This window comes from Triticum dicoccoides, chromosome 2B, assembly GCF_002162155.2.
Source record: "Triticum dicoccoides isolate Atlit2015 ecotype Zavitan chromosome 2B, WEW_v2.0, whole genome shotgun sequence".
Classification (NCBI taxonomy): domain Eukaryota; kingdom Viridiplantae; phylum Streptophyta; class Magnoliopsida; order Poales; family Poaceae; genus Triticum; species Triticum dicoccoides.
The window spans coordinates 88,805,665-88,877,753 of record NC_041383.1 but is presented as its reverse complement, the minus strand read 5'-3'; the positions used below and the strand labels follow the sequence as shown (position 1 = coordinate 88,877,753).

General features: G+C 45.3%; 2 protein-coding genes across 2 annotated transcripts; one reads left to right on the top strand and one right to left on the bottom strand.

Moving 5' to 3' along the window:
- Positions 1–18,331: 18,331 nt before the first annotated feature.
- LOC119362294 (BRCT domain-containing protein At4g02110-like) lies at positions 18,332–24,690 on the bottom strand. Its single transcript, XM_037627495.1, has 10 exons — positions 24,490–24,690; positions 24,285–24,377; positions 24,079–24,183; positions 23,817–23,918; positions 23,070–23,154; positions 22,913–22,979; positions 22,777–22,821; positions 19,556–22,612; positions 19,175–19,391; positions 18,332–19,062 (listed from the first exon to the last, which is right to left on the bottom strand). Exons 1-10 carry the CDS (start codon positions 24,589–24,591, stop codon positions 18,457–18,459), a joined length of 4,479 nt encoding a protein of 1,492 aa, XP_037483392.1. The 5' UTR covers positions 24,592–24,690; the 3' UTR covers positions 18,332–18,456.
- Positions 24,691–31,344: 6,654 nt separating this feature from the next.
- On the top strand, positions 31,345–32,852 carry LOC119362293 (galactinol synthase 2-like). Its single transcript, XM_037627494.1, has 3 exons — positions 31,345–31,756; positions 31,841–32,302; positions 32,391–32,852. Exons 1-3 carry the CDS (start codon positions 31,451–31,453, stop codon positions 32,589–32,591), a joined length of 969 nt encoding a protein of 322 aa, XP_037483391.1. The 5' UTR covers positions 31,345–31,450; the 3' UTR covers positions 32,592–32,852.
- The last annotated feature ends 39,237 nt before the right edge of the window (positions 32,853–72,089 follow it).

Below are 72,089 nucleotides of genomic sequence, written 5' to 3'. Positions count from 1 at the left end.
AGTCATGGTTTCCTGACTATGGACACTGGATGTCATTGATAACGAGATCACATCATTGGGAGAATGATGTGATGGACAAGACCCAATCCTAAACATAGCACAAGATCGTATAGTTCGTTTGCTAGAGTTTTCCAATGTCAAGTATCTTTTCCTTAGACCATGAGATCGTGTAACTCCCGGATACCGTAGGAGTGCTTTGGGTATGCCAAACGTCACAACGTAACTGGGTGACTATAAAGGTAGACTACGGGTATCTCCGAAAGTGTCTGTTGGGTGACATGGATCAAGACTGGGATTTGTCACTCCGTATGACGGAGAGGTATCACTGGGCCCACTCGGTAATGCATCATCATAATGAGCTCAGAGTGACCAAGTGTCTGGTCACGGGATCATGCATTACGGTACGAGTAAAGTGACTTGCCGGTAACGAGATTGAACGAGGTATTGGGATACCGACGATCGAATCTCGGGCAAGTAACATATCGATAGACAAAGGGAATAGCGTACGGGGGATTGATTAAATCCTCGACATCGTGGTTCATCCGATGAGATCATCGTGGAGCATGTGGGAGCCAACATGGGTATCCAGATCCCGCTGTTGGTTATTGACCGGAGAGTCGTCTCGGTCATGTCTGCTTGTCTCCCGAACCCGTAGGGTCTACACACTTAAGGTTCGGTGACGCTAGGGTTATGAAGATATGTATATGCAGAAACCCGAATGTTGTTCGGAGTCCCGGATGAGATCTCGGACGTCACGAGGAGTTCCGGAATGGTCCGGAGGTAAAGAATTATATATAGGAAGTGCTATTTCGGGCATCGGGACAAGTTTCGGGGTTATCGGTATTGTACCGGGACCACCGGAAGGGTCCCGGGGGTCCACCGGGTGGGGCCACCTGTCCCGGGGGGCCACATGGGCTGTAGGGGGTGCGCCTTGGCCTAGATGGGCCAAGGGCACCAGCCCCTATAGGCCCATGCGCCTAGGGTTTCCACCATGGAAGAGTCCATGTGGTGGAAGGCACCCCTAGGTGCCTTGGGGGGGAGGGAAACCTCCCCTTGGCCGCCGCCCCCCTAGTAGATGCCATCTACTAGGGCCGGCGCCCCCCTGGCACCCCTATATATAGTGGGGGGGAGAGGAGGGATTTCACACCAGCCCCTGGCGCCTCCACCTCCCCCCGTTACATCTCTCCCTCGTAGTCTCGGCGAAGCCCTGCTGCTGTGACGCCCTGCATCCACCACCACGCCGTCGTGCTGCTGGATCTTCATCAACCTCTCCTTCCCCCTTGCTGGATCAAGAAGGAGGAGACGTCTCCCGTCCCGTACGTGTGTTGAACGCGGAGGTGCCGTCCGTTCGGCGCTGGTCATCGGTGATTTGGATCACGTCGAGTACGACTACATCATCACCGTTCTTTTGAACGCTTCCGTGCGCGATCTACAAAGGTATGTAGATGCATCCAATGACTCGTTGCTAGATGAACTCCTAGATGATCTTGGTGAAACGAGTAGGAAAATTTTTGTTTTCTGCAACGTTCCCCAACAGAGATGATCAAAGATTTTGGGTTTATACAAAGTTTATGATAAACTTGTATTTCCAAAGAAGTGAGTGGGAGCACTATAGAATTTCTGATGGGTATATGTTGTTGACATATTGTTGATCGGAAATGATGTAGAATTTCTGGAAAGCATATAGGTTGTTTGAAAGGTGTTTTTCAATGAAAACCTGGATTAAGCTACTTGAACATTGAGCATCAAGATCTATAAGGATATATCAAAATCACTTGATAGTACTTTCAAATGAATACATACAAGATTTTGAAGGAGTTCAAAATAGATCGGCAAAGAAGGAGTTCTTGGTTGTGTTATAAGGTATGAGTATTGAGTAAGACTCAAGAATTGACCACAGCAGAAGAGAGAGAAAGGACGAAGGTCGTCCCCTATGCTTTAGACGTAGGCTCTATAGTATGCTATGCTATGTACCACACTTGGAGTGTGCCTTGCCGAGTCAGTCAAGGGTTACAAGAGTGATCCAGGAATGGATAACATGACAGTGGTCAAACTTATCCTTAGTAACTAGTGGACTAAGGAATTTTCTCGATTATGGAGGTGGTAAAAGAGTTCGTCGTAAAGGATTACGACGATGCAAACTTTGACACTAATCCGGATGACTCTGAGTAGGAAACTGGATTCGTATAGTAGAGTAGTTATTTGGAATAGCTCCAAGTAGCGCGTGGTAGCTGCATCTACAAGATGACATAGAGATTTGTAAAGCACACACGGATCTGAAAGGTTCAGACCCGTTGACTAATAACCTCTCTCACAAGCGAGATATGATCAAACACCATGGGTGTTGGATTCATTACAATCACATAGTAATGTGAACTAGATTATTGACTCTAGTGCAAGTGGGAGACTGTTGGAAATATGCCCTAGAGGCAATAATAAAATGGTTATTATTATATTTCCTTGTTCATGATAATTGTCTATTGTTCATGCTATAATTGTATTAATTGGAAACCATAATACATGTGTGAATACATAGACCACAATATGTCCATAGTAAGCCTCTAGTTGACTAGCTCATTGATCAATAGATGGTTACGGTTTCCTGACCATGGACATTGGATGTCGTTGATAACGGGATCACATCATTAGGAGAATGATGTGATGGACAAGACCCAATCCTAAGCATAGCACAAGATCGTGTAGTTCGTCTGCTAAAGCTTTTCTAATGTCAAGTATCATTTTCTTAGACCATGAGATTGTGCAACTCCCGGATACCGTAGGAATGCTTTGGGTGTGCCAAACGTCACAACGTAACTAGGTGGCTATAAAGGTGCACTACTGGTATCTCCGAAAGTGTTTGTTGGGTTGGCACGAATCGAGACTGGGATTTGTCACTCCGTGTGACGGAGAGGTATCTCTGGGCCACTCGGTAATGCATCATCATAATGAGCTCAATGTGACTAAGTAGTTAGTCACGGGATCATGCATTACGGAACGAGTAAAGTGACTTGCCGGTAACGAGATTGAACGAGGTATTGGGATACCGACGATCGAATCTCGGACAAGTAACGTACCGATTGACAAAGGGAATTGTATATGGGATTGCTTGAATCCTTGACATCGTGGTTCATCCGATGAGATCATCGTGGTTCATCCGATGAGATCATTGTGGAACATGTGGGAGCCAACATGGGTATCCAGATCCCGCTGTTGGTTATTGTCCAGAGAGCTGTCTCGGTCATGTCTGCATGATTCCCGAACCCGTAGGGTCTACACACTTAAGGTTCGGTGATGCTAGAGCTGTTATGGGAATTAGTGTGCAGTTACCGAATGTTGTTCGGAGTACCGGATGAGATCCCGGACATCACGAGGAGTTCCGGAATGGTCCGGAGGTAAAGATTTATATATGGGAAGTCCTATTTTGGCCACCGGAAAATGTTCGTGATTTTTCGGTATTGTATCGGGAAGGTTCTAGAAGGTTTCGGAGTGGGGCCCACCTGCATGGGGGACCCACATGAACGTGGGTAGTGGGGGCAAGGCCCCACACCCCTGGTCAAGGCGCACCAAGATCCCCCGTTAGAAGGAATAAGATCATATCCCGAAGGTATAAGATCAAGATCCCTAAAAAGGGGGGACAACAATCGGTGGAGAAGGAAATGATGGGATTTATTTCCTCCCACCTTTGCCAACGCTCCAATGGACTTGTAGGGCAAGAAACCAGCCCCCTACACCCCTATATATAGTGGGGAGGCGCATGGGAGCTTCGACCCCTTCCCCTGGCGCAGCCCTCTCCCTCCCCAACACCTCCTCCTCCTGCGTGGTGCTTGGCGAAGCCCTGCCGGAGAACTGCAAGCTCCACCACCACGCCGTCGTGTTGCCGGAGCTCTCCCTCAACTTCTCCTCTCCCCTTGATGGATCAAGAAGGAGGAGACGTCCCCGGGCTGTACGTGTTTTGAACGCGGAGGCGCCGTTGTTCGGCACTTAGATCAGAATCAACCGCGATCTGAATTGCTACGAGTACGACTCCTTCATCCGCATTCTTGTTACGCTTCCGCATCGCGATCTTCAAGGGTATGAAGATGCACTCCCCTCTCTCTCGTTGCTAGTCTCTCCATAGATTGATCTTGGTGATGCATAGAAAATTTTGAATTATTGCTACGTTCTCCAACACCAAGGTCACAAGCTGCAGCATATAGAGGGAGGAAGCACTACACAAGTCAGAATGTGCTTGATACTGTTGACTTCGATCTGGAGTTCACATATGTGTTGGCTAGCTGGGAAGGACCGGCACATGATGCTAACATTCCCAATGATAGCATAAGTCTTCATGATGGCATCAACATCCCCGATGGCAAGTTCTACCTAGGAGATGATGGCTATGCATGTCGGCTAGGTGTTCTTCCACCCTCCATGAAAACCAGGTACCATCTGAACGAGTTCTCTGGTAGGAACTATCCTAGGACTCCTCAGGAATTGTTCAAACTCAAACACTACAGCCTTAGAGTAACGGTTTAGAGGGCATTTGGAGCTCTGAAGAATAGGTTTAAGATCATGGATCAGAAGTCATTCCATCCTTACCCTACCTAGGTCAAGCTTGTTCTTGCATGTTGGATAATTCACAACTGGATCCTGGAATGGGGAATTGATGAACTTGTGCCAGAGGAGGAAGATGTGACTCCTGATGAGGTGATCAGCTCCAGCCATGGTGTGGAGGCGTTCGACGACAAAGCATGGAAGAACAAAAGATTGAAGTGGGCTCAGGCAATGTGGGATAATAGAGGTCAGACAAGAATCTAAAGAAGAAGAAGAAGCACAGCGGCAGAAGCAGAGGGAGAGGAAGGGGATGAACTTCCACCTAGTTAGCATCATTGAACTTTCCCTTATTTAGTATTATTGGCTCTTAATAACTTGTAATGTCATTTGCTAATAGTTATGATAAATTGTCATTCACTTCCTAGCTAGGACAAGGCAATGTTCAATTTAGCTAGGACAAGGCAATGTTCAATTTGTGTGGTAAGGTCATCACTAGTTAGAAGTGGTGATTACATCTCTAGCCATTTGCAACCAAACAATGTGTTGTTTGTCTAACAACAGCGACGCGGACAACCAAAACATCGTGCTAACTAATTGGCCCCCTCATGCATGGAGCCTAATGCAGGAAACCAAACTACATGCAGATGTTGGTTTTTAGCCTGTATTTGCCCAACCAGGAAAAGCATGCAAAATGCCCTAAAACAGAGATGTGACCAAACGCATCCTAGGTGTACCACACTTTGAGGTGTGCGTTCGAACCACTGAATAACCCACAAACCTAGAGTTGAATGGATCTGAGTTGGAATGAGAACTAGGCAGGCATCTCCAAGATAAATCTCCGAGTGCCACAACATCTGTACAATGGCACACATCACTATCATTGCCCTACATGTGTATATTATTAACACATCAGCAATAGTTCTTGCCAAACAAAAAAAAACAGCAACAACAGTCCTAGCCAAAAAAACATAGCAGCAACAGAGCCAGAATGGTCATTTGTGCTTGGGCTTTGCTGATCCGCTAGCACCTATCTTGGCCTTCTTCTTAGGAGGTGGTTTCACTTTAAATTTCACATGCCCGTTGTCGCACTTGGGGCATAGCCACACTCACCATCCAGAGCAGCACTACTTTCAGGCTGCGGGTTCAGGCAATCGGAATACATCCCAGCGCCGCAGCCAGCCTTGTTTCCCTCGCCGCTACAGATCAACATGACGGCCCCTTCCCGGTTGCTCAATCCGCAAGCAGAACAGCTTATCTCAGGGTCGCCTCCCCCTGCTGCCTCCTCTCCGGTGGTGCCGGCACCGCCGAGTCCGTCTTGCTGAGAACGCTGTAGCTTCTGCAGGGAGGTGTCTGCTAGCTCGTGCGTGTTGAAGAGGACGTGCTTGTTCAGAGGGTGGCCGGGCTTGCACACGTACTCCACCAGGTAGTCCGCACTAATGCAGGGGATGTCGTGGCTCACGAACATTTTGACAATTTGCAAAAAGAAAAAAATCAAATTCAAGAACATATTTTGAATTCATCAAGATTTTTCAAAGTCATCAATAATTTTTCAAATTTGCCAACATTTTTTAATTCATGAACAGATTTCTAATTTCGCTAACATTTTTTAAGTTCTTGAAATTTTAGAAAACTTTTGGGGGTTTGACAAACGATCTTTGTAATTTGTAATATAAACACACTTTATTTCAGTTTCATAGCATTCCTAGAAATAGAGAAAAAAAAGTACAAAGGCTCATGCTCGGATGGGCCAGGTCCACGATAGGGTGATAGAGGCGCCGCTATTTTATTTTATTTGCTCGTTTAGAGCGATACATAGCATCGCCCCTTGGTAGCAGGCGCCCACAAGTTTAAAAAATGGTAGCAGGCGCCACATGATAGAGGCACATCCAAATACGAGAAACAAAAATATATTTTCTTTATTATTAGATTAGATAGATACAAGTAGATTTAGAGATAGAGATAGAGATATAAAGATATAAATATTAGGTGTGGCTAGGTCTCAGTCGACTGAGATTTAACCAAGTCTCAGTCAAGTGACATAACATGCAAGAGAAAAAAAAGGAAAAACTGGTTTTTTTTGCACGGATCTCAATGTAAGATCTTATGAATATAAATCGACTAAGACTTAGCAATTGATAAATATATATTTATTAGATAGAGAATAGATATAGCATCCAAACCTAAGAGACACGAAATAGTAGTTGTCCATTTGGACTTTGGAGATATTCATTTCTAGAAAGATAATGCATCCGGTCAGTGTGATGCACACAGCTCACACTATAGGAAAAACATACTTTCTGTGTCCGAAAAAACTTGTTCCTCAAATGGATGCATCTAGCCATAAGAGGAAATGCTCAAGATACATCATAGCACAAAGTTCGACCATGCCAAACATAGGAAACAATGTACGTAGAGATATCCTAGAAAAACGTGTGTGCGCAAGATCTTCTGAAATTAATGTTGGGTATTAGTACTAGATGTGGTTGTGCTTTGACAAAGTTAAAGTTGTAGCCTCTAAAGGATGGTGTCATACATCTACCACATTTAAGGATGGAGATTGTTATGTTGCACCTTTGAAGACCTAGACACTTACTGTTATACTCTCTTCGATTCATATTAATTAATCAACGTTGATTTATGACAACTAATTGTCACTCATTTAAGACAAAGTTGTATTTCCGTATTAAATGTGGGACAATTAATATGGACCAAAGGGAGTAATGCATTCCACAAACGATAGGGCTAGCTAGCTTTATACATCTGGATAGGGAATATGAGGAGGAGACCCCAAACAGAGCCAGAAGAGTTTGATCGTCGACCATGGCCATGGGAGCAAGGTCGGCGATGAAGAAGAGCTTATTGCTAATATTGTTTGTGTTCCCGCTGATCATCACGGTGGCTGATCGCGCCAAGGACATCCCTGCCTCTATTCCCCAGGATCCTCGTACGCAATAATTTATTTACTTTTCCTTTCTTTCTTTCAATTTTGAGTGAATATTTTTTGGGTTAATCACGGCTATTGGCCATGGGATGCAGCGGGAAACAAAATCTGCGGCGCCACCAGCAAAACATGGGGCGGGTGGAAGCTGTGCGGCAAGCCCGGCACCTGCAATAAGCCATGCCAGGCAGAAGGGTACGAGGAGGGCTACTGCGGCTTCTTCCCCTTCATAACGACATGTTGTTGCACCAAGCACTGTCTCAGTGCCGGCCCTGGGCAGTCCGTGCAACCTATACACAAGGGTGACAAACAAACTCAAGCCCTTTTTAAAGAATGTGGCTTTATGACCAATTGACTGGTCTGTACTTGGCACAATACAAGAAGGGTCTATCTAGGGCACGTCTAGATGTGACATAACTATGTCATATCTAACCTGACGTCCACTATGTTTGTGGTTTATTTATTTATTTTTTCCAACTTTTATTTTTTTGGTTTCTTGTTGTTGCGTTATTTATGGGAGTTTAGATGTGACATGCTTAAAAAACATCTAAATGTGAATTAGACAAACTGATACGAGAAAGCGACCCACGGGGCAAAGCGGTTGACCTTGCCCCTATACATATATGGCCATGCATGGTTTAGGGACATTCCATGTTAAGTGGCCTACCGAAGCGCAGTCAATCTATTTCATCATAACTTATTATGGATTGAGAGGTAGATTTTTCACCAAGGATGCATCATCATCATCACTCTCTCGTTCGTACGTCGCGAACAACATGTTCTGCAATACTACGGGTGGAAGAAAAGGATCTTGCGCATGCATGGACGAAGCGCCTTTTATCCGTCAGAAGAAATGGAGTGCACTTTGATCTGAACCCGTGATTGCAGGTGCGGCCAGCCAGCCAGCCAGCGGCAAGGCATATGAGATTTCAGATACCTGCCTTGCCGCTAAGCCTGTGGTGGCCTCCCCGGAGAAAAGAGACGGGGGTGATTTACATCGCTTTAACTTAGGCTCGCGCACGCTTTTCTCACGGAAGCTCATGCAGCGCAGAAGCATTACTTGCCTGGGGTTTGATGCTGCTGCTTCCATGCCAGGCTCTAGCTGGTCCGTGCACGGCCAGATCAGCGGTTGATCTTGCATCAGGTCCGATGCTTCATGTTTATGTTTGGGTTTCAGAGAGCTTAATTTGATCTGCTTCTCACATTCTGTGAAAAATTGAATGCATGATTGTTGGCATCTTGTTTGAAAATTACAGCCCGAGAAACGTACGGTATGCCTTCTGCCGTCTGGCTTGAAAGTAGACACTGATCTTATTGAAACAGCCCAGCGTAAAATGACAGATTGAGCATTGTTGTTTAGGTGTACCACACTCTGCCCTGTGCGTTCAATCAAACCACTAAATAATCCACAGACTAGTGCAGAGCTGAATGGATCTGAGTTGGAAGAACAACTCGGCAGGCATCTCTAATATAAATCTCTGAGTGCCACAACATCTGTACAATGGCACACATCACTGTCATTGCTACATCTCTACTCCTAATGTCTCAGTTGGTAGGTCGCGTTCCGGGTTTTATTTTCGTCCCATCTCACCCGGTCTTTTTTGGTACTTCTTTGGTACTTCCTCCCACCTCCCCCTCAGCCACAAAAAACCAAGAAAAACCCCGCGATCGAGTCCCGCACACGCCCAAACTCCCGTCGTTATTAACTAAAAGGATCGAAAATAAACCACGGAGCACAAAACGGCGAAAATTAACCAATGAAAAAAACGGCAAACTGTGCGATCTCGATCTCGTCTGGTTTTTCTTTCGTATCTCACCCCGCACGTAAAACAAATCTCAATCTCGATCTGTTTCATCTCAGCCTCCAGCCCCAAGAGGAGCCGCCGCCGAGAGGAGACGCCCCAGCCCCGAGAGGACCCACCGCCGCCGCCGCCGCCGAGAGGAGACGCCCCAGCCCCGATAGGATCCGCCGCCGCCGCCGCCGGGGAACGAGGTCGCCGCCGCCTCCCTCGCCCGCGGCCATGATGACCGATCAGGCGTTGGCACCGCAGATCACCCTCTGGTCCATGGCCTCGACTAGGTACGAATCCCTCCTCCACTTCTTCTGGTTTGGTTATTTCCGCATCTTGATCTGATTCGGGCGTGTGTGCAGTTTGCTATGATCTGGCGACGGGGATGCAAGGAGAAGCTGCTGCGGTTTCAAGGGGCCGTGAGGATGCCCACCATGAAGGCGTGTCTGGGATGATGGAGGTGATATCCGCCAGGTCCCCGTTGCCGTCGACTGGCGGCGGCCACCGTCTCCTCTTCCATGGCGTCGTCGGGGCCTTCCCCTGCCAAGCGTAGCAGCTCCTTGGCTGGATCACCGTCGCACACCTCACCGGCGTGGTCGGCAAGATCTGCATCTCGATCCTCGCCACTCTCCATCCTCTTGCAGGTAATAGGCTTTCCGCCCCCTCTTTTATCTCCGGCGTTCTCGTGTGCACGGATTGTGAGCGTGAAGGAATATTTCTCTTCTATTTCATGGTGCTGCTGTGCTCCTTCTGCTTTCACACTGCACATATATAGATTCTTCAAAGGAATTGGATGCTGATAATATCAACTAAGTTCCCTGAATGTGATATATATTCTTCCCTCGCTTTGAATTGATTGCCCCAAACAATATATCTCTGGTTGGCAGTCATGGCCTATTATTATTGTTGTTAATTTACAACACTCTGCGCTGTATTGTCCAATCATGGTCCAAACTTCAACTTGGTTGTGGATTCATTGTATGTACCATATGCTATTCATAGCTACAAAATTGCAATCTCGCGAAAATGTTCTTGAATACAGTAAATTTTTTGTCACATAACCCATATGCTGATGATAAAGTTTGTTGTATGAGCTTGTGGCATACTGATCCGACAGGTGGCAGGTATGCATTCAGATGTTGCAGCTCTAAGGAAGGGTAGTATATGGCACATGGCTTCGTGGGTTGTTCAACAAGAAGTGTTTTGGGCATATTCTAAAGGCAATCTTGTGAAAATTATACATCGATTTTCTTATTCCGTCATCAGCTTCTATTGATATGAGCGATACAAAAAGTTCAGCACTGAATTTTAGTATGTTAACTTGCAAGATTTCTCACGACTATGTTTTTTGTTATAGGTTTATAAATTTCGAAATATAGTTGCAGCTTCACGGAATGGACGGCCCAGATTATGTTAGTGTCTATATGTTTACTTGGTGGTGGTCTAGCATGAGTGACACCTGCATCTGTAACTTACCCATTGGATGTTCTTCGAAATCACCTGACAACACAGGTGATGCTTTTCTTCCTTTCGTGATTTGTGAATAACACTAAGCCAACCAATCAATCAATATAACTTCCAGTTAGAACTTAGAGCATCTTTACCTAACGCTTTCATGCAATGTAGCTTTACAGACCAAAGGAACAGGTTTTAGTAAGCTAAACTTTCATGTCTATAAAATTCTGCAGAAAACCACTAGGTATTACAAGGGCATCTTTCACACATTGTCTACAATTTGTAGAGAAGAGAATAGTAGAGGATTGTATAAAGGCCTTTGGTCCACCTTATTGGTAAGTCGTATGTTTCTGCTGAGAATTGTTTTTTAGTTGACTTCCCAGTAACTTTTATGTGTTACAGGGAGTTGGACCTGATATATCAATCAACGTTTATGTATATGAATCCTTGAGGTCTCATAGGAAAATGGAAAGTTGAATGTCAAACTGTGCGACCAATGATTTGATATGGTACCTTCCTCTTCTCTCTTCTATGAACCCTATAACACACGTCTCAAATCTTAATTTCTTTTATCCTATTGCAGGTTAATTCCAGTTGGGTGTGTTAACCTACAGTAATCAATCAAGTTAACAAATATAACAATGATACTTTGTCTTCTGATTTTTGGTGATGATTTTTTTTGTGACTGAACTAACAGGAGTTGAAGCATGTGTTCTTATTTTTTTTATATGACTAGATGCATATGAACTGAAGCTCCGTAATTTTCTTTTCAAGTCGACATTGGTGGCAACCAATACAATTAGCGTTATTTACAACCAATGAAGTCTTATAATTTTCTTTCTTAGAAATATACAGTGACGCTGACTATCATTTAGTAGCTCTACAGGCACTAGCCAAAAACAATAATGTTTATTTATTTAACCACCAAATAGAACAATAGGTTATTCTGCATTGTGGGTACACAAATCACAACACTATATTTCAGCTGTAGAAATCTGTGTGGATGCCTGCTGATATTTTAATCCTACATATTGCCGATTTGGTTTGAGTAATGCTTGAAGCATAATTTACTTCCTAATGTGCAAATAGCAGTATCATTTTTTGTCAAGAAACTGAGAAGACGGAAGAGAGTTGGTGTTGTCAGTGTGGTGAGCCTATGCGGCAACCACAAGGCTGAAGTCTGCTTTGATCGTTATTCAAGATTTGAGCCTTGGCTCCGGTTTTGATAGCTCTATATCAGTAAGTTTAGTCCAGTAACTATTTTAAGTATCTTTACTGTGCATAGTTGCATACATTTTATTCATGGATTAGTCTTGGTAATATTAACATTTGAAAAGCAATTTTTGTGTGACCATTTTTTCATCTTAGTATCTCCATCTACCAGCAAAAGTCAACGTGCACAAACCCGTATTTAACATGCAACATGAGATAGTGTGCATCGAAACTATGCTTATGTTTGTGACATTCATGTGGCATCTCATGCAGATAGATTTTATTATCCATTTCTGTAGCATGCAATGTTTATTTTCTTCTTTTGGTCCATAATCCCTCCTAAAAGAAACATAAGAGTGTTTAGATCACTAAAGAAGTGATCTAAACGCTCTTATATTTCTTTACATATGGAGTACATGTCATGATTGTTGGATACACATGCAGACTTTCAGTGAGTTTTTGTTCTCGGACTTGAGATCCACAGTCCAAAGTTGATTGGTGGATCAAGTGAACTTGGTGCATCTCCATTCAAGCTGGAGTACAATTACCGGCCTGCTTGTTTAGCGCAGTCTCCACAATCATACAAGCAAATGAGCAGCTGGCGACCCAACACACAAAGTTTCTATCTTCTTATTTTCTATACAAGTAGCAGCTGGCGCAGCGGTGGTGTTGATGAACGACACCCAATGCAGAGGCGGCAGTTACCATAGGGAAGAGGTCAAGAACATCTAGCTCTTGTGGTGTTCCTCCTCATTATTGTCATCGCCATCAACAGCAACAATGACGACCGGCTCATGAGACAGCTACTAGAGAGGGAGCGAGGAAGGGGGAGACAAATCTTTCAGGTACAATGGTATGACAACCATGTTCTGAACTATCAATGAGATTTGGTGCTAAGTCAGCATTGTGTTTTATCCAATCTATCAAACACCATAAGTTTCATGTCGAATGTGTTGTAGAAATGTTCTTCCATAAATATGGTTTTAGTCCTTCATATTTTAGTATCGTTGTAAATTTATCCATTCACATATCACTCTGAGAAACATTTTTAATTGGGTGAAGGAAGAATGGGAGAAAAGAAGAGTGCTTTGACGTAAAAAAAGAAGTCGTCAATATAGCCCGTTGCAACGCACGGCGTTCTACTAGGAGATGCAAGTGGAGTGGATAATGAAAATACATTGCATCAAATACATTTTTTGATTGTTACTGTAATTTTTTTTCTATACATGTGAAATTGGAAATGCATTATGCTTATGTATGCAATCAGAAAAAATAATTAAAAGGCCCATGACAATGCACTGGCATTGTACTAGGGAAACAAGTATTGACATTGTACTATGGAAACAAAACGAATAGACATGCAGACTAAGCTCCATATCCAAGGGATTTTGGTAGTACATGCCATGTTTATGCTCACTGTTGAATAGTTTGTATATAATTATTTATGCAATACTTGGACCATAGGAGCAATTCATTCTGTATATTTTGCTGGGGATTGTGCCTTGCAGTCAATTTATAGAAGGGTAAGATGTATCGCAATATCTTTGACTTGCATTCTCTGTGATGTCAAGTAAGAAAATAGAATATATGCTCTTTGAATTATCTTTTTTTATGTCTCTATCTTACTTATATAATCCAATTGGCATTCGCTAGAGTTTCTGTTGATGAAACATTTGTTTTGTGATGTGAGGAGGTTCTGTTTGTGAGTAGATACGGTTCGTAGATCATGATATCTGCACAATCTCAATCTACTTCCTATGACCATATATTGTATTAATGGGTTGTGTCAGGGTTATTTTATCAACTACTGGGTTGTTGATCTACATTACGGTTTAATTCTTACACGAATTAATGTTGACTCGATTCCCTGTAATAGGTTGAGAGGCTTCTCCTCTCATGATTTACTATGATTAGTTTGCTTGGCTCCATGCTCCTCATGATTTCTTTGAATTTTTCTGTAGGAGCTCGGTCAAAAATCACCTAAGGAAAATATGGTGTTCTTCTCTACAAGGGTTGCATGTGGAATTTGAGGAGAATCTGTGCACCAGCATCCGACTCCTTGATGCTGCTCTGATCATATTGTGTAAATATATTTCTAATAAAGCAATCGCCCGATGGTGTACATGTTATAAATAACAAGAATCATCAAGTGTGAGAGATGGCAACTTCATGATGGGATGGTATGTACTGTTGTGCTCATCAATAGAGTTAGATCACTTTTCTGTCTGAGAGTCGATTTTTTTGTGCGTTAGATGGATTGACAAGTACCAAAGATTGATGCCAAGCAGAACTAAAACCTGTACATGGATTACCTTCAGTCCCGCATTCCAATCAACAACATTGGGCCGAGCGAGCGCGCGGGTGGCGCAAGAGGCAATGGGCAGACGGTGGAAACTGAGTGGTGAGCGGCGGTGGTGAGGTCGAGAGGTTGGCACCAGCGGCGAGTAGGCAATTACCGTGACGGGCGAGCGGACGGGGCTTGTAGGTGTCACGATTGCATCACAATTGGAATAAAGTAAACAATGCATACTCGTGTGGCAATTGACTGATTTTGTGTGTTGTGTGCTTGTGTTAACAGCCAGCCAAATCAATCAGCCAAGGGCCATTATGTACGTGAGTGTGTTAGCAGTGGGTATATCTGAAGATTATTTCGACAATGCCATGGTAGCATGGCAGACCTGGCAAGTGCCACGAACATCATGACATTCTTCCTTTTCTTAATTCCTTGATTTGAAAAATAATTTGCTCTGCGTGTATAGGAACATAGCAGTCGGGCAAACGACACTTTGGCATCTTGATCTATCAAAGAAAATGTTTTTTTTACTTTAGAAAATGTGGGTTCGGATTGGTCTGTTGAGTTATGGCTGGCTGATCGGAATAATTTTTCTATTTAAAAATTGTAGCAAATAGCATTTCATTAGAGATTGGTCTGTTGAGTTATGGCTGGCTCATCGGAATAATTTTCCTATTTAAAAATGTAGCAAATAGCATTTCATTAGAGATGGCTTTGCAGCAAAACGCAAATCACGCAAACCAAGCTATCGCCGCCTCGTCGCTCTCGCCGAGAGCGACAACAACCGCGGGTCTCTTCTTCGCCTTCTTAGTCGGCATCTCCTCCATCCGGATGCCCTGCAGCACGAGCCACTCCGCCACCGCCTGGGACTGGACCTCCAGGAAGTTTAGGTCCGTCTTCGGCCATCCGGCACACCACACCGCCACGTCGTAGGCACGAGAGGCCTCATCGGCGGTGGGATACGTGCCGAGCCACCAACGCTGCCCGGCATCGGAGAACTCCAGTCCAAAGTTCCCGGAGGGCTTCGCCCTCATGCCGAAGAAACCGGACTTTCCCTTCGGCGTCTTCTTCGGTGCCATCGGGGAGCGGGCGGCGGCCGAGCAAGGAGCGGGAAGGCGACGTGCGGCGTGGGGCGGAGGCGGACGGAGCGGGGCGACAACGTGCAGCACGGGGCAGAAGTGGACGGAGCGGTGCGGCGGACAAACCAGAGAGGAGGCGGACGAAGCAGGGCCGGAGAGGAGGCGGACGGAGCAGGGCCGGAGGGGAGGCGGACGGAGCGGGGCGGCAACGTGCAGCGCGGGGCAGAAGTGGACGGAGCGGTGCGGCGGACGAACCAGAGAGGAGGCGGACGAAGCAGGGCCGGAGAGGAGGCGGACGGAGCAGGGCCGGAGGGAAGGCGGACGGAGCGGGGCCGGGCGGAGGATGGACCGGAGGCGGAGGCGGCCGGAGAGTGTTAGAGTTGTGTCGAATATTGTGTACAAGGTAGGTTACAGTTGGACTCTGAGTAGTATTGTGTTTAGATATGATATGGAGTCGTGTTCTAATAGGACACTTGTATCCTAGGCCTCTCTTATATAGCGGGGATAGACACACGATGTAACCTATGCCAACATAATAGCACAGGCGCGCAAGGGGGAGCCGGCGGCATGTGCTGGCGCCCAGGTGGCCGGTGTGCGGTATTGTGACGGTGTCACGGGGAGGAGCGCCCGTAGTCAGGCCCCGGGGATGTAGCCATATCGGTGAACCTCGTTAACAAATTTCGGTGTCGTGCTCGTGTGATTGCTTGGTCCTCGGATGATCAACGGTATGGCCTCAGATTTATTCTAACAAGTGGTATCAGAGCTAGGTTGTTCGGAGGCTACGGCGTGTTGATTGATCGAGAGGAAGGCTTGATGTTCAGGTCGGTATCGTGTACACGGAAGTTTCCGCAAATACGTGTTGGCATGGTTGAGATCGATCGGAAGAAATCAAGCAAACAGCAATGTCAGCGAGTTGTGGTGGTAATCGGACAACAGCGGCGGTGTGGTATAGCGTAAGCAGCAGGTTTATCGATTGATGCAACGCCTGAAAACGACCTGGTTAGGTGCGCGTTGGCGCAGCGATCGTGAAGCGCAGTCTAGCAGCAGCGCAGTGCTTGCTTGGTGGGCAGGCCAGGCGGGGCCGTGCGTGTCCGAAGAAGGCCCGTGCCAGCTGTTCGGAAGTTACTACGTGCGAGATTTGTTTCGAAGAAAAAAAACACCTGGTGAATACCTGTCGTGGTGTGGTGCGTCTAGGCAGGAGCTAATCAAGCGATACGTATCCATCAGAAGTAGAACTTGTGTAGACGTTGGCAAGGCAAAGGCAAGTAGCCAGCATTAAAAGTTTGTGTCAAGGGATCTACGTGAGAAGACCAAAACTTTTTTGGTTGGAAATTGCTATTGGTATGCGGAGGCTGTTCGTGTACTTGGGCATGGCGTTGATAGCTCGGATTTGTTGGCACAACAGAGATGCTTGAAGGTATTGCGAGAAGTCACGTCAGCTAAGATGGAATTATCATGTGATGGGTGGAAATTCACGGAAGACAATTTGGGAGCCTGGAGCGTGTCGTACAGTCGAACGAGTTCGGCTGGGTCGGACTAGGCAGTCTGACGGATCGACGCAAGTCGGTTGGTATAGAAGACGGTGGTGGGATCAGCGATAACGACATAGGAGCGTGATGCCGATGGTGACTGACTTCTGGGCGTGGAAACACGCGGCGCAGGCCCGAGGCTTGTGTGGCTTCGACAAGACTATGGCGCGGGGTTGATTCAAGATGGTGTACACGTGAAGCTTGGAGTCAACAGGGCGCGGGATGGCACGTACAACCATCATGGAGTCATGTTGAAGGTGGAGCTGGAGTCTGGAAGACTTCACTCGGTGCTGATTGAGAGGCTACGGCGTAAGAGATCAGAGAGTCGAAGCCTATTCAGCGAAAAAAGCGAGGGACACGTAATTTGGACTGGAGCCCAGTGGTCTGATGGAAGCGTGAAACTCGTCATCGGTCGGTGATGATCGGTGGTACTCTGCAGTGGGGGTTGAGTGGTGTGGTTTCACGACCCTTGAGACTCAACCAGGACAGCGGAGGCTCGACGCGGTAATAGCGGCGAGGCGTGCGGTATGCACGGGACATGGAGATGGGCCAGGGCTCTGGTGGTCATACATGTGGTGAGACAACTGCGAATTTGACTCGGGATGACTACAAGCAACGGTGAAATTCCTTCAAGTTTCAGACATGTGGTCAAGAAAGGAGCGGTGATGTTGAGTTCAGGTAACTCTTGTGTGCGACACCCAATATGTGAGTTGTTCACTTTCACGCAGGTCAGTGATCGGTGTGTGATGGCGTTGGACTGATACTCTGAAAGTTGGGAGCACAAACTAGAGTAACAAGGAACTTAATTTTGCTCGAGTGTTGACTGTGGTCAAGAAAAGAAGGGACTACAAGTCGCAGGTGGAGTCACATGGAGTCTTTGGAGTAGCAGCGGTGCTCACGGGATAAGCTCAAGTCCAATGTACATGGAAGTTTGACACATGGACGAATTCAAGGTGGTGGAGAATATTCGCCAAGGTGGAGTTTGTTAGAGTTGTGTCGAATATTGTGTACAAGGTAGGTTACAGTTGGACTCTGAGTAGTATTGTGTTTAGATAGGATATGGAGCCGTGTTCTAATAGGACACTTGTATCCTAGGCCTCTCTTATATAGCGGGGGTAGACACACGATGTAACCTATGCCAACATAACAGCACAGACGCGCAAGGGGGAGCCGGCGGCATATGCCGGCGCCCGGGTGGCCGGTGTGCGGTATTGTGACGGTGTCACGGGGAGGAGCGCATGTAGTCAAGCCCCGGGGATGTAGCCATATCAGTGAACCTCGTTAACAAATCTCGGTATCGTGCTCATGTGATTGCTTGGTCCTCGGATGATCAACGGTATGGACTCGGATTTATTCTAACAGAGAGGAGGCGCGCGGGGTCGGGGCGGAGGCGAATGCGATGGGGCAGCGCGGCAGCAGGCGGCGGCCTAGGCAGGGTAGAATCAGTGGTGGGGTTCTGGATCTATGGCGGGGCGAGACCTTAAAAAGTTAACATGTAACTCTTGCAAACTATTTCAAAAGCCCGTGGCAATCGCACGGGCAGTCTATTAGTATATATAGTAGTAGTAGTAACACAGCAGCGACAGTCCTCGCCAAAAATAAAACAGCACCAACAGAGCCACAATGGTCATTTGCGCTTGGGCTTTCCTGATCTGCTGCCACCTTTCTTGGCCTTCTTCTTAGGAGGTGGTTTCGCTTTCACACGCCCGTCGTCGCACTTGGGGCACAACCACTCACCATCCAGAGCAGCACTAGCTCCAGGCTGCGGGTTCAGGCAATCGGCATGCATCCCAGCGCCGCAGCCAGCCTTGCTCCCCTCGCTGCTGCCGCGGCATATCAACATGACGGCTCCTTCCCGGTTGCTCGATCCGCAAGCAGAACAGCTTATTTCGGGGTCGCCTCCCCCAGCTGCCGCCTCTGCAGTGCCGGCGCCGCCAAGTTCACCTTGCTGAGAACGCTGTAGCTTCTGCAGGGACCTGTCTGCCAGGTCGTGCATGTTGAAGAGGACGTGCTTGTTCAGAGGGTGGCCGGGCTTGCACACGTACTCCACCAGGTAGTCCGCGCTGATGCAGGGGATGTCGTGGCTCACGAACTCCTGGACCCATGCGTCTGTGCCCGGCACGCCTGCTGATACGACCACAAAACTGGCGCCATGTTTCAGTACCCGGGTGTAAGGTGGGGAGGTTGCTAAGATGGTGCCATCACCGGCCTTCACCGCACGCTTCAGCGTGTCCTGTTTAGAAAATGAAAGGCGTATCAGATAAAAGTGCATATATAGAACTGCAGCATTACAAAGTTACCAAGATGCTTATCAGATAAACAAGTGTGTGTCCAAACAGCCTTACCAATGATGGAGAAATGCACTCTCCATATATGATGATCTTCATCCCGTGGAAGGCACCATGTCCAGTACGTTCCCTTAGTTGCCGCCATTTCCTTGGAGCATCCAAACTTATTGTGTCGCCGTTGTTAGGGCCATCACCGTGCCACTCAAATGGTTCTTCCTCTACAAACTTGCCAGCCTCATTGCAAGCACTCAAGTAATCAGACTTGAGTATCCACCTGATCTTTCAGAAAGGCAAAAACATTCAGATGTCGTGAAATGGAAAAAGGGACAAGTGACTATGTACAATTCTTTTCTGAAAGAGAAATCTAGCCCACAAGAACAAGGTATAAATAACTAAAACATGAAGCCTCTGAAACAGCTCATATGGCAAGAGATTCACCTCCCAGCTGCAGCAGCTGCAAAGAATTTTTCGGTTCTGCGGAGCTCGGGTGCGATAAAATGTGTCGCTTGGAAAGACCACTGATGTGAACCCCTGCATACTCTACCCTTCAGGCGTCTAAGTATCGACATACAATCCTTCCTCAGTAAGCCATGCCCGCTTAAAATAAACCATGTTGGTTCCAACAAGGCCAAGGTTGTGCAATCATTTCCTTCTCTTATACTGTGGTCACCAGGCACATCTTTCCCATTCTGAACCGATTTTGTGATACATTTGGAACTTACACAGGTATTTCCGTATTTTGATTTAGGAGAGAGATCAGCATTGGATGGTACATTCTCCTTGTTATGGTCAGTAGAACCATCCATTGCACCTGCAACTTTTTTCTTTTTGCTGCTCCTTGGCTTTGTGTTTTGCACATCTTTGGATGGTACATTCTCCTTGTTATGGTCAGTAAAACCATCCACTGCATCTGCAACTTTCTTCTTTCTGCTGCTCCTGGGCTTTTTGTTTTGCACATCTTTGGATGGTACATTCTCCTTCTCATGGTGAGTAGAAACATCCATCACATCTGCAACCTTTTTCTTTTTGCTGCTCCACGGCTTTATTTTTTGCGCATCTTCCGATATGTCCTCAAAGGAATCTTTGCAAAATGATCCAACTTCATTTGCTGTACCATCCTTATTAGCACTCTGGACATCCTTATCCGCCATTGCCTTGTCAGCATTTGTTGAGCACTCTGCAGCCCTCTTGATTGTGTCAACTTCAGCTTCAGATGGGAAGACACCACCAGTGTTATAAGGTTCACTACCAGATACATACTGTTGTGTGGCAGAAATTTTCCTCTTCGCAACTCCTTTGCGCACTCTGTTCTTTGGTACTCCATCAGGAGCGCATGTTTCATGGTTATCAGCACTTGCAGTGCTTGAAAGCTTTTCAGTGGAAGCTTGGGGAACTGCATCACAAAAATTCGACTTCAAAGATACTGCCTTGGCTTTATCAGCGGTTGGTTCATCAGTCATCTTAATGTCAGCAGGCTGGGAAACTTCTGGAACAGCACTCCTTGCTATGGCATATGCCACCTTCTCAGATGAACCTCTTTGAAATTGATCATCAGTTGTGCCGCTTGGAAGTTTTTTAGGGCTACTTCCCCTTGAAATCACATTAGCAAACTCCAGCTTTGAAGCCGCTAGCACATCATTCATCTCACTGTTGGCATTCAGTGAGTTCTTGGCAATTGTGTCTGCTCTACTTCTCAGGATTTCTTCAGGAAAGGATATTCTACATTCAGCAGCATTCGGACTGGTACAATTATTTCCTTTTTCTGCTTCTATGTTTTCATGAGATAGAACTGCCTCGATACCATGCTTAGACTTGGACTCATTTTTACAACGTGCAGGTGATCGGCGTCTACCATTTGTAGCACTCCGAAGCCTCTTAGCACCAGCATTCTTCACTCTAGAAGTCGATACTTTCCTAGCACCTGCTTCCATGGTTGCATGAGAAACCTCCTTGTCATGCTGCAAGTCCATAGCTACCGCTTCCATGCTATTAACCTGTGATGCATTACTCGTTGCTACATTCTGATCTTGATGAGAGAAACTTGAAATTGTTTTTTCAACTTCAGAGTTAATAGAAGGGCTTATAGCACGTTCCTTCTCTGCTGCTGCTTCATGCTGTGCCAGTTCCTTTGCTTTAGCTGGTAACTCTACCTTCGTCTCATTATCAAAAATTTCAGGAAGTTTTTCTGCTTCAGAAGACCTTGCAAGCTTCAAAGAAGTCCTCCTATAGCTCAACAGCTTCTTTTTAGAAGAGTCAGACTTCTGTGTCTCCATAAGATTCACAATAACATCGCTGTTTACTTTACCATTAGCTTTAGTGAGTCGAGATCCAGTGGAATTTTCCCCCAGATCAGAAACTGTTGCTGCGTCAAATGCAATTCCCCTGCTTGAGAAAGGACTATTTGCAGTTCCAGGTGCTGAGTCTGTGCCTCCATTTAGCAGTTTTGGACTGGCTGAAGAAAGGCTGCACTTCATCTGAGCAAGTATAGAGTCTGGTCTATCCACATGTTTTATTGCTTCGTCTCTCAGGCTTTTGGCATCAGCAAGCTCGCTAATTTTATCATCGCTCTTCATTGATGCAGAGATATTAAACTCGACATTTGGTGTATTTCTCTCAAAACTTTGGGGAGATGCTGTTTGGTCAACCGAATTTAAATTAGTTCCGGGTGAAACTGACTTCCGAGAACGCTTTCTGGAGTAGCTTAAGATCGGTGTAGTCTTCGACGCAGAATTGCCTGGTGATACCAAATTAGCCTTAAGCAAGGATGCAGTTCCTTCTACGTTTGCTTGACCAACTTTGGCAGCAAGATCAGCTACAGGTACATCATCCTTATGATCGACGTTTCCACTCATACATGACGAGTGCAATGCTTTCTTCAAGAGACTCTCTGCAGAAGATGTTAGTAAACTAACATTGTTGCCAGTGAACTGACAGGGATTGTCCAAATATTCTCCATCAATGTTGTGTTTGTTGACTACTGGAACAGGAGATACCATAGTTGCTTGATGTACAAGATGATCAGCACATTCTGTGAGCCCATTTGTGTTGAGAGTAGAAGCGGCGAGTGGCCTTTTATCACCATCTTTGGTTTCATCTCTGGTAATGTGATCTCCAGGAGCCTTTCCATTGCTACTGGAGTTAATAGGAGGATGGATAGAATCGTGTGCCTCAGGATCAGCAGAATTTGTCACACCATTTGTGTTATGAGTGTTTTGTATGTCAGCTCTAACATCAAGGGGCATTATGCATACATCTTTACTACCCTGTTCTGGAGTGCCCAGGTGTCTTCCTGCAGTAATCTCGGAACTGCCAGGGGAGACAGTAAGACCATGAACGGATGCACGGACATCAGGATCAACATGAGTTCCCATTCTCATCCCTGTAACAGACACACTTCTGGCAATGCTTCTGCTATGAGATAAACCTCTGCCAGCATCTTCTGCTTCATCTTCGGAGTCCTGAACTTGTACCTCCATCATCTCTTGTTCCCAACCACTGCATAAATAAGTGACCAAATTACTGGATTTGGTACCCATGAAGTGCATGATATACATTGCATATTCTTATGAGAAAATTAACCAGGCATATAAACCCGATGGCTAAAATGGAAGGGGGGAAACATCAAAGAGAATAGCAAGGTGGTTTGGTGCAACACTCACCTTCTGTTATAATTATCAATTGGAAGAATTTCCCAGGCCTTTAAGCTGCAGTAAAATCATATCTGGTGTTTCAGCAGAAATAACCATGACATGACACAATAACTTATTTATAAGACTGGTTAGTAAATACACATACCAATCTTCCAACCATTGGTGATTAACAAGATTGATATTCACCATTTTAGCAAGTTCATACTTCTCACCTGATAGAAATAGGGATGAGAAAAACCAAGAGTGAACACTAACTGTAAAAAGTGTAAACTGTATGGAAAATTATGAAGAAAACAACATACCTTCAAATTTGTAGCAAATGAGATGGGTGACTTTGTGTGCTATCAAAGGCTTAGAAAACTGTGCTCCCATTAAAGTAACCATTTTCTATATTCAGTAGTGAAATCAGTGGTCAGAAACATTTTTCCTCAAACACACATCGTTGTATATTAGAAGACTAACACCAAAGAAGGCGTCAAGTACAAACCAAACCAATGGTGCAAAAGCTCAAACCAAACAGCGATAGCCAAGCTAAACTAACATAGCTAAAACCTGCCAAGAAAACTAAGCTTCCTAAGCAGCTACAGCTCTGAGATGAGAACTCCAAAAATAAAATGAAGTGTTAAAACCCAAGTGTGAGAAACTACAAGTCCCTAAAGGAAAGAGGTGAAAATGTGTTAACTGCTACAGGTGGATCTATGACAGTAGCATTCTGAATCTTGGTATGCAGAAGAAATGTTGGTTTCTAACATATTTGGTGTTCGTAAACTGATTCAGCAGTTTAAGTGTATATGATTAACAGCAAACTTGGCACAACAACAAAAAACAATTTGCTAGAATCAAAGGTACTATGACAATAAGCTATCCAAACAAGGAACTAAAACTTAACAACCAGGTATCATCAGTCTATCAACTGAAGGAAATCATAGCTCTCCTGATCGATAACAAAATGATAATGACCAGATACTCTATGTTATTGGCTTTATGAATTAACAATCATAGACCTCTAGGCTTGGAGGTATAAATGAAGATAAAAGCAGCAGTAGTACCATGATGTCTTCACGCCCATCCTTTTGGTACCCTGTCAGGCAAATGTTCAGCGATTGACTGCCCGGTATGCCATCCAGATCTCTCACTGGCTTATACAATACCTAATCAAGTCAAACGCAGTTCAAGTCACCAACTAATCAGCAGAAATAAGATAGCTTCACGGGACTAACTAAAGGGTCCTCTCTTAAGACAACGGCTTGCTGAACTTATTCAGAACACACATCTTAGTTCAGGTAAAGTTAGTACGGTAGCAGAACTGACCCGGTCGGCATCGGCAATCACTCCGGCATCCAAGCTATCGTCCACCCACAGCTCAGTCACGACCTTCTTCCCGTCCTCCCGCGCCGCCACGCACACCGGATCATCCTACACACATTTCAGTTCAAGAACAAACAGCACTGAACTAAGTCAAGCGAGAAATGTCCCCCACGAAACCCCCCGGAAGAGCAGAGGAAGTGGGAACTCACGTGGACGAGGCCGAAGACGACCACGTGGGTGCACCCCGCCGCGCCGTGCCCGCCGGCGTCGGCGCCGCCGAGCCGCACCATCTCGGACCGGTACTGTGAAACGCAGAGCCCTCACCCAGTGAGACGGACCGAATCTGGCCAATCAAGCACGGAATCGAAATGAAGGGGGCGTGGGAACCGCGCCGAGGCGGGAGGGCGGGCGCACCTGGGACTCGGAGGCGGGGTCGAAGCCGACGAGCGCGAAGCGGACGCCCGCGAAGAGGCGCTCGTCGCCGTCGCCGGCGCCGGCGCCGTCGTGCGGGCGCATGGAGGGGGAGGGGGTCCGGGTCGGAGGGACGGGACGGCGGGTAGGGTTCGAGGATTTGGGATTGGGACGGCGCGCGAGGTTGGAATGGGGGAGGACGAGAGAGGGTGGGGAATTTTGTTGCGTTTGGTCCGGGAGGGAAAGTTTGAGATCGTAATTTGGTTTCCGCCGGGTACGCGCGGTTTGCAAGGAGAATGGGTCGTGCGGGCTGGTTTTTAGAGCAGGGGGGCGAGAGTCGTTTGGCCCATGAGCAGGGGGTAGCGTCATTTAGTGGGATAAGCTATGTCTCAAAAAAAATTAGTGGGATAAGCTTTTTTCATCTCAAAACAATAGTGAGATTAAGCTGGGTGCTACTAGTAATTTCAACTTTTAAGGTAGAGAGACAAATAAAGAGGCTCACAATCTAGCTAAATTTTCGCATTCGTTAGGTCAGGGGTGCCACGTGTAGCTTGTTCAACCATGATCCGAGATGCATTCCACACTATGTGGCATTTGATCAATAAAACTTAGCTTTACCCATAAAAATAATCTACATCTACCTTAAAAAAATGGCTCAAGAATCTATCTACATCTACATCTCTACTTCTCTGACTATATCTATATACTCCCTCCTTCCCAAAATATAAGGCGCGATTGACTTTTTACTGTCTTTGATGCACGAGTTTGACCACTAATATATATCAGAGTATATGGATTGAACATGTATAAATGGCATCATCGTATTTGTCTTGTAAGACAATTTTATTTCATATGTATGTATACAATTTTTAAAGGTGTACAATGCATGAAAATTATAGTCAAAGTTGTGCAACGAAGGCCAGAAAAGTCAAACCGCGCCTTATATTTTGGGAAGGAGGGAGTATAATGTAAGGTTTAATATTTTATTTTTCTTCTCGCCACCCTTTGTCCAACCTTTCCCGGATGATAATCAATCTCTACTCCTAATGGAGCAGTTGGTAGTCTCGCTTCCAGGGTTTTTTTCGTCCCACCACTTTCGTCCGGTTTTTTTTCGTAGGTTAACCGTCGTAGATTTTTTTCGATGATGGTTTCTTATTCACCGGTTTATTTACCCCTTAGCTCTTTCCTTGCAAATCAGGACTTTCCAAACGTGCACGCAATCACGGATCTAAATTTACTAACTTATCCAAATCAACCGATACCTTCCATTATTGCAAATTTCTTTAGAAAACAAATAATAGATTTTAAGGAAACAAATAAAAGATTTGAAGGAAACAAATAAAAGATTTTAAAGACACATCATACTTTACTAATAATCACTAAAAATCAAATCTAAATTAATTAACCTTACCTTAAATCACTCAATCATTTTAATTAGAGAACATTTTCTTTCCTAACTGCACCCCGCTTAGTGTGCACATAACAATCCGAAGTAATTAGAGTCACATGATTGAATCCATTTATTTAGAGCGACATGATTGCGTTCCGGGATGGAGGCCATGATTTCGTCGAGGTCGTTGCTGCCTCCTACACTCAGGGTGTGTCGCCAAGATCGAGGCGAGCATGAGGAGCTGTGGCCACCGCCATGGTCACCCCATCGCAGGGGATGGAGCACGCCGTCGGCCTACAACTTGTGGAGATCACTGTTTCTCTTCAGGTCGCGTGGTGACCGGATCTTGCCAATGTGTCCCTCCCCGACGACCTCCTCTTCGCCCGGTTGGCCGGCATGGATCTTGCCACTACTGCCCTCAACTTCTCTGCCTCGAGCTCGACGGTCAGCCACCATGGATCCCCCAGCTGGAGGGTCACGTGAACCAGCCGTCCTCCCATGCTGCAGCGGCCAGAAGGTGACATGGCTCTCCGTACACGAAGAGTGGAGTGTGGAGTTCGGTCAAGTACTTATATACTTGGCCTCTACTGCTGATCCATGTACATGGAGAAGAACAGACAACCGCTCATTCATGCTTCGTTCCACTCCTTTGCGCTACATTACTGGAGGTGACATTTTCCTATCTCTCTATGTTGTAACAAGCCTGTTGCCTGCATAGTTAATGGATTTTTTATTTAAATTTATCGCTGCTTAGTGCTTTGTTGCAATTGTTCACGCAAGATTCTTATATATAATCTGAGCGTATGTAGGCATACTTAGCTTTGCTATTCCATTTTTTTGGCGCATAGAAATAAGAGTATTGTCCAGGTTAGGTATTCAATTGAGTATGGTATTTGGATTGCTATCAGAATGTCTTTTCTATGCATGTGATTTCTCACATCTGGTTATAATATTTGTGAAGACATGCATTGCACGTGCACTTGGAAGCGGGCCCGTGGCCCGCGCTGGACGGCGCCGACGCCGACCCGAGCCACCTCGTCCGCGTATTCTTGGAGCTGTGGCTGGTCAATTTACATGAAATTAATTCCCTCAGTTCTGGTGGCAAATATAATACACATAATCCATATTGTTATGCACTAGCGTGTATGTGTGAAATAGATGGATTATGGTCCCGTACCCAATAAGATGGATATGTGTGTGTGTTAGAGAGAGAGGGAGAGGGGAATAGAGAGTGAGGAAGACGGAGGGAGAGTGTGTGTCTGTGTGTGTGTGAGGATTTGATGGTAAAAAATGTCGCCAATGTCGTAATATTGAACTCTTAAAGTTAATGTGGCCCCGTTGCAACGCACGGGCGTTCTTCTAGTCATCTTAATTACTTACCTTCTGAATCAATTCCACTTTACTTTACTTGCCAAAATTCTCATCAAAATATAAGATAAATCATGGGGCAGAATTTGATAAGCATTTATTTACACAATCACATTAATATAGACATGTAAATCACAAGCTAACATACTAGTAGAATACAATATTTGCTAGGACAATGCACGTGCGTTGCTACGGGCTCCATCCAAGTAAATAAATGAAATAGATGATTATGCAGTATGTCTAAAGTGCCTTGAATATATATTCTAGTGATTGCCGATGCATTGCAAGGGGGGCATATATACTTTGGTGATTCAACAAAAAGTGTTGTCTAACATATACTCCCTCCATTTTTTTATGTAACCTGTATTTTTTTGCTACAGTCACCAAGGCATGAAATTATAGAGAATTTCGACAAAATAACAATTGTCTAATTCATTTTTCGAATCCATGAACTTATTGAATTTCTCAAACCTGTTCTGAATTTGAGAAATTTATAAAACTCATGAACTTTTTTTCAATTCATGAATTTTCTGAGCTGCGCGAACATTTTTTGACCTTGTATTCACAATTTTAAAAAATATCACAACATATGCTTGAAAAGTGTGCCACTTTTAAAATGCACAATACAATTTTTTTGAATGGCACAATTATTTTCTTGAATTTTGCAAACACTTTTTACATTGGATAAACATATTTTCAAATGTCACATACATTTTTTTAATCACGTGAACATATTTAATTGTAACAAACATTTTTGTTCATTGCTATCATCATTTTTTAAAAATTACGCCAATATTTTTTTACACTGTGTTAACATTTTTTAAATTCATGATTTCTTAATTATTAAGTGCATTTAAGATTTGAAATGTATGTATTTAGAATATCTTCAAAAATATAAAAACAAAATATAAGAAAAAAATATTAACCTGCAAAGCTGCTTGGGCCGGTCCATTAGTGCGTTTTTTATTTGAGAGAGAGAGAGAAGCCGGTCCATTAGTTGGGAGGCTGCGGTGCGGTAACCAGAAATGGTGGGGCAGTTGGAGTCATCTGTAGAGATGATAGAGGTATGTTTATGGGAATTTACCATCCGTCTCTGTAAATATTATGACGATCTAATAAAAGCTTTGTGATGTTGCCTCACAAAAAAAAGTTGAGAGGCTGCGGCAAGACACAGCGGCTCCCGCTTGTTGTTGTTGCTGTAGGATACTTCCTTCGTCCAAAAATACTTGTCACCAAAATGAATAAAAGGGGTTGTATCTAGATGTATTTTAGGTCTAGATACATCCCTCTTTATCCATTTTGATGACAAGTATTTTCGAACGGAGGGAGTACGCGAGAAGTCTTGTTGCCGCACATGTCCAAACGCCGGTCACGCACACGCCCACAACTAAGAACAAGAGAGTTGAGCGGTTGGGGGAAAAGGCGGGGAGACACTAGCTGCCCAGGCATGGAAACACCTGCCCGCACCCTTGTCGTGTCCTACTCTCGAGTGAATTGCAAAAAACTACTACATTTAGGGCATCGCTTGCGGAAAACCACCAGATCCTTAATTTTTTCCAAAAATCACCGCGGATTCGGTAATCTTGTTGCAAAAAGCACTGATCGGATGATTTGGCCCGTTTAATCACTTTCTGACAAGTGGGACCAGATTGTAAGGAGGTGACTTGGCATAACATTTACACACACACCCCTAGATCTAAAAATTAAAAGCAATCAGCCCCCTCCACACACACATCATGTGGACAACTGCCAGCGGCAGAGTTGACCGGCGCCGCGGTCACGGCCGTCCTCGTCCCCTCCGTTCCGTTGGCCTTCCACTGCTCGCTACTGCTGCCTTCCACCGTTGCTGCTCCCTACTACTGCTACTGGCTGCTCGCTGCTGCTGCTCCTCCATTGCTACTTTCCACCGTTGCTGCTCCCTACTGCTGCTACTGGCTGCTCGTTGCTGCTGCTCCTCCATTGCTACTTTCCACCGCTGCTCATCTGCTGCACACTAGTGTTGCTCCTCCGTTGCTACTTTCCGCCGGTGCTCATTCGCTGTTGCTACTTGCTGCTGCTACTCGCGAGGAAGGAAGAGGAGAAGGGGAGGAGAGGGAATCGCGCCGTCGCTGGTCGCCGAAAGCCAACCTTCGGCCCCGCCTGTCCCCATCTCGCCGGGAATCGCGCCGTCGTCGCTGGCCACCGAAAGCCCACGCCACTGGAGAAGTTAGCTGGCGTCGGCCTGCTATCCCGACGGGCAGAGGAGCCACGTGCGGGACGGAGCCCAACAGCTCGAGACCTAGCGCTGCAGATCTCGCCTTATCCGGTGATGAGCGCGGCTGGTCTGGGCGGCGGTGAGCTGGCCATGTCGTGTGCCGCCTTACAATCCGGCGAACGGGGGCCATGGCCCAAGGCAGGCCATGTCGTGTGCCGCCGCGGCTGATTGCTGCCATCGCCGACGAACGGGGGCAGAGCGCGGCTGTCCGTGGGGGAGAGGAGAGGGGGTTGATTGCTTTTTGGTTTTAGATCTAGGGGGTTATATGTCAATTTGTTGCCAAGTCACCTTCTTACAATCTGGTCCCACTTGTCAAAAAGTGATTAAACAGGCCAAATCATCCGATCAATGCTTTTTGCAACAAAATTACCGAATCCGCGGTGATTTTTGGAAAAAAATAAGGACCTGGTTGTTTTCCGCAAGCGATGCTCCAAATGTGGTGGTTTTTTGCAATTCACTACCTACTCTCCCAATCAAGCAAATCGGCCAAGGAAACCACCAACCGGACGAGCTCACCTCAGCTTCGACCTTGTGGCTGCCTAAGTGCCCAGCACCGGACTGCGCTTTCACCGTCCAAATCTTGTTAGCTGGAGACTCGCTATTTCTCGCTATTGAAAACTGCTCGATACTAGTATTACTATAACTCGACGGAGAGTGACCTTGCGTCGGCGGGGGAAAACTCGTACGTCTCTCTGCTGCCAGCCGTGTTGTTTTCATGGCATAGGAGAGTAATTAACTAACCGGCCACACCACGTACGTTACCCGGAAAATCGGTGACACCAACTGCTGCACCGGCCATGATCAATAGCTTCCTGTTGAGTTCGTACAAAATGTTGGTTGGAGTCTGGTCTGATTCTTCCACGCAGGCGGGGCGGACGACTTCATTCACCTTTGCGTCTTGACACGTGGATAATATTTCTGGTATGTAATTCACAATGCGCAGTCCAAGTTGCATCATCATTCTAATATATCCGTCTGAGCTGATGGCACAGTGCATGCACTAGCCAGACCACATCATGTGCTAATTAGTTATCTCGCGACCTGCCGATGGCTCCATCCACATGGTTTCCTTTGCATGTGTCTCCTCTGTCTCCATCGACCTCCTCTGTCTGTCTGCCGTAGAAACATTTTATTGTGATGAATGATGGATGCAGGGTGATTAGACAGAAATGGAAGGCGTGGAAAGAAATAGATTTCACGGGACGCGCCTCGCGAGGGCGGTTGAAGTGGCTAGACTCTGCCACGAGTTTTCACCTTTTGGTAAAACCGACATACCTCCTTCCTCCTGCTTCGAGTGAATTGGATTAGATTCAAATGAATCAACCAATATTATCCAGATTGGATGGATAAATCGATTGATTTGCTCTTGCCAATGTACATGCCATTCATTACAGTAGCATATACCAAGTCAAACAAGAATATGCCATCCGTTGACGAATCAACGCGGTAGAAATGGTCGGTAATTTAGTATCACACCCAAAATCACTTCTTACCATCTTTAATTAAGTCGTCAGTTACCATATAAGGCATGAGATATCTACGACAAGATAATGTTTGGTTCTTGCCACCTTGTCCACCGAAACAAATCAACCAAGAATATCAAAGAGGGTGGCGCCACAAATCAAGGGAGATTTTTGTAATGAAAACGGAGGCCATGGCGGTTTCCTATCTAATTGAGAAAAATCCGCACAAGAGTAAAAGGAAACGAAAATGAAATGGTGGAGACAATAGCACCATCTCAGATATTCCAATCCACACACCTTTTTCTTCACGCTTTCCATTCCGTGACGGATCTACTGGAACCGCCCACGTCCCGTTGCCCTATATAAACACCACCAGGCACCACCATCGTCCATCATCAAGCATCAAACACGAGCACGCACAAGTCCACAACACACAACGAACCCATCTCATCCACTCTTTCAAGCAAGGCAAGAGAGATCGAGCGAGCAATGGCTCCCATGCTCAAGGGGATCGTGGAGGACGCGCCGAAGAGGGCGGCGTACGTGACCTTCCTCGCCGGCTCCGGCGACTACTGGAAGGGCGTGGTGGGCCTGGCCAAGGGCCTCCGCGCCGTCAACTCCGCCTACCCACTCGTGGTGGCCGTGCTCCCCGACGTCCCCGAGGACCACCGCCGCAAGCTGCTCGCCCAGGGCTGCCTCGTCCGCGAGATCGTGCCCGTGTACCCGCCGGAGAGCCAGACCCAGTTCGCCATGGCCTATTACGTCATCAACTACTCCAAGCTCCGCATCTGGGAGGTACAGTACTTACTGACTATCCTCTAGATCTCTTCTTCCATCTTGGATCGATATATGTTGATTGATTCTGGTGTACGTGCGTAGTTCGTGGAGTACGAGAGGATTGTGTACCTGGACGCGGACATCCAGGTGTTCGACAACATCGACCACCTGTTTGATCTCGACAAGGGCAGCTTCTACGCCGTCATGGACTGCTTCTGTGAGAAGACGTGGAGCCACACCCCGCAGCACAAGATCGGCTACTGCCAGCAGTGCCCGGACCGGGTGGTGTGGCCGGAGCGCGAGCTCGGCGTGCCCCCGCCGCCGCTCTACTTCAACGCTGGCATGTTCGTGCACGAGCCCAGCCTCGCCACCGCCAAGGCCCTCCTCGACAAGCTCGTCGTCACCGACCCCACGCCCTTCGCCGAGCAGGACTTTCTCAACATGTTCTTCAGGGACGTGTACAAGCCCATCCCGCCGGTGTACAACCTCGTGCTCGCCATGCTCTGGAGGCACCCCGAGAACGTCGAGCTCGAGAAGGTCAAGGTCGTGCACTACTGCGCTGCGGTACGTCCTTTGCCATCGATTTTCTCACAGATGAATCTTAATTATGAATTCATGATCGATGTTTCTAAGCCATGCATGAATGATGCAGGGTTCGAAGCCGTGGAGGTACACCGGCGAGGAGGCGAACATGGACAGGGACGACATCAAGATGCTTGTGAAGAAATGGTGGGATATCTACAACGACCAGAGCTTGGACTACAATTCCGGCAACGGTACCACCGACCCGCTGCATGCGGCTCTCGCTGAGGCCGGCGCCGTGAAGTACTTCCCGGCGCCGTCGGCCGCGTAGGCTCGCTGCTTGCCGGCCGGCGTCAGCGCGGCTGGGTCGGGCGCCCAGTGAGGCGCCGTAGAACTATCATCACTTTTGGGATTTCGGATTTTCGGTAAAGAAGTGTACACCATAGTATCGAACAATGGATTAGGATCGATCTACATGTTTTTTGGTATTGTAGATCAATATAGTCCTGTTTCTTTTCGTTTGCAAAAATAGAGGCTTGTACACCATACCTGTTACACTATGGATTAGCATTTGCAAAGCTTTGAATTAGTAGTTAGAGGCTAGAGCTAGCCGCTCATCCAAAATGGATCTTGTCTTTTGATCCGCGCGCATGTCCTCGTCGTTTTCGGCGGACTAGTCGTGGCCGGTGACGAGGCTGTGCATTGCTCCCATGTCCACGACCGTAACAGCTCGGCCTCGCGATCGCCTCTTGGTGTGTCAAAATCCTCTCGGTGGCGCGCGTTTACGACCGTATATCACCGACGTTGACCAGCACCTTATTATCCAGAATAAAAACAGTGACACCGGCAACAGTTAGTGCCTGCTATACGTTGAAACGTTTGGTTTTATTGACGCTCGATCGCACGGAACGGGTCACCGGTACCTATAGTCTTGCTGCCTCGACATGAGCGGGCCGGACCGACGCGACACACGGACTGACGACCACGCGCATGCATAGCCGCCCTAGCAAGCTAGGTCGTGTACTCCCTCCGTTTCTTTTTACTCCACATATAAGATTTGGTCAAAGTCAAACTACACAAAGTTTGATCAAATTTATATAAAAAAATATGAATATCTATAATACTAAAACTATATATTATGAAAATATGTTTCATGGTGCATCTGATAATATTGCTTTTATATTGTGAATGTTTATATTTTTTAATATAAAATTAGTCAAACTATACAAAGTTTAATTTTGATCAAACCTTATATGCGGAATAAGAAGAAACGGAGTGAGTACTACTAGGATTCGATCGATCTAACGATTCGATCGATCAGGGTAGCATGCAGGGCACAGCACATATAGACCCTAGAAAATTTATGTCGATTGGAAGTTTCCGCCGCCTGCTGCCACCCCACCCCACCGGCGCACACGTACATGATCGGAAGTCCAGTCTAATCAATTTGCAGGGCGCCATGCACAAGCGTCAACGCTGTGCAGCTCCCTACGAGCCACGGCACAACGCGGCGAGGATATGAGCTGACAAGCGTCGTTGGCCTGCGGACGGGGGCGGTCCGTCCGTCGAGCGAATGCAGGCTGCTTCGAGAAGCCTGATCCAACCGGCTGGGTGACGGAGCAATTAACCGGCTAAAGTTGCACGCGTGTACATGATCCGGTGAGTGCAAAGGGAAAGTCGTTCCTTTCGTGCTGGGCAGCCAGCCGTCGTGGTTTATTCTCGCAGTTTTTCATTCCTAGTAGAACTTACTTTTAATTTAATTGCTGCAGGTGTTTGGAACATGTACACAACCTTAAAGCATATATAACCTCCTTATAAACTCTCTAAAAGATTCCTTTTCAAGGGAATTTAGCTAAGGTTTTTTTTAAATGCTTAACTCCATAAAATTTGAAGAGTCGGGTTTAAATTAGGAAAGAGTGTGCATATGTTTTAGTGGAATTTGCTCCATTCGTATCCACTCCCTAACACAATGATGGGAGAAAATTTCTTTCCAAAAAATCACCTAGCGCCACCATCAAAGTCGTCGCCGCGGACCTTTCCGCTCACGACGTCCTTGCCACACATGTGCCTGCCCATTGCCGGCTGTGTTGCTGCCTCCGAGCCTCCTCCTGCCACCACCAAACATGGTTACTCGGTTGGAGCCTCCTCCTGCCTCTTTTTTTGTCGGGCGCGTGATTCGTTTTGGTCCAACCTGTTTTACCACTGCCCGTTAGGTGTGGTTTTCTACGTGCCTTTCCCTTCCCCCATTTTCATTTGGGCGGTATTGTTTGAAACGATAGGGAGACAGATAGCGAGCGAGAGGGAGAGCGCTTAAGCAGCAGAGAAGAGGAGGCGATTCTGTGGTGTTCATGTCGGTTGGTTGTTCGGGGATAATGTTTCTGCTGCTTTAGCTTAGCTTGTTTCTCCCTTCCCCATGTGATTTCGCTTGTTTCTGCTGCTGTAGCTTCCAGATCTAGCTCTAGTTTTGCTTGGATTCATGGTATGTGTAGGTTCATGGCGTGTTGTTGTAAATTTTGTTAGCTCTTGTAGTTGTGGCGGTTGGTTCTTCTCCGTGGTATGTGAGATTCCGCTGGTTCCCCCACTTGTAGATGTACGAATTCGTCTATTGTTTCTGGGTTTTGGTTCCGCTAGGTCTTCATGTGTTTGTTCCCCTCGGCTGTAGGTGCTGGTATGGTGTCTCGTTTTTGAAGAGTTGTTGAGATGTAGGTCATCAAAGGGTTTGTGGTTAGGTATTGGTGATTTCCGCTGATATGGTAGCCTCTGTATTGCTTCGGACTGGCTGTTTCATGTAATTTTCTTCTCCACCCCCCCCCCTCCCCTAAATTTCATTGTAGATGTATGCATTTTGGGTGTTTTCCTCGTGTTTTATGATTTAGGTGATTGTTTCCCTGTGTTAGGCTTTTTGCAGTGCCTACTCCCGTATAAGATTTTTGCAGAGTAAGGTGTGTAGTGTGTGGTTGTAAATGTTTCCCAAGTTTTTAAAGTGTATTTTCCTGAATAATTTCACTATATTTCTATGTGTAATAGCAATGTAATTCCTGGGTAATTTACTATGTAATTCCATGTGTAGTAGCACTGTAATTACCTCTGATTTTTAGTGTTAGATTACCGCATGGATTTCGAGTCGCTCGACTAGTCGCGACTAGTCGACGACTAGTCTATGAGTCATAAAAATATGGTCGACTCAGCTTAGTGTCGACTCGCGACTCTGAGCCGCAACTAGTCACAACGCAGGCTCGACTTTGAAAGGATCGATATAGTTGACTAGAGAGGGGGAGGGGGTGAATAGGCAACTAACATTTTTTATCTTTTCCTTACCAAATTAAAATTTGCATCAAAGTAGGTTGTCTAGATATGTGACTAGGTGAGCAACCTATATGATGCAACAACAACAGGCACACAAGCAAGCAAAGGATACAACACAATATAAGCCTGCACAAGTAAATGTGAGAGATAACCAAGAGCGGAGTCGATGGAGACGAGGATGTGTTACCGAAGTTCCTTTCCTTTGAGGGGAAGTACGTCTCCGTTGGAGCAGTGTGGAGGCATAATGCTCCCCAAGAAGCCACTAGGGCCACCGTATTCTCCTCACGCCCTCACACAACGCGAGACGTCGTGATTCCACTATTGGTGCCCTTGGAGGCGGCGACCGACACTACAAAAAAAAGACACATCGGTGACATTTTGAGCCGAACGAATTTTTTTCCTGTCATACTTATGACACTTCTATGACGATAATTTTGACAAAACCCGGTATCATCATAGATGTAGTGGGCTCCTACTTCTATGATAAAAAATCATGACAGAAAATGGGCTTTTCGTCCTGGGTGGGCCGGAGACGCAGCTGCATGACATTCTTTCGGCCGTTCATGACGGAAAAAACCGTGGTAGAAGCGAGGGCAAGGAAAATATCGGGGAGTTCCCGGTTACGGTGGGTGGTCGGGGGCCGAGCGATGTGCGTTTCTCTCGTACCGTACGCGCGTGGGTGCGAGGTGTTGGGCTCTAACTGAACCCAAGCGAGGCGTCGCCTAACTGAACTCGAGCGATTGCATTGCAGGCTACGCATTACTGAACCCGAGCGATCGAGCGAGTCCTTCGCTACTGCTGCTAACTGAAGCCGATCGATGATGTCTCTGGATGAACAGTGAGCGTTGCTGGGGGGTTTGGATGAACAGTTCCCGGTGGGCGGTGGATGAACAGGACCCCGTGGTGTTGCCTCTGGATGAACAGGAACCCCGATCGATTGAGCCAGTTGGGGCTGGATGAACAGGACCCCGTGGAGGGCTGGATGAACAGGACGACCCCGTGGAGGGCTCGTTGAACAGTAGCCGGTGGAGGGCTGGATGAACAGTAGCCCGTGGAAGGGTGGTTGAACAGGAGCCTGTGGAGAGGGTTGGTTGAACAGTAACCGGTGGAGTAGCACGCGGTGGAGGCTGGATGAACAGGAGCCCGTGGATGAAGAATCACAGGTGGAGGCTGGAGGAGGTCGACGATGGATGAACAGTACCCCGTGGAGGCTGGAGGAGGTCGACGGTGGAGATGAACAATATCCCGTGGAGTCCCATTTTGCGGTATGCCACACCCCTCCCGATGAACAGGACCCCCGTTTCGACCGTAGCACTCCAACACAAGTCCGTTTCCTCCATTTTGCGGTACGCCACACCCTTTTCGATCAACAGGACCCCCGCTTCGACTGTAGAAGGTCCAACAGAAGTTCGTTTCCTCCGTTTTGCGGTACGCCAGACCCCTCCCGATGAACAAGATCCCATTTTAAACGTGGCCGGTCGAACACAAGGCCGTTTCCTCCGTTGTGCGGAACGCCAGGCCTCGTTTCCATCGGCTATTTCGTCCAAGCCGGTTGGCTCCCACGCGTTCCGTTGCCTCCCGATGAACACGCATTCCGTTGCCTCCCCATGAACACGAGGATGACATAGTTTCTCCGTTCCGACCCAGCCATGTACACGAGCCTTGGCCATACGTATGTGCGATTAGGCGTTCGAGACCCCGCCCGTATGTACGTGTGTGGCTGTATTTACTTTCTTGCCCCCTGACCGTTGTACGTACGTGTACATGCTACGTGCACGCCTCTACTACGACAAGTGTGTGCCTCTATATTGGCCAGTATGTAAGTACATGTTCGCGACCAGAATGACAATGCTACGTACGTTTCGACCAGGTGGGTCCCTACTGTCACACACTTTCTTGCGTGTGAAGATGTAGCTGGTGGGTCCCAGCAGTCAGGGGGGTGAATCATTTTTTTGCCCGTAATATGGAAGCACTTCCTTGCGTGCAAAGATGTAGCTGTTGGGTCCCAGCAGTCAGGGGGGGTGAATCATTTTTTTTTTGCCCGGACGCACTTCCTTGCGTGCAAAGATGTAGCTGGTGGGTCCTAGCAGTCGGGGGGGAAATGTTTTTTTTTTGCAAAATACGGTGGCCCATCCGGTGGATCCCTACTTTCAGGTGGAGGAATCATTATTTTTCGCGTAATAAGGAGGCACTTCCTTGCTGCGGCCGTGGACCCAGCTGTTAGCATCTCCATGTACAGTACTCTTTCGATGGAAATCGTTCCTTGACCACGTTGACCACGCCGCGTTCTGTTGCATGCATGTCTTTGGAATATTTGTGAAAATATAAACAAAAGATAAGAAAAATGTATTATCCTATAAAGCTACTTGGGGCGGTCCATTAGTTGCGTGGCTGCCGCGAGACGAGCTTGTGTCTCGCTGCGGGCGACACACAGCGGCTCCCGTTGTTGCTGCAGGATACACGAGAAGTCTTGTTGCTGCACATGACCGACATGACAAGCATGGAGTCGTGGGAGAGAGACCCCAACAGCGGCACGACGAGTGACACCGTCAACGAACTAGTTGCGGTGCTCTGGCAAAGACAGTGGACAGAGGAGGAGAATGTAGTGCTTGCACCATAATATCGTCCGTGCAGTCGGACGAGAGAGAAGGCCGAGATGATCGACGCCAGAAACGACTCCAGTGTAGTGGGACGAGAGAGAGGAGGTTGAGAGGAGGCCAAGATGATCGACCCCGTCGGCGGCGCGTGGCGAACTGCAGTGTGCGCGTCATTGCAGCATCAGTGCAATAGGAGGACGACAGAGAGTAGGCCGAGATGAGCGACGCCGGAGAAATGACTCTAGTGTACTATGACGCGGGCAAGGAGATCAAGGGAAAGGGCGTCGGCGTTATGAGGGACGGATAGGAGGGCTCTGAGCAGAGGACAGAGGAGCTCGACATGGCGGCGTGAGTGTACTAGATAGCTGTTCAAGGAGAGATGAAGTTACGATCGTCGAAACCATAAACTTACAACATGAATGTTGTGCGGAACTGCGAGATTAAGCTGCTGGTCAAAGAAAATTTCAAACGATCAATCGTGCGCGACGAATTTGACAAAATTCGTCCAGAATAGCTCCAAAAGGGAACACGAAATAATGAACTTCTGGCCGACAAAACTACGAACCGATCGCCTGAATGGGAACCGTAGTATCGAGGGGCATCTTTTTCGTGTAGATCTTACCTCGAATCGAAGCATCGTTGTGTAGATCAGAGGGACAAGGAAAAGAGAAGATTAGAGAGAAGCTTACTGGAGGTTGGAGGTCGAAGAAGACCTCAAGTAATCACCTCGCATCCCTCCCATCTCCACTCATGCAAGGGTCCGCTCGCTTGTGCTCGCCTCGGCCTGACTCATAAGAAACTGCCGATCGAAGCGTTTTCAGATACTTTAAGTTCCGTGCTATGCAGGCCCAACAGTGTATGCAGCCAACCAAACAACATGTTTTCTTCCCACGCGGGTCTGGTTGGGCCTCATGCGGGCAACCAAACACGCCCGAACTGCGCAGGCGAGGAAACACCTGCACAGGGAAAGTATCATGTACTCCAGCCGATTGGGTGCTCCGACTGCACCGCATTCAGGACTGATGGAAGCCGAACGCCACAACATTGAAATTTTGCAAAGAGACCGCACACATTTGCATGTCCATCGACCGCACACAATTACATCAGATGTTTTTGAAGGAAATATGCCCTAGAGGCAATAATAAAGTTATTATTTATTTCCTCATATCATGATAAATGTTTATTATTCATGCTAGAATTGTATTACCCGGAAACATAATACATGTGTGAATACATAGACAAACATAGTGTCACTAGTATGCCTCTACTTGACTAGCTCGTGAATCAAAGATGATTAAGTTTCCTAACCATAGACATGAGTTTTCATTTGATTAATGGGATCACATCATTAGGAGAATGATGTGATTGACTTGACCCATCCCGTTAGCTTAGCACTTGATCGTATAGTATGTTGCTATTGATTTCTTCATGACTTATACATGTTCCTATGACTATAAGATTATGTAACTCCCGCTTACCGGAGGAACACTTTATGTGCTACCAAACGTCACAATGTAACTGGGTGATTATAAAGGTGCTCTACAGGTGTCTCCGAAGGTACTTGTTGAGTTGACATATTTCGAGATTAGGATTTGTCACTCCGATTATCGGAGAGGTATCTCTGGGCCCTCTCGATAATGCACATCACTATAAGCCTTGCAAGCAATGTAGCTAATGAGTTAGTTACGAGATGATGCATTACGTAACGAGTAAAGAGACTTGCCGGTAACGAGATTGAACTAGGTATTGAGATACCGACGATCGAATCTCGGGCAAGTAACATACTGATGACAAAGGGAACAACGTATGTTGTTTTGCAGTTTGACCGATAAAGATCTTCATAGAATATGTAGGAGCCAATATGAGCATCCAGGTTCCGCTATTGGTTATTGACCGGAGATGTGTCTCGGTCATGTCTACATAGTTCTCGAACCCGTAGGGTCCGCACGCTTAAAGTAAGATGAAATTTATATTATGAGTTTATGTGTTTTGATGTACCGAAGGTTGTTCGGAGTCCCGGATGTGATCAAGGACATGACGAGGAGTCTCGAAATGGTCGAGACATAAAGATCGATATATTGGACGACTATATTTGGACACCGGAAAGGTTCCGGGTGAGATTGGGACAATACCGGAGCTCTAGGAGGTTATCATAACCCCCAGGAGGTATATGGACCTTATTGGGCCTTAGTGGAAAGGAGGGGAAAGGAGCAAGGGAGGGGGCGCCCCCCCAAGCCCAATCTGAATTGGGAGGGGGGTCGCCCCCCCTTCCTTCGTCCCTCCTTCCTCTTCCTTCCCTCTCCATCTCCTAATAGGAAAGGGGGGAGTCCTACTCCCGGTGGGAGTTGGACACCCCCTAGGGCGCGCCACCCCCCTTGGCCGGCCCCCTCCTCCACTCCTTTATATACGGGGGAGGGGGGCACCCCATAGACACAACAATTGATCATTGATCTCTTAGCCGTGTGCGGTGCCCCCCTCCACCATAGTCCTCCTCGGTAATATCATAGCGGTGCTTAGGCGAAGCCCTGCGATGGTAGAACGTCATCATCATCACCACACCGTCGTGCTGACGGAACTCTCCCTCGACACTCGGCTGGATCGGAGTACGAGGGACGTCATCGAGCTGAACATGTGCAAGAACTCGTAGGTGCCGTAGTTTCGGTGCTTGATCGGTCGGGCCGTGAAGACGTACGACTACATCAACCGTGTTGTGCTAACGCTTCTGCTTTCGGTCTACGAGGGTACATGGACACACTCTCCCCTCTCGTTGCTATGCATCACCATGATCTTGTGTGTGCGTAGGATTTTTTTTGAAATTACTACGTTCCCCAACAGTGGCATCCGAGCCTAGGTTTTATGCGTTGATGTTATATGCACAAGTAGAACACAATTGAGTTGTGGGCGATACAAGTCATATTGCTTACGAGCATGTCATACTTTGGTTCAGCGGTATTGTTGGATGAAGCGCCCCGGACCGACATTACGCGTACGCTTACGCGAGACTGGTTCTACCGACGTGCTTTGCACACAGGTGGCTAGCGGGTGTCAGTTTCTCCAACTTTAGTTGAACTGAGTGTGGCTACGCCCGGTCCTTGAGAAGGTTAAAACAACACTAACTTGACGATATATCATTGTGGTTTTGATGCGTAGGTAAGAATGGTTCTTGCTCAGCCCATAGCAGCCACGTAAAACTTTCAACAACAAAGTAGAGGACGTCTAACTTGTTTTTGCAGGGCATGTTGTGATGTGATATGGTCAAGACGTGCTGCTATATTTTATTGTATGAGATGATCATGTTTTGTAACCGAGTTATCAGCAACTGGCAGGAGCCATATGGTTGTCGCTTTATTGTGTGCAATGCAATCGCCATGTAATTGCTTTACTTTATCACTAAGCAGTAGTGATAGTCGTAGAAGCAATAGTTGGCGAGACGACAACGATGCTACGATGGAGATCAAGGTGTTGCACCGGTGACGATGGTGATCATGACGGTGCTTCGGAGATGGATATCACAAGCACAAGATGATGATGGCCATATCATATCACTTATATTGATTGCATGTGATGTTTATCTTTTATGCATCTTATCTTGCTTTGATTGACGGTAGCATTGTAAGATGATCTCTCACTAAATTTCAAGATAAAAGTGTTCTCCCTGAGTATGCACCGTTGCCAAAGTTTGTCGTGCCGAGACACCACGTGATGATCGGGTGTGATAAGCTCTACGTCCATCTACAACAGGTGCAAGCCAGTTTTGCACATGCAGAATACTCGGGTTAAACTTGACGAGCCTAGCATATGCAGATATGGCCTCGGAACACTGAGACCGAAAGGTCGAGCGTGAATCATATAGTAGATATGATCAACATAGTGATGTTCACCATTGAAAGCTACTCCATTTCACGTGATGATCGGTTATGGTTTAGTTGATTTGGATCACGTGATCACTTAGATGATTAGAGAGATGTCTATCTAAGTGGGAGTTCTTAAGTAATATGATTAATTGAACTTAAATTTATCATGAACTTAGTACCTGATAGTATTTTGCTTGTCTATGTTTGTTGTAGATAGATGGCTCGTGATGTTGTTCCATTGAATTTTAATGCGTTCCTTGAGAAAGCAAAGTTGAAATATGATGGTAGCAATTACATGGACTGGGTCCGTAACTTGAGGGTTATCCTCATTGCTCCATAGAAGAATTACGTCCTGGAAGAACTGCTAGGTGCCAAACCTGCTGCAGGAGCAACACCAGATGTTATGAACGTCGGGCAGAGCAAAGCTGATGACTACTCGATAGTTCATTGTGCCATGCTTTATGGCTTCTAACCGAGACTTCGACAACGTTTTGAACGTCATGGAGCATATGAGATGTTCCAGGAGTTGAAGTTAATATTACAAGCAAATGCCCGGATTGAGAGATATGAAGTCTCCAATAAGTTCTATTGCTGCAAGATGGAGGAGAATAGTTCTGTCAGTGAGCATATACTCAGAATGTCTGGGTATAATAATCACTTGATTCAACTGGGAGTTAATCTTCCGGATGAGAGCGTCATTGACAGAATTCTTCAATCACTGCCAACAATCTACAAGAGCTTCATGATGAACTATAATATGCAAGGGATGGATAAGACAATTCCCGAGCTCTTCGCAATGCTAAAGGCTACGGAGGTAGAAATCAAGAAGGAGCATGAAGTATTGATGGTCAATAAGACCACCAGTTTCAAGAAAAAGGGCAAAGGGAAAAAGAAGGGGAACTTCAAGAAGAACAACAAACAAGTTGCTGCTCAAGAGAAGAAACCCAAGTATGGACCTAAGCCTGAGACTGAGTGCTTCTACTACAAGCAGACGGGTCACTGGAAGCGGAACTGCCCCAAGTATTTGGCGGATAAGAAGGATGGCAAGGTGAACAAAGGTATATGTGATATACATGTTATTGATGTGTACCTTACTAGAGCTCGCAGTAGCACCTGGGTATTTGATACTAGTTTTGTTGCTAATATTTGCAACTCGAAATAGGGACTACAGATTAAGCGGACACTGGCTAAGGACGAGGTGACGATGCGCGTGGGAAATGGTTCCAAAGTCGATGTGATCGCCGTCGGCACGCTACCTCTACATCTACCTTCGAGATTAGTTTTAGACCTAAATAATTGTTATTTGGTGCTAGTGTTGAGCATGAACATTATATCTGTATCTTGTTTGATGCGTGACAGTTATTCATTTAAATCTGAGAATAATGGTTGTTCTATTTATATGAGTAATATCTTTTATGGTCATGCACCCTTAAAGAGTGGTCTATTTTTGATGAATCTCGATAGTAGTGATACACATATTCATAATGTTGAAACCAAAAGATGCAGAGTTGATAATGATAGTGCAACTTATTTGTGGCACTGCCGTTTAGGTCATATTGGTGTAAAGCGCATGAAGAAACTCCATACCGATGGACTTTCGAAATTACCTGATTATGAATCACTTGGTACTTGCGAACCATTCCTCATGGGCAAGATGACTAAAACGCCGTTCTCCGGAACATGGAGCGAGCAACTGATTTGTTGGAAATCATACATACTGATGTGTGTGTTCCAATGAATGTTGAGGCTCGCGGCGGATATCGTTATTTTCTCACCTTCACAGATGATTTAAGCAGATATGGGTATATCTACTTGATGAAACATAAGTCTAAAACATTTGAAAAGTTCAAATAATTTCAGAGTGAAGTTGAAAATCATCGTAACAAGACAATAAAGTTTCTACAATCTAATCGTGGAGGAGAATATTTGAGTTACGAGCTTGGTTTACATTTGAAGCAATGCGGAATAGTTTCGCAACTCAGCCACCCGGAACACCACAGTGTAATGGTGTGTCCGAACATCGTAATCGTACTTTACTAGATATGGTGCGATCTATGATGTCTCTTACTGATTTACCACTATCGTTTTGGGGTTATGCTTTAGAGACGGCCGCATTCACGTTGAATAGGGCACCATCAAAATCCATTGAGACGACGTCTTATGAACTGTGGTTTGGCAAGAAACCAAAGTTGTCGTTTCTTAAAGTTTGGGGCTGCGATGCTTATGTAAAAAAGCTTCAACCTGATAAGCTCAAACCCAAATCGGAGAAATGTGTCTTCATAGGATACCCAAAGGAAACTGTTGGGTACACCTTCTATCATAGATCCGAAGGCAAGACATTTGTTGCCAAGAATGGATCCTTTCTAGAGAAGGAGTTTCTCTCGAAAGAAGTGAGTGGGAGGAAAGTAGAACTTGATGAGGTAACTGTACCTGCTCCTTTATTGGAAAATAGTTCATCATAGAAACCGGTTCCTGTGACGACTACACCAATAAGTGAGGAAGCTAATGATGTTGATCATGAACCTTCAGATTAAGTTACTACAGAACCTCGTAGGTCAACCACAGTAGGATCCGCACCAGAGTGGTACGGTCATCCTATTCTGGAGGTCATGTTACATGACCATGGTGAACCTACGAACTATGAGGAAGCGATGATGAGCCCAGATTCCGCAAAATGGCTTGAGGCCATGAAATCTGAGATGGGATCCATGTATGGGAACAAAGTGTGGACTTTGGTTGACTTGCCCGATGATCGGCAAGCCATTGAGAATAAATGAATCTTCAAGAAGAAGACTGACGTTGATGGTAATGTTACTATCTACAAAGCTCGACTTGTTGCGAAAGGTTTTCGACAAGTTAAAGGGGTTGACTACGATGAGACTTTCTCACCCGTAGCGATGCTTAAATCTGTCCGAATCATGTTAGCAATTGCCGTATTTCATGATTATGAAATTTGGCAAATGGATGTCAAAACTGCATTCCTGAATGGATTTCCGGAAGAAGAGTTGCATATGATGCAACCAGAAGGTTTTGTCAATCAGAAGGATGCTAACAAAGTGTGCAAGCTCCAGCGATCCATTTATGGACTGGTGCAAGCCTCTCGGAGTTGGAATAAACGCTTTGATAGTGTGATCAAAGCATATGGCTTTATACAGACTTTTGGAGAAGCCTGTATTTACAAGAAAGTGAGTGGGAGTAATGTCTACTACACAACCTTCTTCTTGTAGACGTTGTTGGGCCTGCAAGTGCACAGGTTTGTAGGACAGTAGCAAATTTCCCTCAAGTGGATGACCTAAGGTTTATCAATCCGTGGGAGGCGTAGGATGAAGATGGTCTCTCTCAAACAACCCTGCAACCAAATAACAAAGAGTCTCTTGTGTCCCCAACACACCCAATACAATGGTAAATTGTATAGGTGCACTAGAGGTTTTTGGTGGCTACAGAGGCTTGCGGCGGCGGAACTCCCGATCTATCTTGATATTCGATGGTTTTAGGGTACATAGGCTTATATAGGCGAAAGAAGTCGGCCGGGGGGGTGCTCGAGGGGTCCACGAGACAGGGGGCGCGCCTAGTAGGGGGGGGGCGCCCCCTATCTCCTGGGCTCCTCGAGTATCTTCTGACGTGAACTCCAAGTCTCCACGATGATAATCTTCCAAAAAATTATGTTGCCTAAGGTTTCATTCCGTTTGGACTCCGTTTGATATTCCTTTTCTTCAAAATACTGAAACAAGCAATAAAACAACAATATGGGCTGGGCCTCCGATTAATAGGTTATTCCCAAAAGTAATATAAAAGTGTATAATAAAGCCCATAATCATTCAAAACAGATAATAAAATAGCATGAATGCTTCACAAATTATAGATACATTGGAGACGTATCAGCATCCCCAAGCTTAATTCCTACTCGTCCTCGAGTAGGTAAATGATAAAAGAAAGAATTTATGAAGTGTGAATGCTAGAAGGTGCACAAGTTTGATCAATGATAATTTCAATCACCTTTTCTAGCATAATTCTCAATGTAATTGTGGCATGAATGTTCAGATCCAAATGAGTCAAGATAAAAGCTTATAAAGCATAAAAATAATATTATTTCGAAGCATACTAACAAATAATCATGTCCTATCAAAATAGCATAGCCAAAGAAAGCTTATCCCTACAAAATCATATAGTTAGGCCATGCTTCATTTTCATTACACAAAATACTCCCATCATGCACAACCCCGATGACGAGCCGAGCAATTGTTTCATACTTTTTAACGTGCTTCAGCTTTTTCAACTCTTACGCAATACATGAGCGCAAGCCATGGACATAGCACTATGGTGGTATATGGTGGTTGTGAGGACAAAAAGAGGGAGAAGATAGTCTCACATCAACTAGGCGTATCAACGGGCTATGGGGATGCCCATTAATAGATATCAATGTGAGTGAGTAGGGATTGCCATGCAACGGATGCACTAGAGCTATAAATATATGAAAGCTCAACAAAAGAAACTAAGTGGGTGTGCATCCAACTTGCTTGCTCACGAAGACCTAGGGCATTTTGAGGAAGCCCATCATTGGAATATACAAGCCAAGTTCTATAATGAAAAATTCCCACTTAGTATATGAAAATGACAACATAGGATACTCTCTATCATGAAGATCATGGTGCTACTTTGAAGCACAAGTGTGGAAAAAGAGATAGTAGCATTGTCCCTTCTCTCTTTTTCTCTCATTTTATTTTTTTTTATTTTCTTCTTCTTTTTTTTCTTTTATTTTTCTTTTTCTCTTTTTTTCTTTTTTTCTTTGGCCTCTTTTTTCTTTTCTTTTTGGCATTTCCCCCTTTTTTTTCTTTTTGTAAAGTCTGAAGTCTCATCCCGACTTGTGGGGGAATCATAGTCTTCATCATCCTTTCCTCACTGAGACAATGCTCTAATAATGAAGATCATCACACTTATATGGCTTTACAACTCAAGAATTACAAATCAAAGCTGGAACAAGATATGACTGTATATGAATGCCTCCGGCGGTGTACTGGGATATGCAATGAATCAGGAGTGACATGTATGAAAATTATGAAGGTGGCCTTGCCACAAATACGATGTCAACTACATGATCATGCAAATAGCAATCTGACAATGATGAAATGTGTCATAATAAACAGAACGGTGGAAAGTTGCATGGCAATATATCTTGGAATGGCTATGGAAATGCCATAATAGGTAGGTATGGTGGCTGTTTTGAGGAAGGTAAATAAAGGGTTTATGATACCGACAAAAGTTGCGCGGTAATAATAAAGGCTAGCAAAGTGAAAGGATGAGTGTGCGTATATCCATGGACTCACATTAGTCAAAAAGAACTCATATACTTATTTCAAAAGTCTACTTAGCCCTCGAAGCAAAGTACTACTACGCATGCCCCAAGAGGGATAGATTGGTAGGAAAAGACTATCGCTCATCCACGACTGCCACTCATAAGGAAGACAATCAAAAGAGAAGCTCATGCAACAAATTTGTCACACAACTTTTACCATACGTGCATGCTACGGGACTTGCCAACTTCAACAAAAGTATTTCTCAAGTTCATAATTACCCACTAGCATGACCCTAACATTACTACCTTTATATCTCAAAACAATTATCAAGCATCAAGTTGATCATAGCATCCAATTCACTTCCTATGATAGTTTTCATTCAAATTACCATGCTGTTTAAGACTCTCAAAATAATATAAGTGAAGCATGAGAGACTAGCACTTTCTTCAAAATATAACCCCCGCCATGCTCTAAAAGATAAAAGTGAAGCACTAGAGCAAATGACAAACTACTCCGAAAGATATATAAGTGAAGTTCAATGAGTAGTCAAATAATTGTGCAACTATGTGAAGACTCTCTAACATTTAAGAATTTCATATCTTGGTATTTATTCAAGCAGCAAGCAAAACAAAATAAAATTACATTGCAAGGATAGCACAACTCATGTGAAGAAGCAAAAACTTAGGCTCAACCGATACTAATCGATAGTTATTGAAGAAGAAAGGTGGGATGCCTACCGGGGCATCCCCAAGCTTAGATGCTTGAGACTTCTTGAAATATTATCTTGGGGTGCCTTGGGCATCCCCAAGCTTGAGCTTTTGTGTCTCCTTAATTCCTCTCATAACATGGTTTCTTTTTATCAAAAGCTTCATTGACAACAAACTCAACAAGAACTCGTGAGATAGGTTAGTATAAACCAATGCAAAACCTTATCATTTCCTACTGTAACAAGTCACTTAAATTATTATTCAACATTTCATACTAAATGTCTCTGCATATTTAACACTCCTATCCTCAAATAGAATCATTAAACAAGCAAACATATGCAAACAATGCAACTATAATAGGAATCTGCCAAAACAGTATAGTCTGTAAAGAATGCAAGAGTATCAATACTTCCTTGACTCCAAAAATTATGAAATAAAATTATGAATTTATCAGATCTCAATATGCAAAAAGATTAAACATTATACCATTCTCTGACTTTTCTAGGGAATTTTTGCAACAGCGGTAAACTTTCTGTTTTCAAACAGCAACATGTATACTAGCAAAATAAGCATGGCAAAGGCTATCCTTGACATTTTTTATTGAAAATAAAGATGCAAAACATTATTCTAACTAACAGAAAGCAAAAACTAACAAAATAAAATGACGCTCCAAGCAAAACACATATCATGTGGTGAATAAAAATATAGCTCCAAGTAAAGTTACCAATAAACAAAGACGAAAGAGGGGATGCCTTCCGGGGAATCCCTAAGCTTAGGCTTTTGGTTATCCTTGAATATCTTGGGGTACCATGGTCATCCCCAAGCTTAGGCTCTTTCCACTCCTTATTCCATAGTCCATCGAATCCTTACCCAAAACTTGAAAACTTCAACCACACAAAACTCAAAACAAAACTCGTAAGCTCCGTTAGTATAAGAAAACAAAACCACCACTTAGGTACTGTAATGAACTCATTCTAAATTCATATTGGTGTAATATCTAGTGTATTCTAACTTCTCTATGGTTCATACCCTCCGATATACTCATAGATTCATCAAAATAAGCAAACAACACATACAAAACAGTATCTGTCAAAAACAGAACAGTCTGTAGTAATGTGTATCAAACATATACTTCTGTAACTCAAACAATTCTGAAATAAATTGATGGACCTGAGGAATTTGTCTATTAATCATCTGCAAAAAGAATTAACCTAAAATCACTCTCCAGTAAAAAAATGGCAGGTAATCTCGTGAGCGTAAAAGTTTCTGTTTTTTACAGCAAGATCACATAAACTTCACCCAAGTCTTTCCAAAGGTCCTACTTGACACTTTATTGAAACAAATGTTGGGGAACGTAGTAATTTCAAAAAAATTCCTACGCACACGCAAGATCATGGTGATGCATAGCAACAAGAGGGGAGAGTGTTGTCTACGTACCCTCGTAGACCGAAAGCGGGAGCGTTAGAACAACGCGGTTGACGTAGTCGTACGTCTTCACGGCCCGACCGATCAAGCACCGGAACTAAGGCACCTCCGAGTTCTAGCACACATTCAGCTCGATGACGTCCCTCGAACTTTGATCCAGCCGAGTGTCGAGGGAGAGTTCCGTCAGCACGACGGTGTGGTGACGATGATGATGTTCTACCGACGCAGGGCTTCGCCTAAGCACCGCTACGATATTATCGAGGTGGATTATGGTGGAGGAGGGCACCGCACACGGCTAAGAGATCCAAGGATCAATTATTTTTGTGCCTAGAGGTGTCCCCCTGCCCCCGTATATAAAGGATCAAGGGGGAGGGTGCGGCCGGCCAGGAGGAGGCGCGCCAGGGGGGGAGTCCTACTCCCACCGGGAGTAGGACTCCTCCTTTCCTTGTTGGAATAGGAGAGAAGGAAAGAGGGGGAGAGGGAGAAGGAAAAGGGGGCTGAACCCCTTGTCCAATTCGGACCAGAGGGGGGGCGCAGGCCTCCTTCCTTTTGGCCTCTCTCCTCTATTCCCGTATGGCCCAATAAGGCCCATATACTCCCCGGCAAATTCCCGTAACTCTCTGGTACTCGGAAAAATACCCGAATCACTCAGAACCTTTACGAAGTCCGAATATAGTCGTCCAATATATCGATCTTTACGTCTCGACCATTTCGAGACTCCTCGTCATCTCCCCGATCTCATCCGGGACACCGAACTCCTTTGGTACATCAAAACTCATAAACTCATAATATAACTGTCATCGAAACCTTAAGCGTGCAGACCCTACGGGTTCGAGAACTATGTAGACATGACCGAGACACGTTTCCGTTCAATAACCAATAGCGGAACCTGGATGCTCATATTGGCTCCTACATATTCTACGAAGATTTTTATCGGTCAAACCGCATAACAACATACGTTGTTCCCTTTGTCATCGGTATGTTACTTGCCCGAGATTCGATCGTCGGTATCTCAATACCTAGTTCAATCTCGTTACCGGCAAGTCTCTTTACTTGTTTCGTAATGCATCATCTCGTAACTAACTCATTAGTCACATTGCTTGCAAGGCTTATAGTGATGTGCATTACCGAGAGGGCCCAGAGATACCTCTCCGACAATCGGAATGACAAATCCTAATCTTGAAATATGCCAACCTAACAAGTACCTTCGGAGACACCTGTAGAGCACCTTTATAATCACCCAGTTACGTTGTGATGTTTGGTAGCACACAAAGTTTTCCTCCGGTAAATGGGAGTTGCATAATCTCATAGTCACAGGAACATGTATAAGTCATGAAGAAAGCAGTAGCAACATACTAAATGATCAAGTGCTAAGCTAACAGAATGGGTCAAGTCAATCACATCATTCTCCTAATGATGTGATCCCGTTAATCAAATGACAACTCTTTGTCCATGGCTAGGAAACATAACCATCTTTGATTAATGAGCTAGTCAAGTAGAGGCATACTATTGACACTCAGTTTGTCTATGTATTCACACATGTATCATGTTTCCGGTTAATACAATTCTAGCATGAATAATAAACATTTATCATGAAATAAGGAAATAAATAATAACTTTATTATTGCCTCTAGGGTATATTTCCTTCAACAAAAGCTATAAAACATGATTACTACAATAGTATAATCATGTGGACACAAAAATAGTAAGGGTAAATATTGGGTTGTCTCCCAACAAGCGCTTTTCTTTAATGCCTTTTTAGCTAGGCATGATGATGACAATGATGCTCACATAAAAGATAAGAACTGAAACATAACGAGAGCATCATGAAGAATATGCCTAGCACATTTAAGTCTAACCCACTTCCTATGCATAGGGATTTTGTGAGCAAACAACTTATGGGAACGATTAGCAACTAGCATAGGAAGGTAAAACAAGCATAGCTTCAAAACTTTAAGCACATAGAGAGAAAACTTGACATTATTGCAATTCCTACAAGCATATGTTCCTCCCTCATAATAATTTTCAGTAGCATCATGAATGAATTCAACAATATAACCAACACCTAAAGCATTCTTTTCATGATCTACTAGCATAGTAAATTTATTACTCTCCACATAAGCAAAATTCTTCTCATTCGGAATAGTGAGAGTATCATAAGAGACTTGGACACTAAAAATTGTTTCCACATTAAAAGAGTAATGTTCAGAAAAAGGGTAATCATAATCATGGCAAGATTTATAAATATAATCATCACTACTTTTTATAGCATAAGTTTCATCACAATAATCATCATAAGTAGCAACTTCGTTCTCATCATAATCGATTGAAACCTCTCCCAAGATAGTGGAATCACTAAATAAAGTTGACACTCTTCCAAATCCACTTTCATATTCATCACAATAAAATTCAACATCCTCCAAAATAGTGGGATCACTACTTCCTAAAGTTGACACTCTTCCGAACCCACTTTCATCAATATAATCATCATAGGTAGGAGGCATGCTATCATCATAACAACTTTGCATATCAAAACTTGGGATGCTAAAAATATCATCTTCATTAAAGTAGCATCCCAAGCTTGGGACAAACATTAATTCCAGCAAATTTATTCTCAAATATTTCATACTCATCAAACATAGCTTCCTCAAGCTTGGGCCCTTTCATATTATAAGCATAATCACTCTCATCGTTAAAGATATGGATAGTACCAATAGTAAAGCAATTATCATCATCACAATGAGTAGTAGGAGCAACATCATTTGGGAGGGATACCTTTCTATCTTTGTTGCTCCTTCTTTTCTTTTTCTTCTTCACATTATGTGTAGGTTCAACCTTCCTCTTCGAGCTCCTTATTGATGAGATTGGTTGAATAGAAAGCTCCTCCTCGTTACCTGATTCATGATAAGAAATAATAGGAGGATATTGGGAAGTCTCTTCCCTTTCATTAGTATTCTCATCATCTTACATTTGCTTTCTTTTCTTTAGGTAATTGGCAATATAAGGATTTTCAATGCAATTCTCCGCACAAAACATATAAATCTTTTCTAGATCAATATCAAGGAAATGCTTAAGATTAAATTCTGGAATAGGCTTAGTTAAACGTTTCAACTCTTCATAACCCAAAAGCAATCTAAGTTCATTTTAGTGAGAAAGAGAGATCAAATCATCACAATTTTTGGACACGATCCGATCATGAAACGATTTGCATTGGAGATGTAAATGATCTTGTTTATTGCAAAATTCACAATGGGAAAGATATTTTAAATTCTCCGCACTCTTATCTAGCCTTTCTTGCAACATCTTAGTTTCTAAATACTTATGCTTCTTGCAATATATATCTTCTCTATTTGGTGTGTTCATGCAAACATGCACTCCACAAAAGTTGACATGCTTATGAGAGATATTTTCATCATGACTAGAGCAATCATCATTAGTACTATGGATATTCAAAGAGTTCATACTAACAACATTGCAATCATGCTCATCATTCAAAGTATCAAGCATTTTATAGATTTCTTCTTCTAGCACTTGAGCACAATTTTCCTTACCATCAAACTCACGAAAGATATTAAAAAGATGAAGCATATGAGACAAACTCAATTCCATTTTTTGTAGTTTTCTTTTATAAACTAAACTAGTGATAAAACAAGAAACAAAAAGATTCGATCGCAAGATCTAAAGATATACCTTCAAGCACTCACCTCCCCGGCAACGGCGCCAGAAAAGAGCTTGATGTCTACTACACAACCTTCTTCTTGTAGACGTTGTTGGGCCTGCAAGTGCACAGGTTTGTAGGACAGTAGCAAATTTCCCTCAAGTGGATGACCTAAGGTTTATCAGTCCGTGGGAGGCGTAGGATGAAGATGGTCTCTCTCAAACAACCCTGCAACCAAATAACAAAGAGTCTCTTGTGTCCCCAACACACCCAATACAATAGGTGCACTAGTTTGGCGAAGAGATGGTGATACAAGTGCAATATGGATGGTAGATAAAGGTATTTGTAATCTGAAATTATAAAAACATCAAGGTAACTAATGATAAAAGTGAGCGTAAACGGTATTGCAATGATATGAAACAAGGCCTAGGGTTCATACTTTCACTAGTGCAAGTTCTCTCAACAATAATACCATAGATAGATCATAAAACAAACCCTCAACATGCAACAAAGAGTCACTCCAAAGCCACTAATAGCGGAGAACAAACATAGAGATTATGGTAGGGTACGAAACCACCTCAAAGTTATTCTTTCGGATCAATCTATTAAAGAGTTCATACTAGAATAACACCTTAAGACACAAATCAACCAAAACCCTAATGTCACCTAGATACTCCATTGTCACCTCAAGTATCCGTGGGCATGATTATACGATATGCATCACACAATCTCAGATTCATCCAACCAACACAAAGTACTTCAAAGAGTGCCCCAAAGTTTCTACCGGAGAGTCAAGAACGTGTGCCAACCCCTATGCAAAGGTTCATGGGCGGAACCCGCAAGTTGGTCACCAAAACATACATCAAGTGGCACATGATATCCCATTGTCACCACAAATAAGCACGACAAGACATACATCAAGTGTTATCATAAAAGACTCAATCCGATAATATAACTTCAAAGGGGAAACTCAATTCATCACAAGAGAGTAGAGGGGGAGAAACATCATAAGATCCAACTATAATAGCAAATCTCGGGATACATCAAGATCGTGCCATAGAGGGAACACGAGAGAGAACACGAGAGAGAGAGAGAGATCAAACACATAGCTACTGGTACATACCCTCAGCCCCGAGGGTGAACTACTACCTCATCGTCATGGAGAGCGCCGAGATGATGAAGATGGCCACCGGTGATGGGTTCCCCCTCCGGCAGGGTGCTGGAACAGGCTCCCGAGAGGTTTTTGGTGGCTATAGAGGCTTGCGGCGGCGGAACTCCTAATCTATCTTGATATTCGATGGTTTTAGGGTACGTAGGCTTATATAGGCGAAAGAAGTCAGTCGGGGGGTGCTCGAGGGGTGCACGATACAGGGGGCGCGCCCAGTAGGGGGGCGCCCCCTATCTCTTGGGCTCCTCGAGTATCTTCTGACGTGAACTCCAAGTCTCCAGGATGATAATCTTCCAAAAAATCACGTTGCCGAAGGTTTCATTCCGTTTGCACTCCGTTTGATATTCCTTTTCTTCAAAATACTGAAACGGGCAATAAAACAACAATATGGGATGGGCCTCCGGTTAATAAGTTAGTCCCAAAAGTAATATAAAAGTGTATAATAAAGCCCATAATCATTCAAAACAGATAATAAAATAGCATGAATGCTTCATAAATTATAGGTACGTTGGAGACGTATCAGGGAGCTCTGTAGCATTTCTAATATTATATGTGGATGACATATTATTGATTGGAAATGATATAGAATTTTTGGATAGCATAAAAGGATACTTGAATAAAAGTTTTTCAATGAAAGACCTCGGGGAAGCTGCTTACATATTGGGCATCAAGATCTATAGAGATAGATCAAGACGCTTAATTGAACTTTCATAAAGTACATACCTTGCTAAAGTTTTGAAAAAGTTCAAAATGGATCAAGCAAAGAAAGGGTTCCTGTCTGTAATACAAGGTGTGAAATTGAGTCAGACTCAATGCCCGACCACTGTAGAAGATAGAGAGAAAATGAAAGAAGTTCCCTATGCTTCAGCCATAGGCTCTATCATGTATGCAATGCTGTGTACCAGACCCGATGTGTGCCTTGCTATTAGTTTAGCAGGGAGGTACCAAAGTAATCCAGGAGTGGATCACTGGACAGCGGTCAAGAACATCCTGAAATACCTGAAAAGGACTAAGGATATGTTTCTCGTTTATGGAGGTGACAAAGAGCTAGTCGTAAATGGTTACGTCGATGCAAGCTTTGACACTAATCCGGACGATTCTAAATCGCAAACCGGATATGTGTTTATATTAAACGGTGGAGCTGTCAGTTGGTGCAGTTCTAAACAAAGCGTCGTAGCGGGATCTACATGTGAAGCGGAGTACATAGCTGCTTCGGAAGCAGCAAATGAAGGAGTCTGGATGAAGGAGTTCATATCCGATCTAGGTGTCATACCTAGTGCATCGGGTCCAATAAAAATCTTTTGTGACAATACTGGTGCAATTGCCTTGGCAAAGGAATCCAGATTTCACAAGAGAACCAATCACATCAAGAGATGCTTCAATTACATCTGGGACCAAGTCCAGGTGGGAGACATAGAGATTTGCAAGATACATACAGATCTGAATGTTGCAGACCCGTTGACTAAGCCTCTTCCACGAGCAAAACATGATCAACACCAAGACTCCATGGGTGTTAGAATCATTACTATGTAATCTAGATTATTGACTCTAGTGCAAGTGGGAGACTGAAGGAAATATGCCCTAGAGGTAATAATAAATTTATTATTTATTTCCTCATATCATGATAAATGTTTATTATTCCTGCTAGAATTGTATTACCTGGAAACATAATACATGTGTGAATACATAGACAAACATAGTGTCACTAGTATGCCTCTACTTGACTAGCTCGTGAATCAGAGATGGTTAAGTTTCCTAACCATAGACATGAGTTGTCATTTGATTAACGGGATCACATCATTAGGAGAATGATGTGATTGACTTGACCCATCCTGTTAGCTTAGCACTTGATCATATAGTATGTTGCTATTGCCTTCTTCATGACTTATACATGTTCCTATCACTATGAGATTATGTAACTCCCACTTATCGGAGGAACACTTTGTGTGCTACCAAACATCACAACATAACTGGGTGATTATAAAGGTGCTCTACAGGTGTCTCCGAAGGTACTTGTTGAGTTGACATATTTTGAGATTAGGATTTTTCACTCTGATTGTCGGAGAGGTATCTCTGGGCCCTCTCGGTAATGCACATCACTATAAGCCTTACAAGCAATGTAGCTAATGAGTTAGTTACGAGATGACGCATTACGTAACGAGTAAAGAGACTTGCCGGTAACGAGATTGAACTAGGTATTGAGATACCGATGATCGAATCTCGGGCAAGTAACATACCGATGACAAAGGGAACAACGTATGTTGTTATGCGGTTTGACCGATAAAGATCTTCGTAGAATATGTAGGAGCCAATATGAGCATCCAGGTTCCACTATTGGTTATTGACCGGAGATGTGTCTCGGTCTGTCTACATAGTTCTCGAACCCGTAGGGTCCGCACGCTTAAAGTAAGATGACAGTTATATTATGAGTTTATGTGTTTTGATGTACCGAAGGTTCTTCAGAGTCCCGGATGTGATCAAGGACATGACTAGGAGTCTCGAAATGGTCGAGACATAAAGATTGATATATTGGACGACTATATTTGGACACCGGAAAGGTTCCGGGTGAGATTGGGACAATACCGGAGCTCCGGGAGGTTATCGGAACCCCCCGGGAGGTATATGGGCCTTATTGGGCCTTAGTGGAAAGGAGGTGTAACGCCCCGGATACAACTTTCCATATTCGTAACTCCAACTCTTGCCTTTTCCGGAGATGCGATATGATATTTCCTTCGTGGTTGGGTTTTTGTCTTTTGTTTTGCATTTTGTTCATGTCATGCATCTCATCTCATAGCATCATGCGTTTTGCATTTGCATGTTTTCATAAAACTCGTAGCCGGTTGTAGTTGCCCTTTCTCTCTTTGCCTCCATTGTCATTTTGTCAGGCCCTTGTCCTTGTTGACCTCTCTCAGACCCCTCGTGTGCGTGTCCGAAACTTACCCGAACCCGAACCGGTCTGTCATTACCGACGGATCCGGATTATCCCCAAACATCTCTAAAACATCTCCGTTTCTTATTTAGACTTTCCTAACCTATCTTTTCTCGACCGTCGGATTTTAATCGGATGATCCAAACTCCCCTCCTTTTTTTATATTTATAGTCCACCCCAAGTCTATGTTGGACAACCCTAAAAATTCTCCCCTTGTCCCATCCCCCGCCGCCTCCACTCTCCACCAAATTCCCCTCGGGATCCATCCCCAATCAGCCTAGTTTCCTTCCTCCAACCCGCAGCCTCCTCCCTCGATCTACGCAGCCATCCAACCAGCGCCCGAGCCCGAGCCCCTTCGGTCGGAGCCACCAAGAGATCCCTGCTGCCCCGACCGAGAGCGAGCTTCTCCCGTTTGCTCCTTTCTCCATGGCACCGTCGCCGCCGGCAAACCCAGCCACCCCGAGCGCCGCCCTCATGCTTGAGCTCCTCCAGGAACCCGTCGCCCCTTCCCCTCTTCTTCTCCTTCTTCCCTCCTCTCTCTGGTTCACTCCCTCGGTTCTAATGCCTCTACCTCTGTGTTCCAGGAGCCGCCATGGTTGCCCGCAGCTCCGTCGCCGCCGGGAACGAGTCCCTCCGCCCCGTTCTGGCGTTACACTTCCTCGGAACCGCGCCAAGCTGCCGTCTCCTACCTCGCCGTGAAGTCCCCGCGGCGCCGTCCAGGACCCTGACGGCCTCCCCTGCTTCTGTTGTGCGAGGAGGACGCCGCATCCAGCGAGCGCCCGCTCGTCCCAGCCGTCGTCAAGTTCGCGTCCGGCCCCGATCTCCTCTGCTTCGCCATCGTGGCCTCGGATCTGGCCCGGATCGACCTCCCGGAGCCCTCATCGCCGGTCTCCCCTGCTTCTGTGTGCTGGACGACGACGACCAGCGCCAAGTTCCCCTGCATCGCGCGTGCGTTGACCGCGTCTCTTCCTCGCTCGCCCTGCCTCGCTTCGATCTGCCTCCGAGGCCCAGTGCTGCGCCAAGCCAACTTCCCCAATCCGGCCTGCTTCGGCCTCCTCCACCAACCGGCCCATGAGGCCTGGTGAGCAGCCCCCGCCCCCTGTGCACTGTTGGGCCAGCCTGCAGATTTGGCCCGCATGTGTTTTTTTCCTGTTCTGGACATTTTGCTAATTATCCAGGGAACTGCAGTTTTACAGAAAAGACCCTAAACTTCATGCATTAATAACTTCATAACAGTGCATCGGATGTAAATAATTTCTACATGTAAAATGCTTAGAATTTTGTGTATATTAATAATACGCCACTTTCATCCCTGTTTAAAATGTTTAAATGGTTTATTTCATAACTAAATAACCGTAGCTCAGTTTTAAATGTTCTTTATATGTAAATGGGGTGGAAAAATGCCTAGTTTAACATGGTGGACTTTATTTTCCTGTTTAACAACATTAAAATATGTTTTAGGACAGAACAGTACCAAAACTAAAATATGGACATGAGGATTTTCTGGAATTGTTGTTTGTTGTTCCGGCCTCATTTAAACTTGCCTAAATAGTTAGTTTTCATATGCTTCGCCTCTTGCCATGTTAATCAACATTTAATATTGTTGTGTACCTAAACGAGAGCGAACTAAATAACTCAAATGTGGTGTTTCGTCAATATGCAACTCGTTGCATATTGAGCTCCACTTAACTTGTAGTATTGTTCGTTGCACTTTGCCATGCCATGCCTCATTAAACTGGACATGCATCATACTTGTTTGTGCATCATGCCATGATTATGCTTGTGTGTTTACCATGTTGTTTGTTTCTTTCCGGTGTTGCTTCTTAGTTTCGGTAATGTTGCGATTGTGAGGATTCGTTCGACTACTCCCGTTCGTCTTCTTCATGGACTCGTTCTTCTTCCTAGCGGGATTTCAGGCAAGATGACCGTCACCTTGGATCTCACTACTATCATTGCTATGCTAGTTGCTTCGTTCTATCGCATTGCTGCGCTACCTATCATTTGCTTTTCAAGCCTCCCAAATTGCCATGTCAGCCTCTAACCTTTGTCACCCTTCCTAGCAAACCGTTGCTTGGCTATGTTACCGCTTTGCTCAGCCCCTCTTATAGCGTTGTTAGTTGCAGGTGAAGTTGAAGATTGCTCCATGGTGGACAGGGTTATGTTGGGATATCACAATATCTCTTATTTAATTAATGCATCTATATATTTTGTAAAGGGAGGAAGACTCGGCCTTATGCCTGGTGTTTTGTTCCACTCTTGCCGCCCTAGTTTCCGTCATACTGGTGTTATGTTCCCGGATTTTCCGTTCCTTACGCGGTTGGGTGATTTATGGGACCCCCTTGACAGTTCGCTTTGAATAAAACTCCTCCAGCAAGGCCCAACCTTGGTTTTACCATTTGCCTCACCTACCCCTTTTTCCCTTGGGTCTCCGGAGCCCGAGGGTCATCTTTATTTTAGCCCCCCCGGGCCAGTGCTTGTCTAAGTGTTGGTCCGAACCGAGCAGCCTGCGAGCCCCCCTCGGGGAAACTCGAGGTCTGGTTTTACTCGCAGCTTGACTTATCCGGTGTTGCCCTGAGAACGAGATATGTGCAGCTCCTATCGGGATTGTCAGCGCATCGGGCGGCTTTGCTGGTCTTGTTTTACCATTGTCGAAATTTCTTGTAAACCGGGATTCTGAGACTGATCGGGTCTTCCTGAGAGAAGGTATATCCTTCGTTGATCGCGAGAGCTTATCATGGGCTAAGTTGGGACACCCCTGCACGGTATAAACTTTTGAAAGCCGTGCCCGCGATTATGTGGCAGATGGGAATTTGTTAATGTCCGGTTGTAGATAACTTGACACCAGATCCGAATTAAAACGCATCAACCGCGTGTGCAGCCGTGATGGTCTCTTCTCGGCGGAGTCCGGGAAGTGAACACGGTTTCTGTGTTATGATTGACGTAAGTAGGTGTTCAGGATCACCTCTTGATCATTGCTAGTTGACGACCGTTCCTTTGCTTCTCTTCTCGCTCTTATTTGCGTATGTTAGCCACCATATCATGCTTAGTCGCTGCTGCAACCTCACCACTTTACCCCTTCCTTACCCATTAAGCTTTGCTAGTCTTGATACCCATGGTAATGGGATTGCTGAGTCCTCATGGCTCACAGATTACTACAACAACAGTTGCAGGTACAGGTTATGCGATGATCATGACGCGAGAGTGATGTTTGCTTGTTTTGGAGTTCTTTTTCTGCTTCTTCTTCGATCAGGGGATAGGTTCCAGGTCGGCAGCCTGGGCTAGCAGGTTGGATGTCGTTTGAGTTTCTGTTTGTGTTTCATCCGTAGTCGGATGGTGATCTTATGTAAGATGATGTTGTATTCGTGTGGCATTGTATGCCTTATGTATGTATCCCTACCTATTATGTAATGTTGATGTAATGATATCCACCTTGCAAAAGCGTTTCAATATGCGGGTCTATCCTTGGTGGGACCTTCGAGTTCCTTTTGGATAGGGTCGCATATTGGGCGTGACAGGAGGGGAAAGGAGCAAGGGAGGGGGCGCCCCCAAGCCCAATCCGAATTGGGAAGGGGGGCAGCCCCCCTTTCCTTCCTCCCTCCTTCCTCTTCCTTCCCTCTCCCTCTCCTAATAGGAAAGGGTGGAGTCCTACTTCCGGTGGGAGTTGGACTCCCCCCCTAGGGTGCGCCACCCCCCTTGGCCGGCCCCCTCCTCCACTCCTTTATATACGGGGGAGGGGGGCACCCCATAGACACAACAATTGATCATTGATCTCTTAGCCGTGTGCGGTGCCCCCCTCCACCATAGCCCTCCTCTATAATATCGTAGCGGTGCTTAGGCGAAGCCCTGCGATGGTAGAACATCATCATCGTCACCACGCCGTCATGTGGACGGAACTCTCCCTCGACACTCGGCTGGATCGGAGTACGAGGGACGTCAGCGAGCTGAACGTGTGCAAGAACTCAGAGGTGCCGTAGTTTCTGTGCTTGATCGGTCGGGCCGTGAAGACATACGACTACATCAACCGCGTTGTGCTAATGCTTACGCTTTCGGTCTACGAGGGTACGTGGACACACTCTCCCCTCTCGTTGCTATGCATCACCATGATCTTGTGTGTGTGTAGATTTTTTTTGAAATTACTACGTTCCCCAATAGTGGCATCCGAGCCTACGTTTTATGCGTTGATGTTATATGCACGAGTAGAACACAAGTGAGTTGTGGGCGATACAAGTCATACTGCTTACCAGCATGTCATACTTTGGTTCAGCGGTATTGTTGGATGAAGCGGTCCAGACCGACATTACGCGTACGCTTACGCGAGACTGGTTCTACCGACGTGCTTTGCACACAGGTGGCGAGTGGGTGTCAGTTTCTCCAACTGTAGTTGAACCGAGAGTGGCTACGCCCGGTCCTTGAGAAGGTTAAAACAACACTAACTTGACGAACTATCGTTGTGGTTTTGATGCGTAGGTAATAACGGTTATTGCTCAGCCCGTAGCAGCCACGTAAAACTTGCAACAACAAAGTAGAGGATGTCTAACTTGTTTTTGCAGGGCATGTTGTGATGTGATATGGTCAAGACGTGATGCTATATTTTATTGTATGAGATGATCATGTTTTGTAACCGAGTTATTGGCAATTGGCAGGAGCCATATGGTTGTCACTTTATTGTATGCAATGCAATCGCCCTGTAATTGCTTTACTTTATCACTAAGCGGTAGCGATAGTTGTAGAAGAAATAGTTGGCGAGATGACAACGATGCTACGATGGAGATCAAGGTGTCGCGCTGGTGACGATGGTGATCATGACGGTGCTTCGGAGATGGAGATCACAAGCACAAGATGATGATGGCCATATCATATCACTTATATTGATTGCATGTGATGTTTATCTTTTATGCATCTTATCTTGCTTTGATTGACGGTAGCATTATAGAATGATCTCTCACTAAATTTGAAGATAAAAGTGTTCTCCCTGAGTATGCACCGTTGCCAAAGTTCGTCATGCCCAGACACCACGTGATGATCGGGTGTGATAAGCTCTACGTCCATCTACAACGGGTGCAAGCCAGTTTTGCACACGCAGAATACTCGGGTTAAACTTGATGAGCCTAGCATATGCAGATATGGCCTCGGAACACTGAGACCAAAAGGTCGAGCATGAATCATATAGTAGATATGATCAACATAGTGATGTTCACCATTGAAAGCTACTCCATTTCACGTGATGATCGGTTATGGTTTAGTTGATTTGGATCACGTGATCACTTAGATGATTAGAGAGATGTCTATCTAAGTGGGAGTTCTTAAGTAAAATGATTAATTGAACTTAAATTTATCATGAACTTAGTACCTGATAGTATTTTGCTTGTCTATGTTTGTTGTAGATAGATGGCTCGTGTTGTTGTCCCGTTGAATTTTAATGCGTTCCTTGAGAAAGCAAAGTTGAAAGATGATGGTAGCAATTACACGGACTGGGTCCGTAACTTGAGCGTTATCCTCATTGCTGCACAGAAGAATTACGTCCTGGAAGCACCGCTAGGTGCCAAACCTGCTGCAGGAGCAACACCAGATGTTATGAACGTCGGGCAGAGCAAAGCTGATGACTACTCGATACTTCAGTGTGCCATGCTTACCGGGACTTCAATGATGTTGTGAACGTCATGGAGCATATGAGATGTTCCAGGAGTTGAAGTTAATATTACAAGCAAATGCCCGGACTGAGAGATATGAAGTCTCCAATAAGTTCTATAACTGCAAGATGAAGGAGAATAGTTCTGTCAGTGAGCATATACTCAGAATGTCTGGGTATAATAATCACTTGATTCAACTAGGAGTTAATCTTCCGGATGATAGCGTCATTGACAGAATTCTTCAATCACTGCCACCAAGCTACAAGAGCTTCGTGATGAACTATAATATGCAAGGGGTGGATAAGACAATTCCCGAGCTCTTCGCAATGCTAAAGGCTGCGGAGGTAGAAATCAAGAAGGAGCATCAACTCTTGATGGTCAATAAGACCACCAGTTTCAAGAAAAAGGGCAAAGGGAAAAAGAAGGGTAACTTCAAGAAGAACAACAAACAAGTTGCTGCTCAAGAGAAGAAACCCAAGTCTGGACCTAAGCCTGAGACTGAGTGCTTCTACTACAAGCAGACTGGTCACTGGAAGCGGAACTGCCGCAAGTATTTGGCGGATAAGAAGGATGGCAAGGTGAACAAAGGTATATGTGATATACATGTTATTGATGTGTACCTTACCAGAGCTCGCAGTAGCACCTGGGTATTTGATACTGGTTCTGTTGCTAATATTTGCAACTCGGAACAGGGACTACAGATTAAGCGGACACTGGCTAAGGACGAGGTGATGATGCGAGTGGGAAATGGTTCCAAAGTTGATGTGATCGTCGTCGGCACGCTACCTCTACATCTACCTTCGGGATTAGTTTTAGACCTAAATAATTGTTATTTGGTGCCAGCGTTGAGCATGAACATTATATCTGGATCTTGTTTGATGCGAGACGGTTATTCATTTAAATCTAAGAATAATGGTTGTTCTATTTATAAGAGTAATATCTTTTATGGTCATGCACCCTTAAAGAGTGGTCTATTTTTGATGAATCTCGATAGTAGTGATACACATATTCATAATGTTGAAACCAAAAGATGCAGAGTTGATAATGATAGTTCAACTTATTTGTGGCACTGCCGTTTAGGTCATATTGGTGTAAAGCGCATGAAGAAACTCCATACTGATGGACTTTTGGAATCACTTGATTATGAATCACTTGGTACTTGCGAACCATGCCTCATGGGCAAGATGACTAAAACGCCATTCTCCGGAACTATGGAGCGAGCAACTGATTTGTTGGAAATCATACATACTGATGTGTGTGGTCCAATGAATGTTGAGGCTCGCGGCGGATATCATTATTTTCTCACCTTCACAGATGATTTAAGCAGATATGGGTATATCTACTTGATGAAACGTAAGTCTGAAACATTTGAAAAGTTCAAAGAATTTCAGAGTGAAGTTGAAAATCATCATAACAAGAAAATAAAGTTTCTACGATCTGATCATGGAGGAGAATATTTGAGTTACGAGTTTGGTTTACATTTGAAGCAATGTGGAATAGTTTCGCAACTCACGCCACCCGGAACACCACAGTGTAATGGTGTGTCCGAACGTCGTAATCGTACTTTACTAGATATGGTGCGATCTATGATGTCTCTTATTGATTTACCGTTATCGTTTTGGGGTTATGCTTTAGAGACGGCCACATTCATGTTAAATAGGGCACCATCAAAATCTATTGAGACGATGTCTTATGAACTGTGGTTTGGCAAGAAACCAAAGTTGTCGTTTCTTAAAGTTTGGGGCTGCGATGCTTATGTAAAAAAGCTTCAACCTGATAAGCTCGAACCCAAATTGGAGAAATGTGTCTTCATAGGATACCCAAAGGAAACTGTTGGGTACACCTTCTATCACAGATCCGAAGGCAAGACATTTGTTGCCAAGAATGGATCCTTTCTAGAGAAGGAGTTTCTCTCGAAAGAAGTGAGTGGGAGGAAAGTAGAAATTGATGAGGTAACTGTACCTGCTCCTTTATTGGAAAATATTTCATCACAGAAACCGGTTCCTGTGATGACTACACCAATCAGTGAGGAAGCTAATGATATTGATCATGAAACTTCCGATCAAGTTACTACAGAACCTCGTAGGTCAACCAGAGTAAGATCCGCACCAGAGTGGTACGGTAATCCTATTCTGGAGGTCATGTTACTTGACCATGGCGAACCTACGAACTATGAGGAAGCGATGATGAGCCCAGATTCCGCAAAATGGCTTGAGGCCATGAAATCTGAGATGTGATCCATGTATGAGAACAAAGTGTGGACTTTGGTTGACTTGCCCAATGATCGGCAAGCCATCGAGAATAAATGGATCTTCAAGAAGAAGACTGACGCTGATGGTAATGTTATTGTCTACAAAGCTCGACTTGTTGCGAAAGGTTTTCAACAAGTTAAAGGGGTTGACTACGATAAGACTTTCTCACCCGTAGCGATGCTTAAATCTGTCCGAATCATGTTAGCAATTGCCGCATTTCATGATTATGAAATTTGGCAAATGGGTGTCAAAACTGCATTCCTGAATGGATTTCTGGAAGAAGAGTTGTATATGATGCAACCAGAAGGTTTTGTCTATCCAAAGGATGCTAACAAAGTGTGCAAGCTCCAGCGATCCATTTATGGACAGGTGCAAGCCTCCCGGAGTTGGAATAAACGCTTTGATAGTGTGATCAAAGCATATGGCTTTATACAGACTTTTGGAGAAGCCTGTATTTACAAGAAAGTGAGTGGGAGCTCTGTAGCATTTCTAATATTATATGTGGACGACATATTATTGATTGGAAATGATATAGAATTTCTGGATAGCATAAAAGGATACTTGAATAAAAAAATTCAATGAAAGACCTCGGTGAAGCTGCTTACATATTGGGTATCAAGATCTGTAGAGATAGATCAAGACGCTTAATTGGACTTTCACAAAGTACATAGCTTGATAAAGTTTTAAAAAAGTTCAAAATAGATCAAGCAAAGAAAGGGTTCTTGCCTGTAATACAAGGTGTGAAATTGAGTCAGACTCAATGCCCGACCACTGCAGAAGATAGAGAGAAAATGAAAGAAGTTCCCTATGCTTCAGCCATAGGCTCTATTGTGTATGCAATGCTGTTTACCAGACCTGATGTGTGCCTTGCTATTAGTTTAGCAGGGAGGTACCAAAGTAATCCAGGAGTAGATCACGGGACAACGGTTAAGAACATCCTGAAATACCTGAAAAGGACTAAGGATATATTTCTCGTTTATGGAGGTGACAAAGAGCTAGTCGTAAATGGTTACGTCGATGCAAGCTTTGACACTAATCCGGACGATTCTAAATTGCGAACCGGATACGTGTTTATATTGAACGGTGGAGCTATCAGTTGGTGCAGTTCTAAACAAAGCATCGTAACGGGATCTACATGTGAAGCGGAATACATTGCTGCTCCGGAAGCAGCAAATGAAGGAGTCTAGATGAAGGAGTTCATATCCGATCTAGGTGTCATACCTAGTGCATCGGGTCCAATGAAAATCTTTTGTGACAATACTGGTGCAATTGCCTTGGCAAAGGAATCCAGATTTCACAAGAGAACCAATCACATCAAGAGACGCTTCAATTCCATCCAGGACCAAGTCCAGGTGGGAGACATAGAGATTTTCAAGTACATACGGATCTGAATGTTGCAGACCCGTTGACTAAGCCTCTTCCACGAGCAAAACATGATCAACACCAAGACTCCATGGGTGTTAGAATCATTACTGTGTAGTCTAAATTATTGACTCTAGTGCAAGTGGGAGACTGAAGGAAATATGCCCTAGAGGCAATAAAAAGTTATTATTTATTTCCTCATATCATGATAAATGTTTATTATTCATGCTAGAATTGTATTACCCGAAAACATAATACATGTGTGAATACATAGACAAACATAGTGTCACTAGTATTCCTCTACTTGACTAGCTTGTGAATCAAAGATGGTTAAGTTTCCTAACCATAGACATGAGTTGTCATTTGATTAACGGGATCACATCGTTAGGAGAATGATGTGATTGACTTGACCCATCCCGTTAGCTTAGCACTTGATCGTATAGTATGTTGCCATTGCTTTCTTCATGACTTATACATGTTCCTATGACTATGGGATTATGTAACTCCGCTTATCGGAGGAACACTTTGTGTGCTACCAAACGTCACAACGTAACTGGGTGATTATAAAGGTGCTCTATAGGTGTCTCCGAAGGTACTTGTTGAGTTGACATATTTCGAGATTAGGATTTGTCACTCCGATTGTCGGAGAGTTATCTCTGGGCCCTCTCGGTAATGCACATCACTATAAGCCTTGCAAGCAATGTAGCTAATGAGTTAGTTACGAGATGATGCATTACGTAACGAGTAAAGAGACTTGCCAGTAACGAGATTGAACTAGGTATTGAGATACCCACGATCGAATCTTAGGCAAGTAACATACCGATGACAAAGGGAACAACGTATGTTGTTATGCGGTTTGACCGATAAAGATCTTCGTAGAATATGTAGGAGCCAATATGAGCATCCAGGTTCCGCTATTGGTTATTGACCGGAGACGTGTCTCGGTCATGTCTACATAGTTCTCGAACCCGTAGGGTCCGCACGCTTAAAGTAAGATGATAGTTATATTATGAGTTTATGTGTTTTGATGTACTGAAGGTTGTTCGGAGTCCCGGATGTGGTCAAGGACATGACGAGGAGTCTCGAAATGGTCGAGACATAAAGATCAATATATTGGACAATTATATTTGGACACCGGAAAGGTTCCGGGTGAGATTGGGACAATACCGGAGCTCCGGGAGGTTATCGGAACCCCCCGGGAGGTATATGGTCATTATTGGGCCTTAGTGGAAAGGCGGGGAAAGGAGCAAGGGAGGGGGAGCCCCCCCCCCACCCAAGCCCAATCCGAATTGGGAAGGGGGCCGCCCCCCCTTTCCTTCCTCCCTCCTTCCTCTTCCTTCCCTCGCCCTCTCCTAATAGGAAAGGGGGGAGTCCTACTCCCGGTGGGAGTTGGACTCCCCCCTTAGGGCGCGCCACCCCCCTTGGCCAACCCCCTTCTCCACTCCTTTATATACGGGGGAGGGAGCACCCCATAGACACAACAATTAATCATTGATCTCTTAGCCGTGTGCGGTGCCCCCCTCCATCATAGTCCTCCTCGTTAATATCATAGAGGTGCTTAGGCGAAGCCCTGCGACGGTAGAACATCATCATCGTCACCACGCCATCGTGCTGACGGAACTCTCCCTCGACACTCGGCTGGATCGGAGTACGAGGGACGTCATCGAGCTGAACGTGTGCAAGAACTCGGAGGTGCCGTAGTTTCGGTGCTGGATCGGTCGGACCGTGAAGACGTACGACTACATCAACCGCGTTGTGCTAACGCTTCCGCTTTTGGTCTACGAGGGTACGTGGACACACTCTCCCCTCTCGTTGCTATGCATCACCATAATCTTGTGGGTGCGTATGAATTTTTTTGAAATCACAACGTCCCCAACAATTCCATGTCACTATTTGTACCATATTTATATGGGTCAGATGAAGGTGAAAGCTTGTAGGAGCCCCTGTGTTTCCTTTTGGAATTTAAGTTTTTTGAACAACCAAATGACTCCGACGAAATACTGCCTTCCGAGCAGCCACTGGCAACTTATTGATGTTGCACACGCTCCTGCTGAGATTTGGTGTTGAGCTTTAGAACCATTTAAATCAGAATGCCAAAGAATGGGTAGCTGGAAAAATACTTGATAAAATCTTGTGTGGTATCATACTGATGCGAAGTTTATGCATAAATCTAATCTTGTGTGGACTCGTACTGATGCGAAGTCTTCTACAGTAGGATCTTTTCAATTGTTTGGAGACAAAGTGAGCAACACATACTTGACAGAAATTACACGTTCAATTCAGATGATATGGCGCGTCGAAAAAGAGCAGTTCCTCCCCTCGCGTCGCCTTCCCTGAGGCGACTCGGGGGGCGAACCCTAGATCCCCTCCGCGCCTTCCCCTCCCTCTTCCCTCCCTTCGCCGCCGCCTGAGGTGCTTGCTGGCGCGGCCGCGCGACGCCTATGAAGGTGGCGGCGGGGATCTGGCGGCTCCGCCTCCGCGGAGGGCCCCGGCGTCTGGAGCGGCGGCTCCGTTGGGTGGTGCCCGGCGTGGCCGGTGAGGCACACTGCGCCGGCGGGTGCTGACGGGCTGCCTCCCTGGCCGTGCGGGCGGCGGGGCGGGCAGCGGGCGCTGGCGTTGCTGCGCCCCCGCGTGGGTCGCCATGCGCGTCCTGGAGAAGCTCTGTCCCCAACCTCGAGCTGCTCCGATCTGCTCTTGCTCCAGCCCCTGGTGGCTTCGCTCACCGTCTTGGGGGTCTGGACGGACGGATCTGGTGGATGGGCATGTTTCTGGGGAAACCCCTGGCCGGCGCGGCGGCCTCACGAAAGGCGACGTCTTTCGGCGTCGTAGTCCTTCCTGGAGGCTTTGGCGTGGTAGTCCCCTTCCCATCCTTCCTCGAGCACAGGTGAAGACCTGCCCTCCCCTTGCTTGGACGAGGGCGGCATCCGGTGCCGTGCTCCTTCTTGAAGGCGTCTTCCGGGGATTGCTCGTGTGTGGTGGAGCTGTTGGTGGTGCTGTGACGGTGCAAGGCGGCATGTTCTTCTCACTGGCTGCCGCCGTGGTCTCGGATGCGAAGTTCCAATCCCTGACCACTGCTTGGTTGTGCCCCTTTTTGGCCTTCTCCGTGGATCTTCGCCTTCGTTCGGCCGACGTCCTGTCCTGCGGCTTCTGTCGACGGTGCTCTGTGGTCGGCTTCCGGTGCGTGTGGGTCTGCCTTTGCTGTCCCCCCACGGTGGCTGGGCGCCCTGGTCTGGGTTCATGTGGAACTGCTCTGCCGGCCGCCGGTGCGGCTCTCGTCGAGCCCGGGTGAAAGGGCTGTGGCCCTTTGCGGCGGCAGAGACAGATCCGGTGTTGCTCTTGTCTGCCCGTGCGATTGCAGTCAGCGGCACAATACATGTCCGGAGTTGCCATCCTTAGCCTTAGTTTGGTTGCTTGTTTGACATTGCGGTGGTCGTTGGCAACACTGTTTGTTGTTGCCTTTTGAGCCGTTCCTCTTAGCGCTATGTATTTTTGCTCCGTTTTGTTTTCTTTTCACTGTTATGTGGTTCTATGTAATCCTGACCGGTTGATGGCTTTGTTAATTCAAAGCCGGGCTAGGTTCGAGCCCTCCTTCGGGCTCGGCCGATGCCTCTTCTCTAAAAAAATTCAGATGATACTCCTAGCATAAAAATCAATGGTGCATTTAAAAGAAAAAATAGCTTGGTAAGAAATGTTGTACACCTTGAAACATGTTGACAGTCAAGGCACACCCCGAGTCACCGGATCCTCGAAGCCACATAGTAGTCGTGTTCTTTCCAGTCTGGGGCAGCACATGTTGACTGTTGTGATGAAAACGTTATAGCTATTCTGTACTTATATGAGGTTCTTTTTGCAAATTTCACAGGGTGGGGAGTCTGGGTTCCACCCTGTCCCTATATTCTATCTAGCGGCTCTGTTGCATACGGTCAGGGATTGGAAAGTAGCCGAGTTCCCTGGAGTACCGGATACTTTCCCCACCTGCTCGCACCTTGTCGTGTCGTGCTCTCCCAGCCGGACGAGCTCGGCTCAGCCGCTTCTACCTCCGCTGCCAAATGCCAAGCACGGGACTGTGCTTTCACCGTCCAAATCTTGTTAGTTGGGGACTCGCTACTTCTCTCCATTGAAAACTGCTCTATAGTACTAGTATTAGTAACTCGACAGAGAGTGACCTCGCGTCGGCCGGGAAAAACGCGCACGTCTCTCTGCTGCCAGCCCTGTTGTTTTCACAACGCAGCAGCATACAATTACGTTATCCGGAAAAACGGTGACACCAACTGCTGCACCGGCCATGATCAATACGTAGCTTCCAGTTGAGTTCGTACAAAATGTTGGTTGGGGTCTGGTCTGATCGTTCCACGCAGGCTGGGCGGACCATTTCATTCACCTTGGCGTCGTGACACGTACGCACTGCTACCACTTTGCCCTGGAATAATATTATTACTGGTATGTATTGTCAAATTCACAATGCACAGTCCAAGTTCCATCTAAACCTGGGAATGGTTATTAAAAAACTGCGTGAAACGGTTCGGTTCTTACATTGGGTTTGATTGGTTCAGGTTTTATTGGGCTGAATCTTTTTCAGTTTGATTTTGGTTTGGGTATATGAAGAAACCAATTTGGGTATAGTTGGTTATGGGCTTAAACAGTTTGGTTATTAACGGCTGTAAACTATGGGTCCAAACCGGTTTTAGGGCATTGGTTATGTGCAATAAGCAACGACGCATCGTCAACGAGTATCTATGATCCGCGTGCATGATGCGATGCACTATGTAATTCTGTATTATGGGTAAACAACACATGCAAATTGAATGTGTCTGCTTGTGCTTTAGCTAAGCAATTGGTTTTAATGCACTTGTCAGTGAGCTTTTCAGTCGTGGGCGTTGTCTTTTTGACACTTGTTGTGTGTTGACCATATCTCAACGATAACTTTGTTCCCAAACTATTGTAGATGCACTTATGTCTTTTCTATGCCATTTGCTTCTTGACATGTCGATTTGTGCAATCATATATACATTAAAGCAAACCCATAGTTACGTATTGGGTTTAAACCCACGGTTATGTATTGGGTTTAAATCAGTTTGGGTGGAAAAAATAGAGCGTTTAGTTTTGATTGAGCTGAAAATGGCATTAAACAGGTATGGTTCAAGTATGGTTTTGAGAGATACATGCACGGGTATGGTTCAAGCATGGTTTAGATATGAAACCATTCTCAGATTTAGTTCCATCACCATGTTCTGTTATCCGTCTAAGCTGATAATATAGTGCACTGTAGTAACCAGCAATCCTTGTTTCGTTGTTTGATTTGACCACATCATGTGATAGTTAATTATCCCGCGATCTGTCGATGGCTCCATGCACATGGTTTCATTTGCATGGGCCACACCGGGAAAGGTAGCTGAACGACAAAAGGTTCCATCGATCTCCTTTGTCTGTCTGCCGTAGAAGCATTTTATTGCGATGATGGATACAGGGGGATTAGACAGAAAAAGGAAGGCGTGGAAAGAAATGCGTAGATTTCACGGGACGCACCTCGCGAGGGCGGTTGAAGTAGCTAGACTTGCCCGGAGTTTTCACCTTTGGTAAAACCGACATACCTCTTGCCTCCTGCTTCAATTGGATTAGATTCAAATGAATCAACCGATATTATACG

Bases quoted from the DNA above. Each gene is read 5' to 3' on its own strand.
- LOC119362294 (XM_037627495.1), bottom strand. From the start codon at position 24,591: ATGCGCCCGCACGACGGCGCCGGCGCCGGCGACGGCGACGAGCGCCTC. The intron at 23,919-24,078 runs GTCAGTTCTGCT...TGACTTGATTAG, and splicing joins TGATTGCCGATGCCGACCGG to GTATTGTATAAGCCAGTGAG. The intron at 22,980-23,069 runs GTATGTTGTTTT...TATTTCTATCAG, and splicing joins CATTTGCTACAAATTTGAAG to GTGAGAAGTATGAACTTGCT.
- LOC119362293 (XM_037627494.1), top strand. From the start codon at position 31,451: ATGGCTCCCATGCTCAAGGGGATCGTGGAGGACGCGCCGAAGAGGGCG. The intron at 31,757-31,840 runs GTACAGTACTTA...GTACGTGCGTAG, and splicing joins CCAAGCTCCGCATCTGGGAG to TTCGTGGAGTACGAGAGGAT. The intron at 32,303-32,390 runs GTACGTCCTTTG...TGAATGATGCAG, and splicing joins TCGTGCACTACTGCGCTGCG to GGTTCGAAGCCGTGGAGGTA.